General features: G+C 39.5%; 2 protein-coding genes and 1 long non-coding RNA gene across 3 annotated transcripts; 1 reads left to right on the top strand and 2 right to left on the bottom strand.

Moving 5' to 3' along the window:
- Nucleotides 1-7,350: 7,350 nt before the first annotated feature.
- LOC125258449 (zinc finger and SCAN domain-containing protein 1-like) lies at nt 7,351-12,310 on the bottom strand. Its single transcript, XM_048175395.1, has 2 exons — nt 10,859-12,310; nt 7,351-7,548 (listed from the first exon to the last, which is right to left on the bottom strand). The coding sequence occupies exons 1-2, from the start codon at nt 11,975-11,977 to the stop codon at nt 7,546-7,548; spliced, it is 1,122 nt and encodes a 373-aa protein (XP_048031352.1). The 5' UTR covers nt 11,978-12,310; the 3' UTR covers nt 7,351-7,545.
- Nucleotides 12,311-32,170: 19,860 nt separating this feature from the next.
- On the top strand, nt 32,171-55,586 carry LOC125258516. Its single transcript, XM_048175501.1, has 4 exons — nt 32,171-32,447; nt 51,292-52,462; nt 52,592-52,800; nt 55,108-55,586. Exons 2-4 carry the CDS (start codon nt 52,144-52,146, stop codon nt 55,282-55,284), a joined length of 705 nt encoding a protein of 234 aa, XP_048031458.1. The 5' UTR covers nt 32,171-32,447; nt 51,292-52,143; the 3' UTR covers nt 55,285-55,586.
- LOC125258517 lies at nt 40,363-43,346 on the bottom strand. Its single transcript, XR_007182643.1, has 2 exons — nt 43,231-43,346; nt 40,363-40,564 (listed from the first exon to the last, which is right to left on the bottom strand). It is a non-coding gene; the product is annotated as an uncharacterized LOC125258517 (long non-coding RNA).
- Nucleotides 55,587-72,089: the final 16,503 nt, after the last annotated feature.

The following is a 72,089-nucleotide window of genomic DNA, read 5'->3' as shown; positions in this document are numbered from 1 at the left end:
GGGCTCTAAATGAATTCAGTGATTCAGATCAAATAATGTTTATGTAAAAACATAACCAACAACACCTGATCATCTTTTAACTTTGCTTGTCTGATTGGTTTTAATGCAGTTAAAACTGCCCAAACAAAATCTAATATTAAAAAGTCAAGGATCAAGAGCTCAACTAAAACAAACCCTGACCTCGATGATGGTAACTTAAAAATTGTGATTTTCTCCTTTGGTGATTCTGCTTGTTATCATCAGGTGTCTTCAATAATGCTCAATCATCACTCAATTAATCACTTATTTATCTTATTAATGCTTCAGTGGGTGGAATAAAAATATGGCAGGACTTTTACTTTCTGACCCCTGGAATCTCCACCTCTGGGATTTAGACCATACCATAGTACTGAGACTGCTCTCGTTAGAGTTACAAACGATCTACTCCTATCATCTGATCGTGGCTGTATTTCTCTATTAGTGTTATTAGATCTCAGTGCTGCTTTTGACACTATCGATCACAACATTCTTTTAAAAAGACTTGAAAACTATATTGGCATTAGTGGAATTGCTTTGGCATGGTTCAAATCGTACTTATCTGACCGTTATCAGTCTGTAGTAGTTAATGAAGAGATGTCGTATCGATCACAGGTTCAATATGGAGTACCACAAGGCTCAGTACTAGGACCGTTGCTTTTCACTCTGTACATGCTGCCCTTAGGAGAGATAATTAGGAAGCATGGTGTTAGTTTTCACTGCTACGCTGACGATACTCAGCTCTATATTTCCTCGCACCCTGACGAAACCTACAAATTCACAAAACTAACAGAATGCATAGCTGACATTAAAACTGGATGACAAGAAATTTCTTATTATTAAATTCAGAAAAAACTGATATCCTAATCTTTGGACCAAAAACTTCCTCACGAAAAAACCTTGAATACTCTCTAACACTTGACGGGTGCTCCATTAAACCTTCGTCCTCAGTTAGGAACTTGGGTGTGCTCTTCGATACCAATCTTTCATTTGAAAGTCATGTTTCTAGTATCTGTAAAACCGCCTTCTTCCATCTAAAAAATATATCTAAATTACGACATATGCTCTCAATGACAAATGCGGAACAGTTGGTTCATGCATTCATGACCTCAAGACTAGATTATTGTAACGCTCTACTGGGTGGTTGTTCTGCTCGGCTTTTAAACAGACTACAGTTGGTCCAAAATGCAGCAGCTAGAGTTCTTACTAGAACCAGAAAGTATGACCATATTAGCCCAGTTCTGTCAACATTACATTGGCTCCCTATTAAACATCGTATAGATTTTAAAATCTTGCTACTTACTTATAAAGCTCTAAATGGTTTAGCTCCCCAGTACCTAAGTGAGCTCTTAATGCATTATAGTCCTTCACGTTTATTGCGATCTCAGAATTCAGGCCAGTTGATAATACCCAGAATATCAAAATCAACTGAAGGCAGCAGATCCTTTTCCTATTTAGCACCTAAACTCTGGAACAATCTTCCGAGCATTGTTCGGGAAGCAGACACACTCTGTCAGTTTAAATCTAGACTAAAAACACATCTCTTTGCTCTTGCATACACATAACACATTATCAATACATTAACATTTTTCAAATCCGTTAAAGGATTGTTACGCTGCAATAATTAGGTCGGCCGGAACCGAGAACATTTCCTATAACACTAGATATACCTGTACATCAGAATAAGAATGGCATCTACGCTAATATCTGTCTCTCTGCTTATCCTGAGGTTTTCCGGGTGCTGGATCCAGGCCGTATCCAGATCAGATGGAGAACCTGTGTCTGGACCTGACTACAACGTAGCCCAGGAGACAATGGGCCTACAGATCCAGTTCTGGCTGCATCTATAATTCAGATTTTTAATCCCCGTATCCGCTTACATATATTTATATATAATCTATTTTTAATCTCTATAATAAAAATGTATAATTCAGATTTTGATCTCCATATCCATTTACATATATATATCTTCCAAGGGTTTTTTTCCCTCCTAGGACTTTTTTCCCAGTGTTAGCACGCTGGGTTTTTCTCCTAGGGTTTTTTTTCCACCCCTGGGAGTCAGCCGACATTGGCTTAATGTAGCACCATCTTGTATATGTTACATATTACCACGCTTGTTTGTACAGCTTATTTTTAACCACTTCCCTTTTTTCTGTGCTTCTAATATGTAAAGCTGCTTTGAAACAATTACCAATTGTAAAAGCGCTATATAAATAAATTTGACTTGACTTGACTTGACTTGACTTGAGGGAACGTTGTGCAAGGTCCTGAGAACGTCGCCTTCTATGTGGGAAGTAACACATTGAATTAAGCATTACATTTTGATATAGAAAAATTGAAATAGTAATCTTTTCTAAAACTGTCTTCAGTAATCTATTTTTTTTTTTTTTTTTTTTACACTTTTTACACTTTTTACAATTTGTGTTTGTCAATCCCCAGATAGCAGGCAATGATCGAAATAATGTCAAATCAATGTTAAAGTGTCAACGTTAACCTTATTGAATCAATATCACTTTTGCACCCTCAATTAATGTTGAAAAAAATGTTAAAATTTCAACAAAAAATCAGTGGTAATGGCATTGAATCAACGTTTGCACTCTCAGAAAATGAAACACAACTACAACTGACTTAAAGCCACACAGCCTGAAATCAACTGGTTAATTGTTCCAACCTCTCCTCAGCAGACGGGTGAACTTTCATGAGCGTTTAGCTCAATGTGTTACATGACAGATCCTGAATGCTTCCAGTTGAAACTCAGTGTGACACATGCCCAGACTGCTGGAGGTACTGTGGCAGGAAATGATGTAGAAGTTGCATCAGTTCCAGGTGTTGTGCCTAAGAATGATCTAATCTGAAGCTATATCAAATACAACATGCAGTGCATTTATGTACAAATTCATTGTTCTTCTTCTTCCCGAATGCTAGTCATTGGCAGTCCTCCAGTATGAACCATAAATACGAAAATTATCAAATTTGGCTGGGTAGACCATGTACAGTTGAAACATGATAAATAACTTGCATGTTCATCACACCTGATTTGTGCTCCACACAAAGCAGTGTCCTCATCCACTGGGAAAAATATGAAGGATGAACCGTTCTCTAATCTGAAGCTATATTGAACAAAGTCTATTTTTGGGGTTAATGTTTTTACTTCACTTCCCTTCAAATTTAGAGCTGAAGTTAGTTATTGAGTCTCAGTTATCTTACATGAGGCCATCAACCTGAAGAACTCAATAACACTGATCCACTCTTGTTCTTTCAGATGTTGTGCTGTGGTGAGCTCAGATAAACCGCTCTGAAGAGTTTTGATCACAGATTCCTGTGAAATGTTCGTCACTATTTTGAAAATGTAACTCATAATATTTTCCACAAATGGCACCATCATTGCAAATATAGCAACACTTGATCCCATCATGGGCGTGTCTGTGTCATCATTTCTTCCTACCGATTAGAAGCTCCGATTAGAAGCTACTAATCAATGTTTGTATCTCAGCATTTTTCTCGGACTCTTCTATCTGCAAGTACAATTTGCAAAACTGTGAGAATAGGTGATGTGTAATATTCAGTAAGTGACTGGAGTATACTGGAATTGAATATTACACAACACCTGTGTATACTTCATCACCCTTGAAGAGTTACTCACAAGAACTGAATACTAGTACACAAAAACAGATTGCGAAAGCATGCACGGATTATGAATTTATGCGTGTGGTTTACAAATCTGGGTGTATCTGACTTTTTCCCCGGTATTTGCGTAGTCTAATTATTTCTGTTCCAGTTATCAGCTCCATCAAGGTCATGCTTCAATGTCAGTTGTATTCCCAGGAACGAGCAATGCACTTTCCGGTTTTTAATGTTTTATTAAATAAGTAACACAACTCACATTTTCTCACGTGTACCTGCTGTTGGTATTTATCATGGATTGGTGTGTACGACTGTAACATGATTCTTCTCTGCCAGTGTCAACTTATTAAACATATTATTTAGACCTGAATCACAATTATAATAGCCAATGTGCGCATATATTTAAAAATGTTAAAAATGGTCTTTAACACATTAGTCATTCATTTAAATATATGAAATATATTTTATAATGTTAATTCCATAATGTTCTTAAAGTGCTCTATTTTCACGCAATAATTTTGGTACTTAATATACACTAAAAATTCTGTGAGAAGTGTACTACATATGGTAACTAAATGTATGTTACAAGCTCATTTTAGTTCATATCATAGCACAGTTGAGCACACTTAGATGTTCTTAAAATTATCTTAAGAAGTACTAAAGAAGAATAGTTAGTATATTAAGTACAAAATTAGTGTGCGAAAATAGAGCACTTTAAGTACATTATGGAAGTGTATTTTTTCACCTGGGAATGTTCAAATAAGAACACTAAAAATTACACAGAAGTTTCAATTTAAGTATATATTTTTACTATTTAAAAAAACTTTTAAAGTGTGTTAAACTGCTATTATACTTTTTATATATTTAAAGGTGGTAAAAAAAATAGTATATTTGCAATGTACTACTGAAAAGGAAATGTATTTGAAATATAATTTAAAAAAAAAACAACAGTGAAAACAAATGTTTATTTATGCTTGAATATATGTGTTTACAGTTTTTTTACGACTGCTTAAGCACAATTTTAAAAACAAGGCTCATTTTGTCAAAACACTACACACAATTCACAGATCCACACACAAGTAGCAGAACACCTCAGTTCATTTGCAAAATGAAACACTTCATTCAAAACTTTACATTAACTTAACAAAACCCAACTTTGACAATGTGTGGAACACACATTCTGATTCTGTTTGATTCATTTACACACTGCTGTGCTCAATCTTAAACACTTGTAACTTTCATACTTTTCTAATGATATAGTCTGGGTTTGATTTTTTTCAGGGATATTGTTAGAGTAATGCACATGAATATATTTTCAAAAAAACCACAAGATCAGCACTGCACATTGATGAAAATATTTATTTCTCACCACATTGTAAAACCATTCCATACATCCTTGCCTTTTGTGAGAAAAGCTGAACGTAGTTGGAAGAAAACAAAACTAGAAGTTTTTCGCCTTTCGTGGAAAGAAAAAATGATTGAGTACAGAACGGCTATAAGAAATGCTAGATCTACTTATTTTTCAAATCTCTTAATAGAAAAACATAATCCTAGGTATTTATTTGACACAGTGGCTAAATTAACTAGAAACAGAGATTCAACTGCTGACGTTTCCAAAGAGCACAGCAGTAATGACTTTATAAACTTCTTTACTTGCAAGATTGACAATATTGGAGAGAAAATTGTAAACATGCAACCGTCTACAGTTTCGCTTCAGACAGTGCACTGTAGTGTCCCTGAGGTAAAACTAGAATCATTCGCCGCTATAGGAGAGGAAGAATTATCTAAACTTATCAAATCATCAAAATCAACAACATGTATGTTAGACCCAATGCCGACTAAACTACTGAAAGAAATGCTTCCAGAGGTCGTAGGTCCACTTCTTGATATAATTAATTCATCTTTAACACTAGGATACGTGCCAAAAACTTTTAAGCAGGCTATTATTAAACCTCTTATTAAAAAACCTCAACTAGATCCGAGAGATTTAGTAAATTACAGGCCAATCTCGAATCTACCTTTTCTGTCAAAGATACTAGAAAAGGCAGTTTCAACACAACTGTGCTCCTTTTTAGAAAGAAATGGAATCTGTGAGGATTTCCAGTCAGGATTTAGACCATACCATAGTACTGAGACTGCTCTCGTTAGAGTTACAAACGATCTACTCTTATCATTCGATCGTGGCTGTATTTCTCTATTAGTGTTATTAGATCTCAGTGCTGCTTTTGACACTATCGATCACAACATTCTTTTTAAAAGACTTGAAAACTATATTGGCATTAGTGGAATTGCTTTGGCATGGTTCAAATCTTACTTATCTGACCGTTATCAGTCTGTAGTAGTTAATGAAGAGATGTCGTATCGATCACAAGTTCAATATGGAGTACCACAAGGCTCAGTACTAGGACCGTTGCTTTTCACTCTGTACATGCTGCCCTTAGGAGAGATAATTAGGAAGCATGGTGTTAGTTTTCACTGCTACGCTGACGATACTCAGCTCTGTATTTCCTCGCGCCCTGACGAAACCTACAAATTCACAAAACTAACAGAATGCATAGCTGACATTAAAAACTGGATGACAAGAAATTTCTTATTATTAAATTCAGAAAAAACTGATATCCTAATCTTTGGACCAAAAACTTCCTCACGAAAAAACCTTGAATACTCTCTAACACTTGACGGGTGCTCCATTAAATCTTCGTCCTCAGTTAGGAACCTGGGTGTGCTCTTTGATACCAATCTTTCATTTGAAAGTCATGTTTCAAGTATCTGTAAAACCGCCTTCTTCCATCTAAAAAATATATCTAAATTACGACATATGCTCTCAATGACAAATGCGGAACAGTTGGTTCATGCATTCATGACCTCAAGACTAGATTACTGTAACGCTCTACTGGGTGGTTGTTCTGCTCGGCTTTTAAACAGACTACAGTTAGTCCAAAATGCGGCAGCTAGAGTTCTTACTAGAACCAGAAAGTATGACCATATTAGCCCAGTTCTGTCAACATTACATTGGCTCCCTATTAAACATCGTATAGATTTTAAAATCTTGCTACTTATTTATAAAGCTCTAAATGGTTTAGCTCCCCAATATCTAAGCGAGCTCTTGGTGCATTATAGTCCTTCACGTCTATTGCGATCTCAGAATTCAGGCCAGTTGATAATACCCAGAATATCAAAATCAACTGAAGGCGGCAGATCCTTTTCCTATTTAGCACCTAAACTCTGGAACAATCTTCCTAGCATTGTTCGGGAAGCAGACACACTCTGTCAGTTTAAATCTAGACTAAAAACACATCTCTTTGCTCTTGCATACACATAACACATTATCAATACATTAACATTTTTCAAATCCGTTAAAGGATTGTTACGCTGCAATAATTAGGTCGGCCGGAACCGAGAACATTTCCTATAACACTAGATATACCTGTACATCAGAATAAGAATGGCATCTACGCTAATATCAGTCTCTCTGCTTATCCTGAGGTTTTCCGGGTGCTGGATCCAGGCCGTATCCAGATCAGATGGAGAACCTGTGTCTGGACCTGACTACAACGTAGCCCAGGAGACAATGGGCCTACAGATCCAGTATCCATATATAATCTATTTTTAATCTCTATAATAAAAATGTATAATTTAGATTTTGATCTCCATATCCATTTACATATATTATTGTAACAAAGTTCAATGTCAGGAAGGAAGAGGACAGGGTCAGCTTGACTACTGACTGCTTTATTTGGTTTTCAAAAATAACAAAACAGGTGTGCAGACAGGCACAAAACGGTCCAATATAACATAAGCAACTCCAGCCAACAATTCCAGCATCCAGGGGGTAAGCAGTCAGTAGTCCTTCTCTCTCTCAGCCACTCCTGTTTCTCCTGGCGTTATATACTCTCTCCACGCCAATTACTGAAACAAGAAACAGGTGTTCGTCATTTGCATTTAACCCACTCACTCAACCGCTCGTCTCCTGCCTCTCTCTCCCGCTGCAGACTTCGCTGAACCACGCCCCCTCGCCACATACCCCCACCGCCCGACTCAGGCCGGGGAGCCATCCGGCCTGCAGCCCCCCCCCCCCATTTCTGGAGAGGAAATCGGCCACAGCCATCTGAACACCCGGCCTGTGGACCACCTTGAACTTAAAAGGCTGTAAAGCTAGATACCAACGAGTGATCCGCGCGTTGGTATCCTTCATGCGGTGGAGCCACTGCAGGGGAGCGTGGTCCGAACAGAGGGTGAATTCCCGTCCCAGGAGATAATATCGGAGGGTGAGGACGGCCCACCTGATGGCAAGACACTCCTTTTCTATGGTGCTGTACTTAGTCTCTCTCTTTGAGAGCTTCCGACTAATGTACAGCACCGGCCGCTCCTCCCCCTCTATCTCCTGGGACAGGACCGCACCCAGCCCCCTGTCCGACGCGTCTGTCTGCAACAGAAATGGGAGAGAAAAATCAGGAGAGTGTAATAGCGGCCCGCCACATAAAGCAGCCTTCACTTGGGTAAAGGCCTGCTGGCACGGCTCCGTCCACTGGACCGTATCTGGCGCCTCCTTTTTAGTGAGATCAGTCAAAGGGCTGGTGAGGTCCGAATAATTAGGAACAAATCTCCTATAATATCCCGCCAGCCCCAGGAACTGTCTCACCTCCTTTTTGGTCTTGGGGCGCGGACAGGTCGCAACTGCTGCAGTCTTATCAATTTGGGGACGCACCTGTCCATGTCCCAAGTGGAAGCCCAGATATCTTACTTCCACACGCCCAATTGCACACTTCTTCGGGTTGGCCGTGAGCCCAGCTCCTCTCAGCGATCTCAGGACGGCCCTTAAATGCTGCATATGCCGCTGCCAGTCATGACTAAATATAATTATGTCATCTAAATAGGCTGCAGCATACGCAGCATGGGGCCGTAGAATCCTATCCATGAGACGCTGAAAGGTAGCCGGTGCCCCGAACAGCCCGAACGGAAGAGTGACAAATTGGTGTAATCCGAACAGCGTTGTGAAAGCTGTTTTTTCTTTAGATAACGGCGACAAGGGGATCTGCCAATATCCCTTTGTTAAGTCCAGTGTCGAATAAAAACGAGCTGTACCGAGCCGATCAAGCAGTTCGTCCACCCGTGGCATTGGATACGCGTCGAATTTCGACACAGCATTCACCTTGCGATAATCCACACAGAACCGAACCGAGCCGTCCGTCTTAGGAACTAAAACTATCGGGCTCGCCCAGTTACTGCTGGATTCTTCTATTACCCCCATGTCAAGCATTGCCTCTAATTCTGTCTGAACCACTTTTTTCTTGTGCTCAGGCAAGCGATACGGCCGGCTGCGAACTACCACGCCCGGCTCTGTCTCGATATGGTGCTGAATCAGATTAGTACGGCCCGGTAGGGGGGAGAACACGTCCGCAAATTCTGCTTGTAATTTAGTGAGATCAGTGAGCTGGGAGGGCGAGAGATGATCTCCTCCCGGAGCCAACGCAAGAGATTGAGGTTTGGAAATCGCCTCTGGCCCAAGATCATCCTCTCCACCAATCACCATCGCCAGCATCACTGCCTCTGCCTCATTCCATTTTTTGAGGAGATTGAGGTGATATATCTGACGTGCCCCCCTCCTATCAGACCGTATTACCTCATAATCGAGATCTCCGATTTGCCGTGTGACCTCAAATGGTCCTTGCCACTTTGCCAATAATTTAGAGCTTGACGTAGGGAGCAATACAAGCACTTTCTCTCCCGGTGTAAATTTTCGTAAATTAGTCCCCCTGTTATACAGCCGGCTCTGTTTGTCCTGGGCTTGTAACAAATTCTCCGTTGACAGCCGCCCCAAAGTGTGAAGTTTTGTTCTCAAGTCCATGACATACTGAATTTCGTTCTTACTTTGAGATGGTCCGTCCTCCCAAGTTTCTCTTAGAACATCCAAAACCCCGCGGGGCTGGCGTCCATAGAGAAGCTCGAAGGGGGAAAACCCCGTGGAGGCTTGCGGGACCTCTCGCACAGCGAACAACAGGGGTTCTAACCATTTATCCCAATTTTTGGCGTCCTCCTGAACGAATTTACGAATCATGGTTTTAAGCGTGCGATTAAAACGTTCGACCAGCCCGTCGGTTTGTGGGTGAAAGACGCTGGTACGGATCGTTTTAATGCCCAATAATTCATAAAGTTCGCGTAACGTACGTGACATAAACGCCGTGCCTTGATCGGTGAGGATTTCTTTTGGAATCCCCACCCGGGAGATTAAACTGAACAGTGCGTCCGCAACACTCTTAGCAGAAATGCTGCGGAGAGCCACTGCTTCAGGATATCGTGTTGCATAATCCACAATGACTAATGCAAAGCGATGTCCTCTAGATGATCGCTCTAATGGCCCGATGAGGTCCATACCAATTCTCTCGAAGGGGACCTGCATTAATGGAAGTGGGCGCAAAGGCGCTTTTGGGGTGGCCGGTGGATTCACCAGCTGACATTCACGACAAGACGCGCACCACCTGCGCACATTCTCATGAATGCCCGGCCAAAAAAATCGGGTCATGAGGCGATTTAGTGTTGTTGCCTGTCCTAAGTGTCCAGCCATAGGATTAGAATGAGCCGCCTGAAAAAGCATTTCCCGGCGGCTCTTTGGAACTAACAACTGGGTTGTATCTTCTTTTGTCTGGGTATCTTGGGTCACCCGATACAACCTATTTTTCACAACTGCAAAATATGGATAGGTAAGCGCGCGTCCAGGCTGGAGAGGCTGACCGTCGATGACTTGGACCTGTTCAAATGCACGTTTCAACGTCTCATCCTGAGACTGCTCCAGGGGAAAATCATCGCGCTCCGAGAGAATTATTCTCTCGATTTCACTCTGTTCCCCTGAAGCAGCACTCAGTGGTCCCCGATCAGTCTCTCCCGCCTGCACCCGCGCCTCCACATCCACCGCATTTTTCCCCCAAGAGGCATCCGTGCATAAATAACCCAATAATTCAGAAAATGCTGGCCAATTTGTTCCCAGAATTAACGGATGCCGGAGGTGCGAATTAACTGCCACCTCAACACTATGTTTTTGTCCCCGGAATTGGATAATGACTGACACTACAGGATATTCCATTATATCCCCGTGCACACACCGCACCTTAACCACGCGGCTTGTATCCAATGCCCCGGATGAAATCAGGCTTTGATGGATCGAGGTTTGGTTACATCCTGAATCCACCAAAGCCTGATAGGTACCCCCCTTGATACTCACAGGTATTTGGTACCAGCCAGCTTGACCGGGGGCAGCCTGCGGGGCGTCCGGGACCCGAACCATTGTCCCAACCTCCATCACCGGGCATTTATCTATGAAATGCTCCGGGTCCCCGCAACGCCAACAGGCCGGCCCAGACCTCCCCGCCGCCCCAGTGGCAGGGGGTGGGGTAAATGATTGGCGTGGAGAAAGCGGAGAAACAGGAGTGGGATCCCGTCCCGTGGAAACCAGTCCCGCCCTCCTGGGCGGGGCACGTGGAGTCCCGGACTGGCTCTGGTCAAACCCGCCCCGCCCCCGGGGCGGGACACGCGGATATCCAGGCGGCCGTGACCTGGGTAAAGGGACAGGATGAGAGAGAGGGACAGAAGATGGAGAGGGAGAGAGAGAAGCAGATGGGAGGGGTTCGCCGACCCCGGGGCACGCCACCATATGGTCCTCCGCGAGATGGATGGCCGAGTCCAGCGACGTGGGGCGGTGGCACTGGACCCACTCGGCTGTCTTCTTCGGTAGCCGAGTGATAAACTGCTCCAGCACCACTCGATCGACGATCTTCTCCACGTCGCTTCCCTCAGCCAACAGCCATTTGCGGCAGGAGTCCCGGAGCTGTTGGGCCATCACGAAGGGTCGGCCGGACTCAGCCAGCTCGAGCGAGCGGAAACGCTGTCGGTGTTCCTCAGGGCTCCGGCCGACCCGCTGGAGGATGGCCCTCTTCAGGTCGTCGAAGACCAGGAGATTCTGGACCGGAAGCTGCTGTGCCGCTATCTGGGACTCCCCGGAGAGCAGCGGGACCAGGCGCATCGGCCACTGGTCCCGCGGCCAGCCTGACAGCTCGGCCGTCTTTTCAAAAAGGTCCAGGAATGCCTCCGGGTCGTCCGCAGATCCCATTTTGTTGAATGGCAGGTGGGCGGGCACAGCGCGATGTTCCGTGGCTTCCGGTCGAACCTCCCGGTCAATCCAGCTCCGGAACCTCTCGCGGTCCTCCTGCTGGGCTTGGACGATGACTTGAAAAGATCTTTCCTGATCTCTCCGCAAGTCCAGCAGGGCCTGATGTTGTTCCTGTTGTAGGCCCGCGAGGCTGCTGATAATCTCCGCAAATGGCATTCCGGAGGACGATTGCATGGCGGCGGCTTTCCTCTCCCTTCCCGGGTTTCGGCACCAGTGTAACAAAGTTCAATGTCAGGAAGGAAGAGGACAGGGTCAGCTTGACTACTGACTGCTTTATTTGGTTTTCAAAAATAACAAAACAGGTGTGCAGACAGGCACAAAACGGTCCAATATAACATAAGCAACTCCAGCCAACAATTCCAGCATCCAGGGGGTAAGCAGTCAGTAGTCCTTCTCTCTCTCAGCCACTCCTGTTTCTCCTGGCGTTATATACTCTCTCCACGCCAATTACTGAAACAAGAAACAGGTGTTCGTCATTTGCATTTAACCCACTCACTCAACCGCTCGTCTCCTGCCTCTCTCTCCCGCTGCAGACTTCGCTGAACCACGCCCCCCTCGCCACAATTATATATATCTTCCAAGGGGTTTTTTCCCTCCTAGGACTTTTTTCCCAGTGTTAGCACGCTGGGTTTTTCTCCTAGGGGGTTTTTTCCACCCCTGGGAGACAGCTGACATTGGCTTAATGTAGCACCATCTTGTATATGTTACATATTACCACGCTTGCTTGTACAGCTTATTTTTAACCACTTCTCTTTTTCTGTGCTTCTAATATGTAAAGCTGCTTTGAAACAATTACCAATTGTAAAAAGCGCTATATAAATAAATTTGACTTGACTTGACTTGACTTTCCAAAGGTTAAATTTTGCACTGAAAATCAGAACATATTCTAAATACAATATATTACATGAACAAAAATATTTGTGGAGACAAAACAAAAGCATGATTTTAAATAAAAAAACAAAAGGAGAAAAAACACCTAAGCATCATCTCTGGCCATAGCACTTCATCCACATCACAGGTGATGTCCTCTCACGTAAGACAGCGAGGGAAGAATCTTCTTGAATGGCGAATCCATCCTTGCACAGACCCTGCATCAGTTAGGTCAGGCCTTCTCCATGGCTTGAATGAGGGACATCTGGAGATTGTAAACCTTTCATGCCAATAAAATAAAATAAAACCCTCCTCAAATGGTGGGATGTATTGGAGTGAAAATTGTGGATGCATATGAAACCAGTTTTGGACCAGAGCAGATAGGTGGAAATATATTGTCCCATGTGACAATGTATGTCATCTGCTCTGCATCCATTTGGTCTTCTGCTCTGTGATGATTTTGTGTAGTCTGTCTAAAATGTGAATATGTGGACCGTGTTGTAAGGGCCTAAGTTGGCATGCTGGTGGAGGACCCAATTCTGCGTGATTGCAACATACATTGTGATGTTACCACCACGTTGTCCTGGGACATTCAAAATAGCTCTGTGGCCAATGATGGTTCTCCCTCTCCCTCTAACTGCAAAATTGCCTTCCATTTTGTTGGAGACACATAAACTCACCTTTTGCCTTTTTATAGTACTTGCACCTGATTGCTGAGTTTACAGTTAAGCACCTAAGTGTCTGCAGACCTGACGGCCATGTTTGATCAATTGGTTTATAGGCATGGTATTTTGGAAAGCAGCGTCTTGAAATGGCAAAGAAGTGACATTATATTTCAGATTTCTGTGTCTAATGTAGAGAAGTGTGTTTAATGTTGTGCAGATCTGGTCTAAGGTTTTGCTCCTTGAGTGTAGAGTTTTAGTAACTGTGTGTTATTTTTAATTTTAGTGTGTAAGCAATCGTAAAAAACTGTAATACAATATACAAGGCCTCTTACAGTTTTTTCTGAATGCTTAAACCCTAACCCTGATTCTTATAGTACAATTTCTAAAACTATTAATACTTATAGCAAAACCACTCACTGAGTTTGCAAAACTAAAAGCACAAACACTGCTTTGCACTCAGTTTGCAATTTTGTAACACACACTTTGCAAAACTGTAGGTACAATCCACTGCACAGCACTCTTTTTGCGAAACTGTAAACACAACTCACTGCTTTACACTCAATTTCCGATTAACACACTCCTAGCAAAACTATACACATGTATGGCTATTATTTACACTATTTTGCCAACTGTCTGGCACACTGTCACATGTGAAAACTGTTTTAGATAATTAGTTCACTTTGCAATCAGCCTAAGCACTATAAATAAGCCACAGGTAAGCTGTCCGTGTGGAGTACAATGGAGGGAGCAGGAAGAGTGAGAAGAGTGAGAATTAGAGGAGGCAGAGGAAGAGGACGTGGAGGTGAAGAAGTAGGAGGAAGAGGAGGAGGAAGAGGACGCGGAGGTGAAGAAATAGGAGGAAGAGGACGCGAAGGTGAAGAAGCGAGAGGGAGAGGACGACAAGGACAAGGAGATGAAGTTAGAGGAAGAGGACAAGGAGGAGCAAGAGGAGGACGAGGAGGAGCAAGAGGAAGGGTAAGAAGAGTAAGAAATAGAATTACTGATGACATCAGAGCTACAATAGTGGACCATGTAATCAACCATGGAATGACCCTGAGGGAAGCTGGCCAACGGGTTCAGCCTAACTTGAGCCGCTACACTGTAGCAAGCATCATAAGGACATTTCGAAATGAAAATCGGTTAGTACAGTCACTTTGCACTAAGTTTTGTAGCACTGCCATACTCTAATGAGAAACACAACAATACCATACATGTAAAAATACTGAAATTGTTACTTTACAGAATTGCTAGACGTCCAGATGCTGGGGGCAGAGAAAGAATGTTTACTGCAGAACAAGAGACCCATATTGTCAATATGGTGATTGCAAATAATTCCATAAGGCTACGAGAAAATCAGCAGTGCATAATTGAGGATGACACCACCTTCCAAAACATACACAATGTGAGCATTTCTGTATTAAGTCGTGTACTTGCCCGCAACAGAATCAGAATGAAACAAATCTACAGAGTTCCTTTTGAAAGAAACAGTGAACGTGTAAAACAACTGCGATATGACTATGTGCAGGTAAGCTATAGTATCAGTGGTACTGAATCTGGACATGCATACTGTAGTACTGTGCATGGGCCTACTGTGCTGCATTTGTTTTGTCTTGACCAGAGAGTGATGGAGCTAGAGGCAGATGCCATGGGTCATGAGCAGCTTTTTGTGGATGAGGCAGGTTTTAACCTCACTAAACAAGGAGACGTGGCAGGAACATTATTGGACACCGTGCCATAATCAATGTCCCAGGGCAACGTGGTGGTAACATAACTATGTGTGCAGCTAAGTCAAAATGGTGTTGTTCACCATCATGCAACCCTAGGCCCATATAACACTGTACACATTATTACATTCCTGGACACCTTACATGACATGTTCACTAATGCTCAGAGACCAGAGCAGACCAGATACGTCATCATAGTCAAATTTATTTATTTCAAGTCAAATTTATTTATATAGCGCTTTTTACAATTTGTAATTGTTTCAAAGCAGCTTTACATATTAGGAGCACAGAAAAAAGAGAAATGGTTAAAAATAAGCTGTACAAGCAAGCGTGGTAATATGTAACATATACAAGATGGTGCTACATTAAGCCAATGTCGGCTGACTCCCAGGGGTGGAAAAAACCCCCTAGGAGAAAAACCCAGCGTGCTAGCACTGGGAAAAAAGTCCTAGGAGGGAAAAAACCCCTTGGAAGATATATATAATATATGTAAATGGATATGGAGATCAAAATCTGAATTATACATTTTTATTATAGAGATTAAAAATAGATTATATATAAATATATGTAAGCGGATACGGAGATTTAAAAATCTGAATTATAGATGCAGCCAGAACTGGATCTGTAGGCCCATTGTCTCCTGGGCTACGTTGTAGTCAGGTCCAGACACAGGTTCTCCATCTGATCTGGATACGGCCTGGATCCAGCACCCGGAAAAACCTCAGGATAAGCAGAGAGACAGATATTAGCGTAGATGCCACTCTTATTCTGATGTACAGGTATATCTAGTGTTATAGGAAATGTTCTCGGTTCCGGCCGACCTAATTATTGCAGCGTAACAATCCTTTAACGGATTTGAAAAATGTTAATGTATTGATAATGTGTTATGTGTATGCAAGAGCAAAGAGATGTGTTTTTAGTCTAGATTTAAACTGACAGAGTGTGTCTGCTTCCCGAACAATGCTAGGAAGATTGTTCCAGAGTTTAGGTGCTAAATAGGAAAAGGATCTGCCGCCTTCAGTTGATTTTGATATTCTGGGTATTATCAACTGGCCTGAATTCTGAGATCGCAATAGACGTGAAGGACTATAATGCACCAAGAGCTCGCTTAGATATTGGGGAGCTAAACCATTTAGAGCTTTATAAGTAAGTAGCAAGATTTTAAAGTCTATACGATGTTTAATAGGGAGCCAATGTAATGTTGACAGAACTGGGCTAATATGGTCATACTTTCTGGTTCTAGTAAGAACTCTAGCTGCCGCATTTTGGACCAACTGTAGTCTGTTTAAAAGCCGAGCAGAACAACCACCCAGTAGAGCGTTACAGTAATCTAGTCTTGAGGTCATGAATGCATGAACCAACTGTTCCGCATTTGTCATTGAGAGCATATGTCGTAATTTAGATATATTTTTTAGATGGAAGAAGGCGGTTTTACAGATACTAGAAACATGACTTTCAAATGAAAGATTGGTATCAAAGAGCACACCCAGGTTCCTAACTGAGGACGAAGATTTAATGGAGCACCCGTCAAGTGTTAGAGAGTATTCAAGGTTTTTTTCGTGAGGAAGTTTTTGGTCCAAAGATTAGGATATCAGTTTTTTCTGAATTTAATAATAAGAAATTTCTTGTCATCCAGTTTTTAATGTCAGCTATGCATTCTGTTAGTTTTGTGAATTTGTAGGTTTCGTCAGGGCGCGAGGAAATATAGAGCTGAGTATCGTCAGCGTAGCAGTGAAAACTAACACCATGCTTCCTAATTATCTCTCCTAAGGGCAGCATGTACAGAGTGAAAAGCAACGGTCCTAGTACTGAGCCTTGTGGTACTCCATATTGAACTTGTGATCGATACGACATCTCTTCATTAACTACTACAGACTGATAACGGTCAGATAAGTAAGATTTGAACCATGCCAAAGCAATTCCACTAATGCCAATATAGTTTTCAAGTCTTTTTAAAAGAATGTTGTGATCGATAGTGTCAAAAGCAGCACTGAGATCTAATAACACTAATAGAGAAATACAGCCACGATCGGATGATAAGAGTAGATCGTTTGTAACTCTAACGAGAGCAGTCTCAGTACTATGGTATGGTCTAAATCCTGACTGGAAATCCTCACAGGGATTTCATCATATGGGACAATGTTAGTTTCCATAGGGCTGCTTTGATCTGCAACTGGTTTACAGATCACCTACTCTTCACTGTACTCAACCTCCCCCCATACTCTCAATTCTTGAAGATATTTTCCCCAGTGCCTTGGACTAGGACATTGCATGTGATGTAGATGAAATTTTGTGGCCGGACCCAGAGACGACACAATATAGACAGATTTTTTTTTTTTTTTGACTTGGAAAAAAACCCACTTTGTTTTGTTTGCTTTGATGTGTGTAAATAAACACCAGTACTTGAAGTTTGCATCCCTGTATGTTTACAGAACTATGACACAAGTATGACCCAGTGGCGTAGCCAGAATTTTATTTTTGGGGGGGCCCATCTAAAAATGAGGGGGCCGCTACTATATATATATATGACACTAATAATGACTACAATGACACTAATAATTCTTAACTTCTAAAAGAAATGCAAAATCAATCGGTAGTTATTAATAGAATAACGAGACATAAACCTTTACATTCAATCGCGTTTGGTCCCATTTATATTTGATCACAGTGCATACTACATATACAAACTTTTACTCTCAAAGTGCGCACATTTGTAGAAATACACGTTTACCTCATATTTCATTAGATAGAATTTATAGAACATGTACGCAGAGTTTCATAATTACAGAGGTAATAAAATGTAGTTTGCTAGGGGGGTACGGGGGCATGCTCCCCCGAGAAAATTTAGATTTCCTTGGTGTACATATGTGCATTTTTAACACGTTAAGGCCAACAAATCGGATAACAATAGCTTTAAAACTATGTCAACAAATACATGCTTGCACAGTTTTGAGGCAGCTTTAATAGCATGTTTGGCAATTTCATTTTCAAACGACGGTCATTGCTCGTAGTTTCTATTGCGCTTTTTTAAAGCTATAATAAAGTAATTATGCAGCGCGCCCCGGCGCATTTGCGCATGCAATTCTTGAGTGCGCGCCAAGAGCACAGTAGCCTATAATGGCTGATTGGACAGTCGTGTTATTTTTTCTGAGTTTTACCGACATAGGCTTACATGATCTCATCTGACCTCTTCTAGCAACATTAAATCCAGGAGAGAAGACAATTCTAGAGAAAATGCATGTTTGATTTACATGGAACAAAGTTTGAGCATGCACAAAATATCGAAATATCTGAGCGAGAGCAAATAACGCCACGGAAACTGTCTCAAATTAACTATAATGACGAGAAGAAAGCTGTGTGCGCTGCAGTCAGAGGTTCTTGATTCTCTAACGACTTTTTATTGGTTAAAATGAATGGAGAGTATCTGAGCTCGAGCATCCACCGGATTTCACTGCATTGAGATGCGCGTCCTGGAAACGGGAAGCCTCGGGTGCGGCTTCACATTGCCACTCACCACATAATAACAAAGTCTCACGCGCAAAGATAATAACAGCAGAGACTACGCGCAACACGTGAAATAATCAAACCAATAAGTCTAAAAATAGCTGTTGCATTTTATCGCGCAGCATATCCATCAGTGTAAATCAACATAAAAAATAAAAATCGCTCAGAAATCTGGGGGGGGCCTGCATGTTAATGGTTAGTGGCTACGCCACTGGTATGACCTCAAACTGACATAGCCTACCTTGTGCACAGAGAAAGCAAAAGCCAGATGTGTTTTTTATTCATACCATCAGTGTGTAGTTGGCGCATTGTGTGCTTATTAATGTGATGGCTTGTGTTAACTGTTTGATACGAAAAAAACATTTTTACGAAGGTTTGAAGAGTTAAGCAAGGTTTATTAGCTTTTACAAGAGAACTACAATGTTTTGCTGATTTGGTGAAGGGTTTTCTTATTTGTGTGTAGAGTTTTGCAAAAATAGCCAATAGTTACAAAAAATGTGCTTAAGCCATCAGAAAAAACTGTAAACAAGGCTCTTGGCTCTGTTACTGTTTGAAGGCCCCAAAACCTCTTATATAACTATTGTCCCATCCCATTTTATTTATTTGAACCACTCTTTGTGCTTCAGTCTTTGTGTGACAAGATAAACATAACACAATGTTAAAGACCTCTTTTGTTACAAAGTTGGAAAAGCTTGTTATGAATCTATATAAAGAGATTTGAGGCCTTAGAGTGAGAATGGTTTGAATATTAAAATTTTTTTCATCATAATTTTTTTCACTATTACTGTGAATGTGCAGTTACGGGAAAGAATGGAAAAATATGTAGGGGAGAGGCCCTCAGGTAATTGGCCCCAGGGCCTTGGCAAGTCATAATTCATCCCTGATTCACCACATCATCACGTGATATCTGATTTGAGCTATAAATACTGGTGTCTGTAAGCGCAAGACAGCTGAAGTCTTTCAGGAGAACACAGAATATACGGTCAAGTCAAGTCACCCTTATTTATATAGCGCTTTTTACAATGCAGATTGTGTCAAAGCAGCTTTACATTGATAATTGGTATATAATTTTCCTTTTAAAGAATAGTGTCAATGCAGGCAGATCGAAAGCACTGTTGAATAAATGTCAAGAATACTGTTGAATATCAAATGTCAAGTCAAATTAAATTAAATTAGGGCTGCACGATTAATTGTATTTTAATCACGATAACGATATCTGCTTCTCCGATTGATTTTAAATAATCGTCACGATATTGGCCCACTCTATGAAAATGAACATAATTTGGAAATATTGGAAGTAATATTAGGAGTTTCGCTGTTTTATCTTTTGAAGTTCCTAAAGGTTTTACCAGTTTTCATAATGTTGATCAGCTAGAAATGATTGTTCTTTGCTTTACAAATTTGCCGGGCAATTTGAATCTGGTTTGTCTTATTGCAAACGAATTTTGTTGCTTTAAAATCTAATGTGAATACATATTACAAAGCGCTCACCAAAACCATGTTTTGTATTGATTTACCATCTAACGAAGTTATCATAGTTGGTTAAATTAAGTCGTTGTGCCACCTACAGGCCTTTTGGGTGAATTGTAGGTTGGTAAAGAACTTGCAAAATAGCCATAATTATATTACTCTTTTTGATAGAATAAACGTAATTAATAATCGTGATTATAATTTTGAGGAAACTGTGGCACTGGCTGTCGTGTCGATGAGGCCTTCACAATGGATGATCTAGTCGACACGATCTCTGCTGATACTTCAGGGCTGCGTTGTGGTCGTATCAAGGCGCCGGTCCTCGGTCTCATCTGGATACGGCCCAAATCCGGTTGACTACGGTAAACCTCGGATAAACAGAAAGACTAATATTAGCGTAGATGCCATTCTTTTTCTGATGTAACAAGTACATCTGGTGTTATAGGAAGTGTTCCTGGTTCCGGCTGAACTAATTTATGCAGCCTAATAATCCTTTAACGGATTTGAAAATATAAATTTATAATGTGTTATGTGTATGCCAGGTCAAAGAGATGCGTTTTTAGTCTAGATTTAAACTGACAGAGTGTGTCTGCATCCCGAACAATGCTAGGAAGATTGTTCCACAGTTTAGGTGCCAAATAGGAGAAGGATCTACCACCTGCGGTTGATTTTGATATTCTAGGTATTATCAGCTGGCCTGAATTCTGAGATCGCAATAAACGTGAACGACTATAATGCATTAAGAGCTCGCTTAGGTACTGGGGGGCTAAGCCATTTAGTGCTTTTTAAGTAATTAACAAGATTTTAAAATCTATACGATGTTTAACAGGAAGCCAATGCAGTGACGACAGAACTGGGCTAATATGGTCATACTTCCTAGTTCTAGTAAGAACTCTAGCTGCTGCATTTTGTACGAGCTGTAGTTTATTTATCAAGCGAGCGGAACAACCACCCAGTAGAGCGTTACAGTAATCTAACCTCGAGGTCATGAACGCATGAACTAACTGTTCTGCATTCTTCATTGAGAGCATATGTCGTAGTTTAGATATATTTTTAAGATGGAAGAAAGCGGTTTTACAGATGCTACTAACATGGCCTTCAAATGAAAGATTGGTATCAAAGAGCACACCCAGGTTCCTAACTGACGACGAAGACTTAACAGAGCAGCCATCAAGTGTTATACAGTATTCTAGGTTATTACGTGAAGAAGTTTTCGGTCCAAAAATTAGAATCTCTGTTTTTTCTGAATTTAGTAGTAGGAAATTACTGGTCATCCAGTTTTTTATATCAGCTATACATTCTGTTCATTTTGTGAATTGGTAAGTTTCGTCAGGGCGCAAAGAAATATAGAGCTGAGTATCATCAGTGTAACAGTGAAAACTAACGCCATGCTTCCTAATGATATCTCCCAAGGGTAGCATGTACAGAGTGAAAAGCAACGGTCCTAGTACTGAGCCTTGCGGTACTCCATATTTAACTTGTGATCGATATGACATCACATCATTTACTACTACAGACTGATAACGGTCAGATAAGTATGATTTGAACCATGCCAATGCAATTCCACTAATGCCAACATAGTTTTCAAGTCTATTTAAGAGAATATTGTGATCAATAGTGTCAAATGCAGCATTAAGATCCAGTAACACTAATAGAGAGATACAACCACGATCTGATGATAAGAGCAAATCATTAGTAACTATGATGAGAGCAGTCTCAGTACTATGGTACGGTCTAAATCCTGACTGGAAATCCTCACAGATATTATTTCTTTCTAAAAAGGAACATAGTTGCGATGAAACTGCCTTTTCTAGTATTTTTGACAGAAAAGTAAGATTTGAGATTGGCCTATAATTGACTAATTCTTTAGGATCTAGTTGTGGTTTTTTAATAATACAGGGCTCTCAAGTGTCACGCATTGAGCGTGACAGTCACTCATTTCGGTCTTTTGTCACGCACTCCCGCCACACATTGTATTTCTCACGCAGAAAAACTATTTATCATATATTTAATATGCCGCAGCGCCCAAAATGTATCTGGCCGCGCCGCTCTCTCTGGAACCGGGAAGGAATCAAGCGCGTCTCGAACCTGCCACTTATCAGCCAATCAAAAAAAAGAAAGAGGCTACACAATAGCCAATCAGAAAATAGCACTATTGTATCTGGGTAAGATTTAACGCAACAACCAATGAAAAAAAAGCATATCTTGGAATTGTTCACCATCATCCTCGTTCACCCACAGAGGAGAACACTGGAGCTCTGAGCATCACTTTGAGCACAGAGTAAGTCATGATCTCCTGTTTTAATGTTACAACAAATTCACAACTTGTTTGACAGAAATAATGACAACTTGACTACTGTTAGATAATCAGATAATCAGCATCAGTTTTTCATGAGTGTCTGAACTTAGCCAACAGTTTTACAGCCTGTTCATTGACACCTGCTCAGAACAAGTAGTCTAGGCCTAGTTATATTTTGCTATCACACGATGACTGACATTTTGTTACATTAAACATCTCTCTCTCCAAATAGTTTTAATAATTTTATTTTGAATTACCATTGTGTATGAAATGTGCTATACAAATAAATTGCCTTGCCTTGCCTTGCCTATATTCAAAGTCATCTGAAGCCATTCCATAGCTTTTTTTTTTTTCTTCCAAGAATTAGGCTAGAATACTTTTTGCTGCTGAATTATATACTCACCTAGTTTACTTATTTATTTATTGGTCAGCTTATGATTATATATTTTTATTCATTTGTTATTTTTATCTATAATGAAGTGGTGTGTTTAGTGCAGGATTGTTTAACAAATCAAAGAGTGACCATTAGTTCCACAAATACAGACACAGGCTCCCACTAATAAATTAATTCAACAAAGGTAACCTCTTTTGCTACATATTTTTAATGGTTTAAATGTGTACTCTTCATGTTTGACCACTTACGAACTCTCATTTAACCTACTATATGTTGTGTACATGACTAATGTGCCCAACCATCAGCAATAAATGAATTACTTTTAGAGCACAAAATTGTTTACAAGAGAACAAATTTCTTCATTGATCTAGTCACTTAATTTTGCTCTTAGAATGCACTAGATTCATGCATTTAAATTTAAAATGTACGAAATTTTTTGGGGTCACTCTTGCCTGTCTCCAAAACTTGAGAGCCCTGATAATAGGTTTAATAATAGCCAGCTTAAAAGTTTTTGGTACGTATCCTAATGACAAAGATGAATTAACAATATTAAGAAGGGGATCTATGACTTCTGGAAGCATCTCTTTCAATAGCTTAGTTGGTATAGGGTCTAACACAGTGTTTCTCAACTCCAGTCCTCGGGACCCACTGCTCTGCACATTTTGAATGTATCCCTTATTTAACACACCTGATTTAGATCATCAGCTCATTAGGAGAGTCTGCATGAACTGAATTGAGTGTGTCATATAAGAGAGACATACAAAATGTGCAGAGCAGTGGGTCCCGAGGACTGGAGTTGAGAACCACTGGTCTAACATACATGTTGTTGATTTTGATGATTTAACAAGTTTAGACAATTCTTCCTCTCCTAAAGCAGTAAATGAAATGAATTTTTCCTCAGGGACACTACAATGCAAGGTCTGACACGATATTGTAGTAGACGGTTGCATGGTTATAATTTTCTCTCTAATATTATCAATCTTGCAAGTAAAGAAGTTCATAAAGTCATTACTGTTGTGCTCTTTGGAAGCATCAGAAGTTGAAGCTTTATTTCTTGTTAATTTAGCCACTGTATCAAACAAATACCTAGGGTTGTGTTTATTTTCTTCTAAGAGTTTTGAGAAATAGGCAGATCTAGCAGTTTTTAAGGCCTTTCTGTACTCAATCATTTTCTCTCTCCACGAAATGCGAAATACTTCTAGTTTTGTTTTCTTCCAGCTACGCTCCATTTTTCTGGCTGCAGTTTTTAGGGCCCGAGTCTGCTCACTGTACCATGGCATTGGATTAATTTCCTTAATCTTTTTTAAACGCAAAGGAGCAACTGAATCTAATGTGCTGGAAAAGACAGAGGCAATAGTTTCTGTTGCAACATCGAGGTCTTCTAAGCTGTCTGGTATGCTAAGGCGATGAAACTGATCAGGAAGATTATTTATAAAGTGATCTTTAGTGGTAGAAGTGATGGTTCTACCATATTTATGGCGGGGAGGCAGTTTAGCCGCTTTCACCAAATGTAATATACACGAGACTAGATAATGATCTGAGATGTCGTCACTCTGCTGCAGAATTTCAACGGCATCAATATCGATTCCATGTGACAATATTAGATCTAAAGTATGATTACGACAATGAGTGGGTCCCGACACGTGTTGTCTAACACCAATAGAGTTTAGAATGTCTGTAAATGCCAATCTCAATGAGTCTTTTTTATTATCTACATGGATATTAAAATCACCAACAATAAGGACTTTATCTGCAGCTAGTACTAACTCTGATAGAAAATCAGCAAATTCTTTAATAAAGTCTGTATGGTGTCCTGGTGGCCTGTATACAGTAGCCAGCACAAATGTCAGCTTACATAATGTTACGTAAAGCACCATCACTTCGAAGGAATTATATTTGAAAGACTTTTGACTAATACTGTAAATATTACTATAAATTACAGCAACACCTCCCCCTTTGCCTTTCTGTCAAGGATTGTGTCGATAATCATAACCTTGAGGACTAGACTCATTTAAAGTAGTGTAATCGTCCGGTTTTAGCCAGGTTTCTGTCAAACACAGCACATCTAGATTATTGTCTGTGATAATATCATTTACAATAAGTGCTTTTGAAGAAAGTGATCTAATATTTAACAATCCAAGCTTTATCATTTGTTTATCATTATTATCTCGATTTTTTATTTGTTGAACATCAATTAAATTTTTTCCATTAAATGGGTTTGGGAGTTTTTTGTTTTTATTAATTCGGGGTACAGACACAGTCTCTATGTGATAATATCTAGGTGTAAGAGTTTCTATGTGTTGGGATTTATCTGACTTCTGTAACGTGAGGCAGCTAGCAGACGGTCGGTTTAGCCAGTCTGTCTGCTTCCTGACCTGGGCCGTAGTTTGTCATGTTTCAGCTCTAAGACTATGTGCCATATTACTAGAGAGAAGAGCAGCACCATCCCGGGAAGGATGAATACCATCTCTTTTCAACAGGTCAGGTCTGCCCCAAAAACTTTTCCAATTATCTATGAAACCTTTATTATTCTGCAGACACCACTTAGACAGCCAGCCATTGAGTGATGATAATCTACTAACTATCTCATCACTCCGACGAACAGGAAGGGGACCAGAGCAAATTACTTCTCCTGACATTGTACTTGCGAGTTCACACACCTCTTTAATGTTAATTTAGTGATCTCTGACTGGCGAAGTCGAACATCATTTGTGCCGACGTGAATAATAATTTTAGAGTATTTACGATTAGCATTAGCCAGCACTTTTAAATTAGCTTTGATGTCAGGTGCTCTGGCTCCCGGCAAACATGTGACTATGGTGGCTGGTGTCTCTATTTTCACGTTCCGTGTAATAGAATCGCCAATTACTAGGGCACTTTCAACAGAATTCTCAGTGGGTGCGTCACTGAGTGGGGAGAACCTGTTTGATGTTCTTAATGGAACGGAAGAGTGGTGTTTTCCGCGACTAGGCCGCCTCACCGTTACCCAAGTGCCCTGCTGCGCGGGCTCTACAGCCGGAACCGAACAATGTACAGAGTTCACTAAGCTAGTCGCATCCAAAACAGTATCTGAAGCCCCTGCATTCTTACTATCCTCGATTAAAGTTTGGATGCGTGTCTCTAATTCTGAGATTCTCTCTGTCAGCCTGACTATTTCCCTACATTTATGACATGTAAATCCCTCGTTGCTGACAGAGAGGGCTATGCTAAACATGTGACAGATGGAACACGATATAACACTGGGAAAGGATGACATAACTCACCGTGTTTTGTAGACTGATCCGAGTTGCCACAGCTGTTTGATGAACGCGTTGGAAGAGGAGCGCGCGAGACTGATGACAAGTTAAACAAGCTAGCGGGATGCAAACGCGTTGTATCAGCGATTTAGATTCAAAGATTACAAGCTGGCGACGTCAGATTAATGTGGTGGGCAATAGTATATATATAAAGTAATGATAATATAAGCAACAAAAAGTACGAGATTCAATAAAAGTAAGAGAAAACAAAGCTATACGGAGATACAAAACACTGAGCAGCGAGGCAGAGGAAGTGTATTATACTTTCTATTCACAATTTACTTTAAATATACTTTGTAGTGGCTATCCTAAGTAGGTTAAACCAACTAGCATTATAAAAAATTAACTATGGTTTTATTATAGCAAAAATGTAGTAACCGTTTTTTTTACCATTTGTAAAATCACAGTTTACTACAAATACCATGGTTACACTTAAAAAAGTATGCTTTTTATATACTTCTTTTAAACTAAAAAATAAAGTGTACTCTCAGTCTACTTTTTATGTACTTCTTAGAAATATGCTTAAAATTACACTGAAGTATACTTGACTTAAAAGTCTATACTCAATCTTTTGATCAAGATATTGGCTTGTAGTTGTGTTTTTAGTCTTTTGATTGAGTAAAGAAAACAGATACTGTATGTTTCTAATTCTGAGTATGTGGATTTTTATGTAGTCCACTGCTAGTGTACATAAGAATTTACTTCAAATCTTTATTAACTTAAAATATTACATGCAAAAAAATCAATATGTACATTAAATGAAAGATTATACCCAAATACTGGCACAAGAACACCCTTCCAATGGATTTACCATCTGACCTGAAAACACTAGCATCATTAACCATGTGCAAGCAAACTTTTGGAAAAACAATGCAATCTGAAGCTTTTGCACTGCCTATAGGGCATGCAACGTCAACTGGCGGCCCGCGGGCCAAATTCGGCCCGCCAGAGATTTCCATCCGGCCCCCAGAATAATACTGAATTCAGGAATAGCCTTGTAAGAGGAAAAAGTTTAGGGCTGGTCCGAATACCATTTTTTGATGAACATCGACTATTCGAAGCTTCGGAGAGAGGGGCTGAACATATTTTTCTCTCTAATAAAGGCAGGAATCTGTGTCTGTATATCCGTTTGCATTTTTATTATTTCGAGAACCGTTCATCCAATCGACTTCACAGGGGAGTGCAGTGTCGCATTTGGTGCAATATAGATGGACACGCGAGACGCGACACATTCAGAATTAATAAACTTTTAGTAAACTACAGTTAGAGCAGCGCGAGCGGGAAGCGGCGCACCTCACGCGGGCAGGGCTTATGCTCCGAGAACGGACACTGCACTAGTGATATAAAACGCACACACACAGGTCTGTTAAATTAAGCAATACTAAAGCAACAAAACACAAGCTCAGACATGCACAAACTCCGCTGTTCTGCGCTCTAGCCAGAGAACACTCCCGTTGCTGGAACACGCGTCGGTTCTATTTCTAGCATGCACGCGTTTTCTGCGTGGCTCGAGCGCGCCTGAGACGCGTGTCTCAGTGTGCAAACTCCAACCTGTTAAATATGGGAGCCGAAATAAAAACGGACACGCCACGCAGCTGAGTCGCTCACGCAGCCAGTGTGTCGCCGGCCTTATTCAAGGGGAATGAGAACCGTTTTTTATTTTTAATCTAACGAAACAAAAACCCTTCTGAAAAGTAGCTTGTGCCATAGCCTGCCTTCAGTCAAGAATGACGATAAACGCGTTCTCTCATTGAACATCTTTTATTGTTTCACGTGCTCATTTTTTCACAAATGGGTCATTCTTCAATTGCGGTGGCAAATGAGAGGCAGAAATTGTAAAAATTCTTGTTTGCTTTTTTTTAATAATATGTATTGCTATGCATTTAAGATTAGTTTAATATGCTTTATCCATTAAAATTGAAGCTTAATAATATTTCGATTTTTAAATAATTTTAATCAAACACTGGTGAAACAACCACTTATGTCTGTGGTGTTACCAATATTTGAAGTCAAATTTTGGTTTGTTCTAAAATGAGCAGGGATATGCAACTTTAGGTAATAATTAATAAGTAAATAAATTACTTTAAGGACTCAGTTTTATTGATAATTTAAATTTCATTTTTAAAATAAATGTTTAATTGTTCATCTTGGCTTCTATTTTTGCCAAAGAAGAATTGTTTCTTTTTTTAAAAATTTGGATATACATCAGAAAAGGCAGGAAAAATGGTCTGTGCAACTTTTATAGTCTTTATTCTAAAATATTAACACCACCTTACAGTCTAAAAACATTAAATTAAAAGATTAAATGGTTTTGTAGGAAAGAAATTTCAGATACATATTGAAGTAACACCACAGACATATATATAACACCACAGACTTTACACTGCATAAAAGGTTTAACAATTAAAAGTTTGTTGAGCAAAATAATTAATTTTATCATAAGTAGGATTACAAGAAGTATCTATTCTGATAAAGATCATTTAGAGAAAAACTGTATTAAAATATATAATTAAAAAAACCTGTTTCTCACTCCTTAAAGGGATAGTTCAACCAAAAATGCAAATTCTGTCATCATACTCCCCCTCACATTGTTCCAAACCTGTATAAATGTCTTTGTTCTGCTGAGCACAAAGGAAGATATTTGGAAGATTGTTTGTAACCCAGCAGATCTCACCTTCCATTGACAACCATAGTAGCGAAAAAAAATATGGCAGTCAGTGGGGGGCAAGATTTGTTTGATTACAAACATTCTTCCAATATCTTCCTTTGTGTACAGCAGAACAAAGAAATTTGGTAACACTTTAGTATAGGAAACACATATAGTTAGTTAGTAAAGTCATTGTAAAATTTAAGTATTGGGTAGGATTAAGAATGTACAATATGATCATGCAAAATAAGGCATTCATATGTGCTTAATAAGTACTAATACACAGCCATTCTAGTAATATGCATGATAATAAACAACTAAAAGACCCTAAAATAAAGTGTTATCTGAAATTTATACAGGTTTGGAGCAACTTGTGGGTGAGTGAATGATGATAGGGAGAACAAAAAATTGTATCCCTTTAATTGGATTGTGATGCAATCATAATGTGTGATCTGTTTCAATAGAGAATAGAAATCCAGAAAATGTTCTGTGAATAAAACATGTATCCACAAAATTATTTAACTTATTAAACTTACTTTCCCTTGAGAGATCTCCTATTCTCAGTTTTTGTTTTGTTTTTTTGTTTTTTTGCACATAGGTCTTTTTTAAATAGGTCTGATGAGGTACTCTGCATCTTTCGCTGTCTATAAAGACGCTACTTTTCAGCAGCAGTTAATCTTGCCATACCTGACAAGAGAGATACAATTATATGACTAGAATGTCCTATGTGTTTTATTAAAAATACAACATTTCTGGCTGTATATTGTCTGTGTTACTATAGAGTCTGTGGTGTTACCAGGAAAGACAGTAACGCCACAGACAGTAACACCACAGACAAATTAGCCTAAATCCAGACTTTTCTAAAATGGAGGCTGTCATCATGATGATTTCAAGATCAGGGGACATTTTGTAAATATTAGTAAGTATGTATTTATCAAAATTCGGATTAAAATATGTAAAATCTGCAAGTTATCAACATAACACCACAGACACTAATAAAGTGCGACACATGAAATTGTCATAAATTTAGCTAATTTTAAGAAAATTAATAATAAAGAATGTACTCATGATGCACCCCTCAGATCAATCAGGACCTGCAATGACCTTTACACACAGGAAGTAGTTCAAATAGAGTTCCCCCTTTTCTTAAAGGGGCGACATCCATTGTAGTAACACCACAGACATGAATTTGGGGGACACTACTTTTTTCTTAAATAATACAAAATATGTATTTTTTAAAACAATTTAATACAATTGTACATGTTAAATAAAATCTATGTTCCCAGTTTAACCACTTTATTTGTGTTAAAAATGTAATATTGTTGCAATTACATTCCATGATACCTCTGTGAGGTATGGCGGGAACATGCATATTTTGTTACAAATGCAATCTTCCAAACTTAATTAAATATGTAATTTGAAACAAAACTTTAACTATTAATAGTGCACAAATTGTGTTTATTCTACAGAATACAAACATGCAAAAAAATTTGAATTTATTGGTATTTAAAGTGTATTTTAACTGTTGTAAAGTAGAGGAACACCATTTGCCACCACAAATAAAGAATGACCCAAATGTCAAAATTTTCCTTGCCTGGGATTTGCGCACAATTGCGTGACAGTGATGGACAGCTTGAAAGCCTCACAAATATGAAGCCTAAAATATCGCTATCGCCCCCTGGTGGCTTGCTGCAGTACAGGTAATATGTAAAAAATAACATAAATTTGGAATTAGAATTAGTATATCAAATAATAACATACAGTATTAGGATACAATTCGAATTTTATTTTATATTACGAGTATCTGGCCCTTACAGTGTCTGCAGTGAAAAATTCTGGCCCTTGGACAAATATAGTTGATGACCCCTGCTATAGGGAGCATAGGAATACATAATAGAGTCATCTGATTACAAGTGTAGCTTGAATGTCCTTTTCATTTGTAAAAATAGAAAATAAAACAGGTCCCAAAATGGAACCCTGAGGAACGCCTGAACTTATCTCAAGAAAACCTGATTTTTCAACATAGAAACACTGTGTTAGGTCTACAAAATAGTTGCAAGCAATGATGCTTTCTTTCCAAGGTAACAATAGGATAATTCATGGTTCTGTGATGATCTTAGCAAAACCTAAAAGTTTGGAAATAAGACAGTAACATTATCTGAATAGATGTACTAAATGAAAAAGACTATTTATCTGATTACATACTGATTATATAACATAAGAGAAGAGGATTGTAAATCCACCCCTGAAGCTGATTCTACTTGCATCACATGTTCTATCATATTTTTTAGATACATTACAGTTGGACGCATTACCAGTCTACACTCCATTAAAAAAAATGATGGCCGATTGCATAGGTGAGACACTTTTCATTTCAAACTCATTCATTTATCCTGAAATAGCACTTCTGTGTTGCAAACATTTATCCAGCAAGGTAGCAAATGTCTGGAAGAAGCTGTAATGTGGCTTGTGATTTGAGTTCCATGATTTCACACAGAACATTATGTTGTGTCAATGCAATTTGAGACTTCAAAATTGATCGTGGATACAACCAGGCAAACCAGCAAGTTTTTTATAGTCTAAATGCAACTGACTGCACACATACTGTGATATGAAGCCATCAATGTAAAAACAAAGTCAAATTTACTAAGTGAAACAAGTTCACCCTACTCAAATTCTCAAAATATTACTGAAAGTGCATTGCACTCAAAGTTATGTGAATGAGTTACTGCAGATTTGCCAAAAAGCTTTGCATCAGACTCTAAAAGGAAAGTAAGTTCATTTTTGTGAAGCCCGAACCCGGCCTGGATTTTTAAACCCAACTCGACTGGTACTGTTACATTTTAAGACCAAACACGACCCAAACCCACAATTCGTTTCTCACAGCAAATACCTTTTTGAAATATGCTGCATTTTAGGATTGCATGCAACAACCAGTGAACAAATACATACAGTTTCATTAAAGGGTTAGTTCACCCAAAAATGAAAATTATGTCATTAATGACTCACCCTCATGTCGTTCCAAACCCGTAAGACCTCCGTTCATCTTCGGAACACAGTTTTAGATATTTTAGATTTAGTCCGAGAGCTTTCTGTCCCTCCATTGAAAATGTATATACGGTAGACTGTCCATGTCCAGAAAGGTAATAAAAACATTATCAAAGTAGTCCATGTGACATCAGAGGGTCAGTTAGAAGTTGTTGAAGCATCGAAAATACATTTTGGTCCAAAAATAACAAAAACTACGACTTTATTCAGCATTGTATTCATTGTATTCACATTTACTCATTCCTCAAACTTTGTCACTACAGTCTAGCTTCTTTTAGTTGCCGGTTCTGATCCAATGCCTGGCTTCTTACATATATGTCATCACCTCGGCGAAAAGGGAGGGGGCCAGAGCATATTAAAGTGGCTGACATCATACTTATGAGTTCACACACCTCTTTAATGTTATTTCAACAAGAAACACTGAGAGTAACCAAGGCTGGCACATAAAAATAAATTACACATTTCATTCATGATTGAACCTGAGGTAGTTGAACATCACTAATGTTTGGTTTGTATGTCATCAGATGATTCTCAGTTTGCCATCAGTGAATCCACATAGAGTCCAGAGTTCATCCAGGAGCTTCTTCCATCTGCGGAGCGAACGGCTCTCCTCTATAATCTGTCATTCTTGTGTCTGGGAGGCTTCCCAAAGCTGGAACGTATGATCAGAGACCAAGCTATTGAAACACAAATGCTGTTCGGAACCTCTGAGGCTGTTCTGCTGAAGGTGAGACTAATTCATCATGTTCTGCTTTACATATTGTAAAAAGTCTGTCTTTATTTACCCACCCTTATGTCGTTTCAAAGCCATGCTGTTATTTTGACATGCAAGTATTATGTGAAAAAAACAAATCCAGTTTAGATGCTTCTGAAATTGTGAACTAATGTTTCTTCTTTCGTAATTGACTAATATATATATATGATGATGTTTTCTCGTAGTGTGTTGGCACAAGTTCCAACCTGGTCTCTTCACTGTTCCCGATGCTGAAGAATGCTGTTCTGAAGAATAAATCCGTTCTGGCTGTACAATACCTGGAGAAAGCCAGAACATGGATCAATGACATCATTAGAGCCGTGGATGACATTGTGAAGAGGTAAAAACACTGAAGTTTTGCATTTTACAACAAACAATCAGTACACCGCAAACAAATGATTTTCTTGCTTTCTTAACCCCTGTTCACACTGCCAGTGACTTTGTTACTGTATGTTGCTAGTCTCTCTACTGTAAAGATGCTTGTGGGCGTTCCTAGTGCTGTCACTCTAATGTTATTGGTTGACTGCATGTCTGGCCATATCTTTAGAAAATGCAATCACAAATGATATATAAAACTATGATTTTGTATTTTGACTAGGAATTAGACTGAAAAGAATTAAAAGTAGCATTCCACTGTTGGAGAGTGTTGTGATACAAACTACAGAAGTGCACAGTTCATTAAAAGCCAACATTGTAGTTTTGAGATTCTCCTCAGAGATATTCCTCATTTAAATAAATCGCACCCGGTGGGTGGGGCCTGCTTGAGTTGCGTTAGTAGCGTGTTGTTGTCATGTGAAACTGGTGGATCATATCACTGTACATGCAACCTATTTTTCAGGTATGACCAACAAACCCGAAATGTGAAAACATGCACCAGTGATGTGTATCAAGAACAGAAAGAGACCGAAGAAAAAATAACGAAACAAACTGATGAGGTGAAGGGTCTGGAGGATGCTGTGGCCAATCTTGAAAAGGAGCTGAGAAGCAATGTCAAAAATATGGAGGAAATTGAGAGAAGATATCAAGACAAAAACAATGAACTACAGAATCAAGTCAGACAATATGAACAACAAAAACAATGTGCCTGGTTTCTCAGAGCTTTTGTTCCATTTTTTGCATGCCACCAAGATGCTTCGAACATGCCTGGCATTGCTGCTAAACAATCCGAGCTGTCCAATCTCAACTCTGAAAAGAACAGTCTGCGAACCAAAGAGTGGAACATCAAAATCCAACTGACTGATCTTCAGCTGAAGTTGGCCAATTCCAAAATACTACTGGGTGAGAGTCTCTCTGTGCTTTTAAATTATCATGCTGTTTACATGTTCATCACAGCCTGAAGGCTCCCAATGATCTCTCATGAATCAGAATCTGTTGTATGTTGTCTGTCCAGGTGCGATACCCAGTCCTGTCCACCTGAAGGAAGTCCAGAGGACACGACAAATTCTGGTTGATCTTAAAAAGTTCTGGGAGAAAGTGGGTGTTACGCTGGACACACTGAAAGAGGAGACCTTTGTTGGGGAGGATCTGATTGCAATGTGTGACATGAAGGATGAGTTCCTGAACTCATGATGAGATGTCGTTCTTCACCATATATGGTGCATGGGGTTGAGACTAGACGTCAAGAACGGCTCGCTGTCTCCCCAGTAGAGAACTACGTTCCTGGGGGTGACATTGGACTGTGTTATGATGCAGCACAGTTTTCTCCTGCTCGTATAGAGACCATCTTGACTATAGTCACCAACATCAAGCTAGCCCAAGCCATCACAGTCAAACACTTTCAGAGAGAGAGCTGGGGCTTCTGGCAGCAGCGTCCAACGTAATACATTTTGGCCTGCTGTACATGAGACCTCTGCAGTGTTGAGACCATTATAAACTTTAGAGCTCCCTCCACGAGGAAACTTTATGTTTATGTATTAACCCATTGACAAGGTGGCGGAGAAGTTTCTCTCTTTCAAAGTGGCCTATTACGTCCCTTAAAAGAGTTGTGGACCTGCAGGCTCTTTCCGTTGCTCCCACTAGCCTCCTGGGAGGGCTATGTACCCAAGGTGCCATCAAACGTGGCATGGTCTGTTATTCTGCAGGCTTTTCATCCTCCACCACATGTGTCGGGTGATCATGAGAAGCTACATTTATTATGCCCTGTTAGAGCCTTAGAGGCCTACATACGTATAGGTCCTCAGGTTGGAGGAAGTCGGACCAGCTACTTGTGTACATTGGGTCACTTAAGAAGGGTTCCCCTGCCTCTAAACATTGTGGAGGCTATCTCTTAAGCATACGAGGCGTGCAATTTGCCTACCCGACTAGCGGAGTGGCATTCTTCAAGGCCCTGTTATCAGGGGCTTCCCTTCAAGATGTCTGTGATGCAGCTGGCTGGGCCTCCCCACACACTTTCATAAGTTATTACAGCTTGGATCTTCCATCCATGCCGGGTTCTCAAGTCATCTTGTCCTGAGTTGTGCTTTGACAAGCTTCACACCAGGGTAGACTCTAGTTGGTGTGGCGCAGTGGGAATTTCGTTCCCCAAAGTGATGTTCCGATGCAGCGCAAGTTCCCTCGAAAGGGAACTGCCATTTAAATGTAGAAAGGGTCTGCCATTTAAATGTAGTATGTATATATGCTATGCTGAATTGTGTCCTGTGGTGTTATAAGCCAATCAGTGTTGACATGACGCCATTTTCTTGCAACTCATCTCAGGTGATTGGCTTAGAAAATAACTTTAGAAAATGAGTCAAACCATGAGCTAAAATGGCAGTATGTAGGTTAGATGAACGAAAGTCTTACAGGTTCGGAACGACATGAGGGTGAGTAAATGATGACAGTATTTTCATTTTTGGATAATTAACCCTTTAACTCTGCTCAAGGCCAAGTGTTTGCTTTCATAACAAGACTGTACACAAAATACATGATGATTTAGTGAATGAATCCAAAATATCTGTATATCACCTGTAGGTAACATGCTAATTCATCTGATCTTAACGGTTGTCTGAATCATTGTCATATATTGTCTGAGCACAAAATAATGAATACAATGATGTACACTTGTTAAAATGTTTCATTCCTGTTGGGAGTTTTTGTTTTACTCTTTTAAGGATGACGATAAGACAATGAATATTTATTGAATTAGCATAGGCCTATATCGATGAAAACAAAGTTATTATGATGGTTAATGTTATTACCCCCCATAAAGTATGATGTATGAAGTATAAAGTACATATGTGACAAAACTGTTAGTAAATCAGTGAAAGTTTTCAGACAGAAGTATTCTCACATGGCCCCTAGGTGTCAGTGTTTCCTAATTCATTTCAACAATCCCTTGCAGGTTGTGAAAGTTAAACTAAAATGAATATGTGTGTAGTTAGTGAAATGTGTCACTTTTCTAGAATTGTCTGTAATACAAAATATTAAAGTGTTAACCCTATCATTATGGTAAATGAGTGTGTTTAGAGAGAAATCCATCATCAGAACTTGTTGTTTTGTAAGGATTCAGTTGTTGTGACGTGTGAGTCTCTGTTGTCATGGTGAATTTAAAGAATGGAATCCCTCTATAAGGCGGCTTTACCGCTCCATCACAGTCCTCTTTAACATACACTGTAAAATCTAGACAAACAGTTATATAGAAAAAGAAAGTCTTATTTATATGTCCACTTTAGAAGAATCAGATACCAGTGGTTTTCAACTGGTTTGGCTGTGGGACCCACATTTTCACATTTCTTATTAAGCCGTGACCAAATTTATTCCTCAAATGGTTGACACTCTGTCCCAATTTAGTTACATATAAAGTTAAGGACATAGAGTTAAGGAAACACTCCCTCGTCTCCAAGATTTTTTATCAACAAGACGAACCCTAACTCTCCTCACAAGTCCTGTCATGATCCCAACCTGTTTGCCCCGTCTTATGCGTCGACTCTTTTGTTACTTTCTGTCCTAGTGCCATCCATGACTGTTGGTCAATTGTAGCTTTTTTCATGTTGATGAGTTCTCTGATTGATCCCCAGGTGTATCTTGTTCCTCGTTTAGCTTGTTTGCCCCTGTGTGTATATATAGTCCTTGTGTTCTCTGAAAGAAACATTCACTAACATTATTGCTAAATGTAGGAGTTTTTTTGGACTAAGTGGAATATGAAAGTGATAAATAAAAAACAAACATGCCATGGTTACAATTACAGACGAAAAAAGAATGGTGATGTTAAAAAATAAAACTGTGGTAAAACACTGTATTTCAGAAAAACTTGTTTAAAGAAAAAAAATCAAAGAAACATAATGCCCCTAAGATATTAACTATTAACTATAGAACTATTGTGATTGTTTGTTATTACAGCTCGTACAAAACGCAGCAGCTAGAGTTCTTACTAGAACTAGGAAGTATGACCATATTAGCCCAGTTCTGTCATCACTGCATTGGCTTCCTGTTGAACATCGTATAGATTTTAAAATATTGCTAATTAGTTACAAAGCACTAAATGGTTTAGCTCCCCAGTACCTGAGCGAGCTCTTAATGCATTATAGTCCTTCACGTTTATTGCGATCTCAGAATTCAGGCCAGCTGATAATACCTAAAATATCAAAATCAACAGCAGGCGGTAGATCCTTCTCCTATTTGGCACCCAAACTCTGGAACAATCTTCCTAGCATTGTTCGGGATGCAGACACACTCTGTCAGTTTAAATCTAGACTAAAAACGCATCTCTTTAACCTGGCATACACATAACACATTATCAATTTATATTTTCAAATCCGTTAAAGGATTATTAGGCTGCATAAATTAGGTCAGCCGGAACCGGGAACACTTCCTATAACACCAGATGTACTCGTTACATCAGAAGAAGAATGGCATCTACGCTAATATTAGTCTTTCTGTTTATCCCGAGGTTTACCGTAGTCAACCGGATCTGGGCCGGGCCGCTGAGACCAAGGACCTGCGCCTTGACACGACCACAACGCAGCCCTGAAGTATCAGCAGAGATCGAGTCGACTAGATCATCCATTGTGAAGACATCATCGACACGACAGCCAGTGCCACAGTTCCTCAACAGACCGTCCATACCGGCGTGATGAATACGATCCTCATCTGGATGGAACTGGAATAAATACTTTGAATGTTGCGATCCTATCGGACTTATGATAGCAACCTGAATCGTAACAAAGCACTGTTCGCCAGAGGAGAACAGGCCCCTCGACTAAGCCTGGTTTCTCCCAAGGTTTTTTTTCTCCATTTTAACACCTGTTTGCCACCTGATGTCACCTGTTGGAGTTTGGGTTCTTGCCGCTGTCGCTTTTGGCTTGCTTAGTTGGGGACACTTGACATTTGATATTCAACAGTGCTTTGATCTGTCTGCATTGACACTATTCTTTAAGAGCTGCTGTGCAGCCACAATTATACACCAGTTATCACTGTAAAGCTGCTTTGACACAATCTGCATTGTAAAAAGCGCTATATAAATAAAGGTGACTTGACTATTGTTCAGAGTGTTACAATTGTATTACAATCTTCTTTAAAAGAAGAGTATTATTCCCTTTTATACATCCAATTGTGTGTTTGTTTGCGTGTACATAATCTGATTCACAAAATAAACCATGCATATTCTTTTGTTATTTTTCGTCACTTGCACATATATAGAAATGAGATCCTCATAAAATGCCCATGAGATGCCAGCACACGTGGCCTACAGATGTGACCCGATATCTGCAGTCATAAACAAACCTTAGGAACTCAAATATACCGTGCAAAAGTAAAAAAACAATCCATGTTCAATTTAGCCAAAGGTCTGTAGGCCAACATCACTATTCCAATATGCTTTGGTCATATCGAATCCCCAGAGGATAATCCAATGTCAAAGGTCAACGTGACGTAGGTGGGCATGACGTTAATGGTCTGGGTGGGGGAGGGGCGTGGCGGGGTCAGAGGTCACCATCACCATCATTTTATCATAAGGTCTCTTATATGTGCTACTACTGTATGTGCCGACATTCTCTAACAAAATCATGCTTTACAACATATTCTGATGTGTTATTGTTGAAATATTACATGCCCCGCCAGGTAACTGTAAGAACTAGTGAAATAATGAAGTAATGACACCTCCATTACACTTTGTTGGCACATGCAATTACCTCGAGGACATGTTCTGGAGATCATAGTTCATTAATAAAACATCAGAATATGTTGTAATCCAGGGTTTTGGCAGACACTGAATTTATTTAACCCAGATAACATAACCATTGATAATATGTCGAGTCAGTGTTGATGCGTACAAAGTGATGTTGTTTCAGTATCACTCTTGCACCCTCAGTTAATGTTGAGATTTCAACCTCATATCAATGGTAATATTATTGATTCAACATTACAAAGTGATATTTTTTTAACATGCACCCTCATTTAATGTTGAAACAATGGTGAACAAAAAAATCAATGGTAATGTTTATTTAGACTTACATGATACCTTGTGTGTCATTTTTCATTTTAATTGTGCAACTTTATCTAAACTAGGCGACTGCGTATGTTAGAATCAGCGTATGAATCTCAGCAATGGTGACATGCTTCATGGTGCAATGCATTCTGGGAGCCATGGATAAGTTTCGTATGAGGCACCCAGAATGCATTGCACCATGAAGCATGTCACCATTGCTGAGATTCATATGCTGATTCTTGATATCTGTGTGCGAGTAAAACTCACAGGAGCCCAAAATATGTAAATGGTGTTATAAATCGTTTGATGTTCTGATGAAATTCTATTATTCTCTGGCTGTAGAATCATAACAATAAAACAGAATTAATAACATGCTACCCGTATAAACCTCCCACATAATATCAATGAGTTAAGCCAATATATGATGATTATATTCTTACCATCAATCAGCTTACAGCATCTGATTATATTTTCTCTTGCTGTTCTCACATAACAAACAGACACAGCTATCAAGAGAAAAACTAATGTTAAAAAGTCAAGAGCCTGACTAAAGCACACAGTGATCGCCACAATGGTAACATCAAATCAAACTATTACTTTCAAATAAGTAATCAACATCTAAGCCTCTTCTTAATACTTAATACGAACTTCTGTAGATGTCTGACAGAAATAAAGTCAGTCTGGTTAGTAATAAGTGAAGCTAATGTTGTTTGTGGAGTTGTTTAATCAGATCTTGAGAGATGTAATGTATTTTATCTTCAGTTGATTTCATCCACGGCTGTGGCTGGAAGTAGTTCTTGTGTTTCTCTTTCCTTCAGTGATTCTGCTTGTTAACAGCAGGTGTTCTTCACTAATACAAAATCATTATTCAATCACTTAATTATCTCATTACCTCCAACACTGATTAAGTGTTACATTAAACAGCCTGTAGTGTGCACACTAAGCAGTGTTCATTTCATCTGGGCAAATCCATGTGGGGCCTACATGGAAACTGGGTGCAAAACTGGCTGGGTCCCAGTTAGATAGCCCAGGTCAAACCCATTTGGGCCCCACATGGCTCTGCTGGCTGGGGATGTGACTTGTTTAACATGATCAAGCCTGTTATTTTTTCATTTAAAAAAAATTATTTGATCTAAGACTGGAGATTGCATCGTAAAGTAAAGTTACACAATGATTGATTCTACATAACTGATGTTGAACAACATTGAAATTTACAAAAATAATCAATGGTAATATTGTTGAATCAACGTTACACTATGATGTTGATTCTACATAACTGATGCTGAATCAATATTGAAATTAACAAAAATAATCATTAGTTTGGCTATAATATTGTTTGATCAATGTTAATGTGATGTTGATTGAACTAAAATGTCAACTTAAAATAAGGTTCTGAACAACATTAATATTTCAGCTACACTTCAGTGGTGCATCAGCAAATTTCTGACCTTTTCAAAGGTTTGGGAAAACTTTTAAAAACATAAATGACACCTTTCCAGTTTATTTTATTTGACAGTTTAACTCAAACAATGACAAAGAGAAAATTAAATGCTTTAAGAGTGAGGCATAAAGGACAAAAGCATTACATCCTTTAGAAATAACATTGCTTAAGTCTTATGTCATCATAAGTTTTCAAAATCTGGCTTGCATCAGACGACTGCCTCTTTTCCTTTGGGTTCTCTGAAATCTGAAAAAGAAAGCATGATGTTACTTAAGAGCAAGACAATTCAGTTGTCATATAAAGTCACATTCAAGAGTGTTAAAATGTTAAACACAATATGAGTCACTTTTTATAAACTGCCAAACACAGAATATTATAACTATATTTTTAATAGTGTTAAATTATGTCAATTTAATCTATTTATCAACACCTTCAATAACACTATGGGAAAGCGTCTAATCTTTCCACCCAAGTTCATCTCCAGCTCTAATTAAACACACCTGAAGCAATTAATCAAGGTCATTAGGATCAATGAACATTTCCAGGCAGGATTGAGAGGAATAAACACCTCTGAACTGCATTACATAAATCTCAGTTCATTTCTGTGAAACTATATAATATTCATATAACAAGTTTATATTTTAGAATAAAAGAGTTTAGTTTTTTTTTTAATGAAAATGTCTTTAAAGCTGCAGATTAACCTTATATAGATCTCAATCTGTTTAAATATCACAAAATAGCCATGTTAGTCATTTTCTCAAACACAAGGTGTCATTTTTTATTGTGTTTTTAGTGGAAAAAGGGGAAACTAAGTGGATATCAGTTACGTTCTTCAAATTTAATACAGATTCAGGAACATGAATGATTAGCTGATTAAGCAGTAATGAGGGAGCAGGATAAGACACAAAGGCTGCATTTACACTGGCACAAAACATCTGATCTTTTGCTCACATCTGACAGAGATCGAAAATTAAATGCACACGTGTAAACACAAAAATCCACACAGGATCCGATCTGAGCCACTTCCAAAATGTGGTTTTGAATCCGATAAATATCCGATCTCTGGACATGCGATCGCATCAAGTCCCAGAAGATAATCCTATGGACTACAACTCAATGTATTATCAATATCAAATTTATCAAGAGGGTGCATCTCATTTTTTTAATTTGTCCATCCTCATCTGTCTTCATCCCTGTTCAAGGAAAGAAATCAAGGTGCTCTGGAAGCATTGAGTAATAGATGCAATACATGGGCTCTGTGTAAAGTATGATATTCTTGCTCACATTCATGTCACTCACACTTCAATAAATGTTATTGGAACTTTAATAAAAATAAATATTACTAAAGCAAGATGCATGCACTTTTTAGGAATTTAGAAAATGGATGGTTTATTCAAACACTTTAATAACACTTTTAAATAAATAACTAATATATCTTATTAGATTCAGTAACAATAAATCAAATGCAAATTACAAACACAAAAAAAAAGAACAGAGAAATTATACGGAAGATGCACCATTGTTTGAAACCCAGAGAAGTCAGGTGGTTCAACAAACAACACGACTGTATGAGATGCACCTGTGTTTTCTCTCGAATGAGGAGGAATTGATTAGACTGCTGAGAAGTGCACATGCAAAACCAAAATAGCGTTTACCAATTTCAAACTAAAATGCATGTTTCAACCATTTTTTAACAGACTTGCTAAAATTATGAAGGCCCACCCCACACCAAGCCCCTGGTGGATTAATCCAAATCGCGTAAAAGCCCACTGTGGATTAAAAACGCCCCACTGATTGAGAAACACCCACTAGTGTTCTGCAGAGATACACACCAACTATAAATCACTGTTAGTTCAGTGCCACTGTCTCCACCCATGTGTGCTGTCGACTCATCAAAATTTCAATGCTGATCCAATATGCATTAAACATTGAAAAACACTGCTTCATGAAGCTTCTGAATCAGCGGTTCGGAGCACCAAAGTCACGTGATTTCAGCAGTTTGGTGGTTTGACATGGCGGTTTCGAATCATGATTCGACAAAAAAGATTCATAACGCTCCGAAGCTTCCTGAAGCAGTGTTTTGAAATCGTCCATCACTAAATAAGTCGTTATTTTGTTTTTTTTGGCGCTCCAAAAATATTCTCGCGGCTTTATAATATTAATATTGAACCACTGTACTCACATGAACTGATTTAAATATGTTTTTAGTACATTAATGGATCTCGAGAGAAGAAATGTCATTGCTCAGGCCTCACCGAGCCATCGGATTTCAACAAAAATATCTTAATTTGTGTTCTGAAGATGAATGAAGGTCTTACGGGTGTGGATCGACATGAGGGTGAGGAATAAATGACATTATTTTCGGGTGAGCTAACCCTTTAAGTATATTTTTCTAAAATATATATTTTCAGAAAATATGCTAAATTACAACTACTTTAAAGTATGTTAAAAGTTGTATTGTGAAAATGGGTAAAAGCATGATGCTAATATATTTTTTTATATATTTAAAGATGGTACAAGTAGATTTGCAATTTACTATTGACTATATACAGATATTTTGAGTGCTGAAACCCAGAAACCCATCAACAGTGAAAACAAATGTTTATTTATGCTTGAATATATGTCTCATACAAGGCCATTTAAACAAGCAAGGTCCTCGGACTATGAGGGCTCCCAGTTGGGCCTTATGTGTCACAGTCACTCTCTCTGCACTACATAGCTCAACATTCCTCCTTAACCACACACCTGCACTCAGTCAGCCATCACCACACCTGCCACATCTCACCTCCTGATTCCAGATTTCCTGCACCTGCACGTCCTCATCAGCGCACCCTTTATCTGCCACCGATCCCTTCTTATCTTTGTCTGGTCTCGTCTGAGAAATTCCACAGACCTTTTCCAGTTTGACTCACCTCAGATACCGACCTGTTGTTCCTGATTTGTTTTTTGTCTGTCATCATCTGTTCCCCTTCATCGTCGTCTTCCTCGATCCTCTGTTCATCAACCTGCATCGCCACCATGTCACCTGCACAAGAAACACTGTGTTACAGCCAGCTAAGTCTACTGCATACTATCATCTGCCATATTCCCATTACCTGTTGCATTCCCGCTCTGATCCTATACACATACAGTATATCTGCAATAAAGACATGTTGTTTAACAACCTCCCTCGTCTGTCCTCTTCTGCTTATGACACTATGTGAATGTGAAGGCCCCAAAACCGCTTATAGAACTGTTGTCCCATCCTGTTTTATTTATTTGAACTTTGAGCTCCTGTCCTTGTGTGAAAGTTACTGGATTAAAAATACAGAAAAGTTCGTTATACACAGGAGATGACGAACGTTAAACAAGACTGCAGACCTTTTCTGTATTTTTTATGTGATATACATATAGGTCTCAGCACCTAATTAGCTGGGTGAGCATGGTGAATGCTTCGATTGAAAGTTATTGGAAAAAATAACTATTTATTATTACAATATAACTGCCCATTTTCTATAAGTTGAAGTGAGACTAAATTTTAAAACATAGGCTATTTTTTTTTCTTGCTAAAATTCAAAATTATCCTACAAAATGGGTCTAGAGAGAGAGCAATAGAGTATGTTTTAGCACGCTTATGATTTAAAATGTAAAAATTGTGATATGAGCCACACCGATCATGTGAGCAAAGTCTGCAATTAATACGTTTAATTAAATCATAGCCTTTTGTAATTAGATTTTAGTTCGTTTGACAGATACTTTGCCAAAGCAATGGCGCAAAATGTTAAAGTTGTGTAAAATATTTTCAGTTCATTATGAAACTATATGGTGGGATTTGAGGCCTCAGAGTGAGAATGTTTTGAATATTCATGATCATCACTACATGTTCAATTCTACACGCTCAGAAAAAAGGTACAAAAGCTGTCACTGAGACGGTACCCTTTAAAAAGGTTCTAATAGGTACTCATATGTACACTTTTGGTACCAATATGTATCTTTAAGTTACTAATATGCACTCACAGTACTAATATGCACCATAACACTCTTTACATACAAAGGTGTACCTTTTGAAAGGGGTAACGCCCCAGTGACAGCTTTTGTACCATTTTCCTAATATACTTAATTTGTACAAATAAGGGAAACAATGGAAATGGGAACGGTGTGTGTGAGAGAGGTAATTGGCCCCAGGGCCTTGGCAAGTCATAATTCCATCCCTGATTCACCACATCATCACATGATATCTGGATTTGAGCTATAAATACTGCTGTCTGTAAGCATAAGACAGCTGAAGTCTTTCAGGAGAACACAGAATATACGGTAAGTGTATTATACTTTCTATTCACAATTTACTTTAAATATACTTTGTAGTGGCTATCCTAACTAGGCTACACCAGCTAGCATTATGTAAATTAACGAGTTTTATTAAAGTAAAAGTGTACTAACCATTTGAACAACATGATGACATTGAAAGTATTCTGTACACAGATGTAAAGTACAGTACATTACTATTACATTAAGTACAGTACTCTCATAAATGACACTTATGTAGAAAACTATCACTTGTAGTTGAGTTCAGGAAGCTGGTGATGAACATTGACAATAATTTGTACTGTATAAGCAAGTGTATTGAAGTTTAGAAGAAAAATACATTTCAAGTGCATTAAAGGATTAGTTCCACTTTCAAATAAAAATTTCCTGATAATTTACTCACCCCCATGTCATCCAAGATGTTCATGTCTTTCTTTCTTCAGTCGAAAAGAAATGAAGGTTTTTGATGAAAACATTCCAGGATTTTTCTCCTTATAGTGGACTTCAATGGGCACCAAATGGTTGAAGGTCAAAATGTACAGTTTCAGTGGAGCTTCAAAGAGCTTTAAATGATACCAGACGAGGAATAAGGGACTTATCTAGAGAAACGATCGGTCATTTTCATAAAAAAAATACAACTGTATATGCTTTATATAAACAAATGATCACCTTCCAAGTGCTTATGCTTTCCGTATTCTTCAAAAAGTTTATGCTGTATGTCCTACGTCTTCCCTATTCTACTTATGGAACGAACGCGGCTCCAGTTACGTTTTTTTCTGTAAGTAGAATAGGGAAGGTGTAGGACATACAGCGTAAGCTTTTTGAGGAATACAGAAAGCTGAAGCACTTGGAAGGTGATCATTTGTTTATATAAAGCATATACAGTTGTATTTTTTTTTACGAAAATGACCAATCGTTTCTCTAGATAAGACTCTTATTCCTTGTCTGGTATCGTTTAAAGCCCTTTGAAGCTGCACTGAAACTGTAATTTTGACCTTCAACCGTTTGGTGCCCATTGAAGTCCACTATAAGGAGAAAAATCCTGGAATGTTTTCATCAAAAACCTTCATTTCTTTTCGACTGAAGAAAGAAAGACATGAACATCTTGGATGACATGGGGGTGAGTAAATTATCAGGAAATTTTTATTTGAAAGTGAACTAATCCTTTAAGGCACACCATATATATTAAAAACTAAACACATTTAAAATACATTAACAAATGTAATTTTGGACAACACACTTAAGTCGAAATTAAAATCAATTATTTGACGTGCTTTAGTGTATTAGTCAACACATCAAAATAAGTGTACTTCCTTAAAGCACTGCAAAAACATAATGATTTATTAAAATGTATGTTTAAATAAAAATGGATTAGACATTAAAGTAAATTTTTACTAGTGTGTTAATATTGTCATTAAAGTGTACTCTCCTTAAGTACACTAAAGTGGCAAATGAAAACAGACTCCAGAGGTGACTGAGACTCCAGAGGTGATCTTCAAGTGCACTTTTTTAAAAAGTATACTTTTCAGGATTTAAGTACACAAAAAGTACACTTTCAGTACAATTAAAAGGTCATGAAACCCCAAAACACTTTTTTGAGATGTAAACAGATATGTATAGGCTGCACATCATTGAAAACACTAAAGGTACTCATTAATGTTATTCATAAGTGAAAAAGAGTTATTTTTGCATTTTTCAGAGCGATTTCTGTCTTCTGGTTTGAAAAGCTGCGGAGCAACGTCAAAATCTGACGTCATTGTGTACTTTCGGCCCAAGTATGGGCATGGTCGAACATGCTGACGTAGACCATTTCGAGCGATTCTCGGCATATATTCATGACATAAAGCTCATTTAATCCAATCACTGCACTGTAGTATGCATAAGATTATAATTGCAGTATTATGCCTGAGGAAGTATCACTTCTCTCGCCTCGGTCTCTTGTCATTCAGAGACATATCGTTGGTGTTCGTTTCCTCAGTGCTACAACACAATGTGTTTTCCTGAGACGCGACCAGAGCAGAGGTTTGGGTGCATGTGGATTGTTTTGCTGTAATCTACCAGCACAAATGGAAAATATGTTCACGTGAGATCGCATTACAGCGGAGAATTCAAATGTCACAAAAGTGCGGCTCATTCACCTCTGCCTGCTCTAGCTGCATTCAAACACGCGAGCCGTATATGTTTCCCTCAGCACAGCAGCACATGAGTGTTGTTTGTATTTTGCTCGCGATGCGGTCAGTCTAGAGTTTGAATACAAACACATAAAAAATACGACTGTTATGATATGCGCGCTCCCCGTGTATCGGTTTCAGTGCGGAGCTTCGCGTTGTGTTTAACAACACTAGCCACGTGGATCCTATAGCTCATACAGAATAAAGTATCCGTGTTTAAAGTTTTTATTTCACACATTCTCCTGCACCAAACATTAACCAGCACGCTGTAGTTATGCACACATACTTCATCAAGTCTTCTTCAAATGAATTATATGTGCAAACTGGACACGGATACAGTGGTGTAGCCTATCTGAACACGACGACATGATTATTCTAATGGACAAAAGACTGATTTTGAGACTGCAATGCTCGTAAACGTAAGCAAAGTAGCCTATTATTAGCCCTATTAAATATTCTTTCGCATTTCTCCCTTGTGCTTGGGAGTTTGTTGTCATTTTCTCCGTGCTCATATATTAATATTCATTATTCTGTATAATGAGTGTGTTCTATGTCTGTGCTTCATTGATTGTTCTCTCCCCTCTCTCTCTCTCCCCACCCCCCCACACTCCCACTTTTCCAGAGCTTTACATGCCCATTTTAACAGACTTTTTTGAGCTTTGAGGTGTGAACGACCAGGGTAAAACAGGGGGGTTTCATGACCCTTTAAGCACACTTCTTCTTCACAAATGCAATCTGAAGCTTTTCCACTGCCTGTATTATGGAGGGAGCATATGAATAAATAATAGTCATCTGCATACAGGTGTAGTGTAGCTTGAATGTCCTTTTCAACCTTATTTATAAAAGGTTGAAAAGGCAATGCTGCCTTATTTTCTGTCCAAGGCACCAATAGGATAATTGATCACAACCAGTGATGGTTCTGTGATGATCTTAGCTAAAACTGAAAGTTTGGAAATAAGACATTATCAGTAACATTATCTGAATAGATGTACAAAATTAAGAAGACTATTTATCTGATTACCTACTAATTATATAACATAAGAGGAGAGTATTGTAAATACACCCCTTAAGTTGTAAACAATTCTAATTGTTGATTCTAATTGCATCACATTTTCTGTCATATTTTTTAGAGACCTTACCTTTGGATGCATTACCAGTCTACGCTCAGTTGAACAAAAAAAAAACATGTCCAATTCCACAGGTGAGACACTTTTCATTTCATTTATTCTGAAATAACAGTGTTGTATACATTTTATAATTTCCCTTCAAGGTAGCAAATGTCTGGAAGAAGCTTTAATGTGGCTTGTGATTCGAGTTCCATGATTTCACACAGAACGTTATGTTCTACCAATGCAACTCGAGACCTCAAAATTGATCTTCGATACAGCAAGGACAACCAGCAAGTTTTTTTATAATCTTAATGCAACAGACTGCATGCATACTATGATATGAATCCATCAATGTAAAAACAAAGTCACATTTACTAAGTGAAACAAGTTCACCCTACTCAAATTCTCAAAATGTTACTGAAAGTGCATTTCACTTAAAGTTATGTGAACTCCAACTGAATGAGTTACAGCAGATTTGCCAAACTGCTTTGCATCAGAATGTAGAAGGAAAGTAAATGTTGAAAGTATGTGCTATTTATCTGTTTTTGGTTGATATAGGTGGTAGGGGTGTAACAATACATCATGATGATAGGTGGAGTTTCACTTCTGTGCTTGGTGGTAGAGGTCTGAATGGCACTTACAAAAATTAACCATGGTTTTGCTAAATAAAACCAAAAAACCTTGGTTAATATAGTTAAATCATGGTAACCACAAATTAACCATGGTTATTCATTTAGTGCATATCATCTATATAATATTGTTGAATAGTAGGTGTCCCCAACAAAGCAAGCCAGAGGAGACAGTGGCAAGGAACCCAAACTCCATCATGTGACAGAATGGAAGACAAAACCTTGGGAGAAACTAGGCTCAATCGGGGGCCAACAAACGAATGATATTTAATAGGGAACCAATGGAGTGTTGACAGAACCGGGCTAATATGGTCATAATTTCTGGTTCTAGTAAGAACTCTAGCTGCTGCGTTTTGGACCAGCTGGAGTTTGTTTATTAGGTGTGCAGGGGAACCACCCAGTAGAGCATTACAGTAATCTAGCCTTAAAGTCATGAATGCATGAACCAACTGTTGGAAATGTGGCTTTCAGATAAAAGATTGGTATAAGAGCACACCCAGGGTCCTAACTGACAATGATGACTTAACAGAGCAGACAAGTATTCTAGGTTATTATGTGCTGAAGTTTTTGAGTCACATGAATTCCTCTGGAACTCAAATTTTGAACTTCAAAACAAAGTTTGCTTAAAAAAAAAAATGAGTAAAACCATTGACTATTGAATATATCCTTCTCAGTACGAGTTATGAAGGAAGAGAATGGCGCTGACAGTTGGCGGTGCCATCCTCCTGTGATTAAATGTTTGTCCAGCTGCACTGAACTTCCTCTAGCTGCTGCTACTACTTGCAGGGATGTTTGGTACGAGCCAATCTTGACAGTAACAGTAAAACACAGCTTTTGGTTTTCCACCAGCCCAGGAGATCCCACTCATCTTCTATGTCGTGGTTGCAGCTGATGTAATTCTCAACATCATCTGCAGTTTCATTGAAGGGCATGTTTACTCACTCCTCAAACTCTGCCACTACAGACTAATTTCTTGTAGTTGGTAGTTCTGGTTCACCACCAGTCGTAAAGCTGGCTATCAAACGCCTGGCTTCTTGCGTATCTCGTCACCCTGGTGAACAGGGAGGGGGCCAGAGCATATTAAAGTGTCTGACATCATACTTGCGAGTTCACACACCTCTTTAATTTTATTTGAGCAAGAAACTTTTATTTGAGGAACCAAGACTTGCACATATATAAAAACGTTATGACACATTTCACCCATGATTGAACCCTAGAGGTTGTTGAACATCACTAATGTGCGGTTTGGTGTCTCAGAGCTTGTCGTCAGTGAATCCACATGGAGCCCAGACTTCATCCAGGAGCTTCTTCCATCTGCGGAGCGAACGGCTCTCCTCTATAATCTGTCATTCTTGTGTCTGGGACGCTTCTCAAAGCTAGAGCGTATGATCAGAGACCAAGCTATTGAAACACAAATGCTGTTCGGATCCTCTGAGGCTCTTCTGCTGAAGGTGAGACTAATTCATCTTGTGAATTAACTTAATTTCATCATGCTAATTCAAAAATTACTTTTTCCTCAGGATTCTGCATGTGCATGCAGTTCCAAGTGTATACATTTTTATTCTGAGGTGGAAATAAGCTTACATAGATACTAGTGCACTGGGCCAACAAATGTTTCTTTTATGAAAGCATAGACTGTATAATACATGGACGTAGCATCCATGACTTCACCCGTAGGTTTCTGAAGAGCATTTTTGAAGCCCAAAATGGGTGGAGCCGGCCGTCGCCATCTTGGCAGCGTGTCACTCCAGGATAACTGAAAATGGGCAAAGAGGCGGGATGTGGGTGGAGTTGAGGTGCCTGGTTGCTGAAACCACACCCTCCCAGCTCGACATGATCAAGTTAGCTCAAGGAGCTATCTATCTATCTTAGATACTATCTAAAATATTAATAATGATGACAAATTATACATCATTTAAAGGTTTACTATCAATCTATGGTGTTTGTTTTACGATATATAGATGCTCCAGCAGCAGTAATTTTGTAATTTGTGTTGGGTGTGCAAATGACAGCATGCAAAATCAAAATGGGACTTCATACCTTTGTAATGAAATATCCGTGCCCATGATAAGCATCCATTGAAAAACATCCAATAGCACTTTTTGTCCACAAAAACGTTAATCTAAGAAATATTGATATATTGTCCATTTGTTTGCGTCATATTTCTTCTGAACAATCTACTCTCTATCGAGAAATTATGCAATCTGAGCAGCGTTTATGTTGTAAAACTGTATAAGATCTTATACATTGGAGCCTCACAAACAAATGAGACTGCATCCAAAGTATCTTTTTCAAAATAGTGCTGCAGTTTTAGTTATAATATCCAAGTAGTGCTATCGGATTTTGAGGCGTCTTAAGAGGCATATTCTCCAGCCATTGCCAATGCCAATGCCAAGCCGATTCAACAACGTGTGGTCTGTTTATCTTCCACTTGTGGGCACATGTACACAGACGTACATCTGTCTCGACCATTCACCGCACAGCAAGCCATATTATTTGATAATAGTAAGAAATAATCCTGAAAAAAGCACAAACACGGCATGAGATGCCAAGTTCAGAGGCTGGAATTTTTGTACCAGGCTGTAAACATATTATTTTCTTCTGTAAAGTTTTTTAACATGGGGGTTCTATGGGATTGACTCCTTTTTGGAGTCTGTCTCTAGTGGCCAGTCGATGAATTGCACTTTGTCACTTCCGTGTTGGTTTCAAGAGAGAGGAAAGAAGGTTGCTGCTTGTATGAAACTTATCCTTGTGGATTAATTATCCTCGTTTTCTTGTAGTGTGCCGGCACGAGTTCCAACCTGGTCACCTCGCTGTTCCCAAAACTGATAAAAGCTGTTAAGAGGAACAGACCCAGACTGGCTGTGACGTACCTGGAGAAAGCCAGAACATGGATCATGGACATCATCAGAGCTGTGGATGACATGGTGACGAGGTGAAAACATTTATGAAGTTTTTCAAAACAAACAATCAATTTTCTTATCAGTACACAGTGAACAATTATTTTCTTGGCTTTTACTCACATGTAAACATTGATCAGCTCAACCTAACCTGAATGACGCACAAGATCAAATCTTGTGCTTAAAAAGCAATAGAGTCTCTTCAGAAAATTTGGACTAAACCACTTGATTCATATAGATTAGTCCGATCTCTTTTTGAGACATCAAAGATCAAGTTGCAAAGGGAGTGAATGGAAGGACAGGATGCTGTCAGATTTTATCAAAAAAGATCTTCATTTGTGTTCCGAAGATGAAAGAAAATCTTACAAGTTTGGAACGAGTAATTAATGGCTGAATTTTCATTTTGGGGTGAACTAACTCTGAATTTACTGACAGACTGGGAAGAGAGAAGCAGCAACAATGAAGAGTATAGGAAAAATAATGAGCATTCAAACCTGTTCTAGTAGAGCCCAAAAACAATATCAAGACTGTGTAAAAGGGCAGAATAGGTCCTCTTAAAGAAAATTGTTCAGAGTCTGTGTTGTTGTGTTTGTGAAATCCAGACTATATCACTGTACATGCACCCTATTTTTCAGGTATGATCAACAAACCAAAAGTGTGGGGAATTGCACCAGTGATGTGTTTAAAGAACAGAAGGAGACTGGAACCAAATTAAATGAACACACTGTCGAGATGAAGGCTCTGGAGGATGCTTTGGCCAAGCTTGAACTGGAGCTGAACAAAAATGTCAAAGATATGGAGGATATTGAGAAAAGAATTGAAAAAAGCACCCAAGAGCTGCTTTATCTGATCATAAATAATAGAAATTACCGTTATTCTTTTTTATGGGGCTTGTTCTCATTTAATCGACACTATAATGATGCTGCTATTCTTGCTAAACAAGCCGAACTGAACAGTCTCGTCCTTGAAAAGAACAGTCTGAGAATCCAAGCGTGGAACATCAAAATCAAACGGACTGATCTTCAGTTGGCCAATTGCAAATTACAACAGAGTGAGAGTCTCTCTGTGCTTTTAAAATGATTATTACTAACGTTAATGCATCAGTGTGCACATCATGCTGTTTACATGTTCACCCAATGATCTTTCATGAATCAGAATCTGATGTATGTTGTTTGTTCAGGTATGATTCCCAATCCTGTCCACCTGAAGGAAGTGCAGAGGTGTCTTGATCAAATCCGACAAATTCTGGTTGATTTTAAAAAGTTCTGGGAGAAAGTGTCTGTTACGCTGGGCACACTGAAAGACAAGACCTTTGTTGGGGAGGAACTGATTGATGACCTGAAACACACGAAGAAGGAGTTTCTGGACTCCATTGATGACGCAAAAATGGTTAGTTAGACGTTGAGTAAATGCTTCTGGTGAAAGTTGGGTCACACTTTAGATTAGGGTCCAATTCTCACTATTAAATATTGCTTCAAACTCCTAATTACTGCTTATTAGTAGTTAGTAAGGTAGTTGAGTTTAGGTATTGGGTAGGATAAAGGGATGTAGAATATGGTCATGAAGAATAAAGGGGTTAGTTCACCCAAAAATTAAATTTCTGTCATTAATCACTCACCCTCATGTCGTTCCACAACTGTAAGACTTTCGTTCATCTTCAGAATATAAATTAAGATATTTTTGATGAAATCTGAGAGGTTTCTGATCTCCCATTAAACACAGCAATGTCATTCCAAATTTCAAAATTTAGGCCCAGAAAGGGTCTAAAGACATCATTAAAAGGAGGAGTCAGAAATCTCTCGGATTTCATCAAAAATATCTTAATTTGTGTACCAAAGATGAAGGAAGGTCTTACATGTGTGAAACGACATGAGGGTGAATAATTAATGACAGAAATGAAATCCATGAAATTGACTAATCTTGTTTTTTATATGCAATATTGAAATGTTTATTATAAATAATTTATCCGTGCAGATCATTATTTGAAGTTGAAATTGGTTAAATTATTTTAAGGTAAAGTAATGGAAAAATAATAATGTTGCCATGACCTTTACTATGTACAGGTGCTGGTCATATAATTAGAATATCATCAAAAAGTTGATTTATTTCACTAATTCCATTCAAAAAGTGAAACTTGTATATTATATTCATTCATTACACACAGACTGATATATTTCAAATGTTTATTTCTTTTAATTTTGATGATTATAACTGACAACTAAGGAAAATCCCAAATTCAGTATCTCAGAAAATTAGAATATTACTTAAGACCAATACAAAGAAAGGATTTTTAGAAATCTTGGCCAACTGAAAAGTATGAACATGCAAAGTATGAGCATGTACAGCACTCAATACTTAGTTGGGGCTCCTTTTGCCTGAATTACTGCAGCAATGTGGCGTGGCATGGAGTCGATCAGTCTGTGGCACTGCTCAGGTGTTATGAGAGCCCAGGTTGCTCTGATAGTGGCCTTCAGCTCTTCTGCATTGTTGGGTCTGGCATATCGCATCTTCCTCTTCACAATACCCCATAGATTTTCTATGGGGTTAAGGTCAGGCGAGTTTGCTGGCCAATTAAGAACAGGGATACCATGGTCCTTAAACCAGGTACTGGTAGCTTTGGCACTGTGTGCAGGTGCCAAGTCCTGTTGGAAAATGAAATCTGCATCTCTGTAAAGTTGGTCAGCAGCAGGAAGTATGAAGTGCTCAGAAAACACAGTGGACCAACACCAGCAGATGACATGGCACCTCAAACCTCAAGCAACGTGGATTGTGTGCCTCTCCTCTCTTCCTCCAGACTCTGGGACCCTGATTTCCAAAGGAAATGCAAAATTTACTTTCATCAGAGAACATAACTTTGGACCACTCAGCAGCAGTCCAGTCCTTTTTGTCTTTAGCCCAGGCGAGACACTTCTGACGCTGTCTGTTGTTCAAGAGTGGCTTGACACAAGGAATGCGACAGCTGAAACCCATGTCTTGCATACGTCTGTGCGTAGTGGTTCTTGAAGCACTGACTCCAGCTGCAGTCCACTCTTTGTGAATCTCCCCCAAATTTTTGAATGGGTTTTGTTTCACAATCCTCTCCAGGGTGCGGTTATCCCTATTGCTTGTACACTTTTTTTCTACCACATCTTTTCCTTCCCTTCGCCTCTCTATTAATGTGCTTGGACACAGAGCTCTGTGAACAGCCAGCCTCTTTTGCAATGACCTTTTGTGTCTTGCCCTCCTTGTGCAAGGTGTCAATGGTCGTCTTTTGGACAACTGTCAAGTCAGCAGTCTTCCCCATGATTGTGTAGCCTACAGAACTAGACTGAGAGACCATTTAAAGGCCTTTGCAGGTGTTTTGAGTTAATTAGCTGATTAGAGTGTGGCACCAGGTGTCTTCAATATTGAACCTTTTCACAATATTCTAATTTTCTGAGATACTGAATTTGGGATTTTCCTTAGTTGTCAGTTATAATCATCAAAATTAAAAGAAATAAACAATTGAAATATATCAGTCTGTGTGTAATGAATGAATATAATATACAAGTTTCACTTTTTGAATGGAATTAGTGAAATAAATCAACTTTTTGATGATATTCTAATTATATGACCAGCACCTGTAGGCAATAGTGAGTGATTTCAGACACATCATGAGTTTATGTTGATGTATTTTTAGTGAATGTGTTGTGATTAATGCTGTCTTTAATCTTTCAGGACTGGAAGAGATTTGGTGTATGCTGTCAGAGAGCACAGGGCATCTTCAGCGCTCAGTCTAAGACTGCATATAAATTCCTGGAGATCAATCCGTCTTCATTCTCAGAGGCTGAAAGGATTACGCAGTATGAGTCCGTCATGGAGAAGCTGAAGAAGATCAATCCTCAGGGCTCCTGAGTGACAGAGATCTGATGCTTCCATTCACACTTTAAACGCTCTTTATAAGGCATACACACATTAATGCATAGAGCTTATCTTGTCATTTTTGTAATGCTTTGTAATCATTCTTTCAATTACTGTTCAACATACATATACTTTACTGAGTGTTTGTTAGGAATATTATTCCCCTATTCTATGTCTCAATTTATGAATATCTCTCTTAAAATTGCTTTGCATTTCATTATGGTTTATAGATCTTGTGGTGGGTCTGGTCACATGACTGATGTCTATGTCACACAATAAAGACTAAAGACATTAAACATTTCATTGTATCTTAATCATTCAAAAAGTCTTTTTCTAATGTTTCAGTGTGCATCAAGGTTGTAGTAGTCTACACACCACAAGCACTCATTTATGATAATCATCTTCCTCTTAATATTTTATCAAGCACCAAATGTTCTTCATTCAAGCCATTTCTGCTAAACATGTAGTGTGCCGCAATAAAAAAAAATACAAGCTGCAGATCATGTGGTTATTTTGACATCAGTTTGATATCTTCTACACAGCAGAAAATATATGACTAGTCTCCGACTGTTTGACTAAACCAGGCTAGAGCCAAGATGAGCAGATGTAGTATAGGCTATTAATCATCAAGTTAAAAGCATAAAAAAAAAAAACAGTGTTCTAGTTGTGAAAATTATTTGGAGATGGCAAGGAAAGACAACTTTGTTTTCTGCAAAAACTAGTGATGGAAGAAATGAAGCTTTTCAAAGCTTCGAATCAATTGAACCAAATTGCTTCTCAAAATGATTCACTGTTTTGAAGTTCCCTTTCATGGGAACATCGACGCTGCGTAGTCGCTTTGGGAACGCCTCTGCGTGATTACGTCTTGAAGCACTTGTGTAATCGAACCAATAGTGTAACGGGACGTCAGAGCGGGTGACGTCACGGACCAGGAAACTATAAAGCACCCCTGAGAACAAAGAACGCTAGCTTCTGCGTCTTCAGCAAGCGCTCTGTGTATTGTGTGTCTTATTTGGTGTTGTCTGTCTGTTCTACAGCTCGAAAATATCTCTTAGTCCGAGGGCAAGAGTATTTTCAGTCTACCAAGCACTTATATATATATAGAAAGACACATTTATAAATATGGCGACAGGCAAGCAGCAGTTTGTTCAGTGTGCTTCTCCCTGCCCTCGCTTCATCACGGGCGGGGATACACACGAGTTATGTGTAGCCTGTTTGGGAGTGGAGCATGCCCAGGCAGCTCTCGAGGGAGCTGTCTGTGTGCATTGCGAAAAGTTAACGCTCCGTACACTCCGTTCACGCCGGGCGTTCTTCGAGAAAGATAAAGAAGGCGCCGCGGCGAGTGTTCCCCAGGGATCGGGTCCCGCTGCTGCTGAGGCACAGCGGCGGCTTCATTCCTGGGGTTCACAGATGGATCTGGTGGAGGGGTTAGAGACGGGCCCAGCCCTATCTCGGCCCTCACCCGCCAGACCCAGTGTCTCTCCTTTGGTTGCGGAAGCACGCGCTGCAGTTTCTTCCCCCAGAGGAGAGGCACCAGCGCTTCACCTGTCTAGCTCTGAGGAGTTGGATGTGGTGAGCGTTGAAGCTGGAGAGGAGGACTCACCATCCTCATCTCCAGCGTATGAGGAGCTGCTGGAGGTTGTGACTAGGGCAGTGGCAAAACTTAACATCGAATGGCCAGTAGAGAAAAGCGAAGCGCGTCACAAAAGCAAACTGGATGAGCGCTTTCTCCCTGCCCGGTCACAGCCTCAGCGTCGGGGATTACCATTCTTTCCCGACCTCCACACCGAGGTGACGAGGTCGTGGAAAAAGCCAGCACAATATCGTGTATATAACCCTCAAACATCAATATATTCTAATATATTAGGGCTTAAACAACACGGCTATGGGACGATGCCTTGGGTCGAGGAGACGCTCGCGAGCTATCTCTCGCCCGAGTCCGCGTCGTCCCTAAAATCCCAGACGCTGCCCACCAGACCGCTAAGAACAACATCAGCTCTGGTGGGCAAAGCATATGCCTCAGCAGGTCAGGCCGCAGCATGTTTACACACAATGTCTGTTCTCCAAGCATATCAGGCTGACCTGCTGGGGGAGATCGATGAGAGCGGTGAGGCTAGTTTTGAAGTGATTCAGGAACTTCGTAAAGCCACTGATCTATCTCTCCGTGCCACCAAGGAGACGGCAAAAACAATTGGTCGCTCTATGGCAGCCCTGGTGGCAACGGAGAGGCATTTATGGCTAAATCTTTCAGACATAAGGGAAAGAGATAAGAGCGTCTTATTGGATGCGCCGTTGTCTCCCCTGGGCCTCTTCGGCGACTCTGTCACTTCGGTCGTCGAGAGGTTCCAGGAGGCAAAAAAGCAGTCAGCGGCCTTCCAGAAGTTCCTCCCTCGCCGCTCTCTCCCGTCCGAGGCTGCTGAGCGGGAGCAGCCTCGGGCGTCTAGCAGCTCCTCATCCGCGCAGAGAGCGCAACAAAAACAGAGTGTTGCTGCCCGTGCTCCCCCGCAAAGAGCTTGGGGACCGGGTCGAGCAACACAGTCAAAGCCTTCCCGGGGTAGAACAGATCTGAGGACTGTTATTATCACCAGGAAGGCTTCGAAGAAGTCCTGACGCCAGTGGCCCAGGACTTCCGAGGGTAGCCCCCTCCGGAGGGGGTCCTGTATTAAAATCTATAAAATTAACTCCCCTCCGGCACCCTCAAGGGGCCGTTCTGCCAACCCTGCCACCTCGTGTGCTCCAGGGCACAGCGGTCCCCACCGACCCTCTGAGGGGGGTCGGTCAGCGCTTGATTCGGCTGCTCCCTGCCGGTACGCCGCTTCAGGGCACCGAGCCAAGTGCTCAAAAAACACCAGAGGCCAGTCTCGAGAGACTGGTTCCCTTAGTGAAATTTCTGGAGGAATGGAAACGTCTTCCCAACATTTCTCAATGGGTACTGCGTATGATAGAAAAGGGTTACAAAATACAATTCGGGTTTCGCCCGCCCCGGTTCAATGGGGTCCTCCCTACAGTGGTGGGCCCCCAGCAGTCTCTGGTTGTGGAACAAGAAGTTATGACACTTTTGCAAAAAGGAGCTATAGAGAGGGTTCCTCCTCCCAGCAAACAGTCAGGGTTTTACAGCCGTTACTTCATTGTTCCGAAGAAGGATGGAGGGTTGCGTCCCATAATAGATTTACGTATGCTAAATCGTTCAGTACAAAAACTCAAGTTCAAGATGCTAACACTCAAACAGATCACCACTCAGATCAGGTCCGAGGACTGGTTTGTGACAATAGATCTGAAAGACGCTTACTTTCATGTGTCAATCCATCCTTCACATTGGAAGTACCTCAGGTTTGCTTTCGGGGGCGAAGCTTACCAATACAAGGTTCTTCCTTTTGGCCTATCCCTTTCACCCCGTACCTTCACGAAGTGCGTGGATGCAGCCCTGGCTCTTCTGAGACTCCAGGGCATCCGCATACTGAATTACATTGACGATTGGTTGATTTTAGCTCAATCAGAGCAACAGGCAGTTCTACATCGAGATGTAGTTCTGTCACACATGAGAAGGTTAGGGTTGAGACTCAATGCCAAGAAGAGTGTGCTTCTACCAGCTCAGACTACCAACTATCTAGGGGTAGTTTGGGATTCTACTACGATGCAGGCACATCTGTCTCCTGCTCGGGTGAATTCCATTCTCTCAACCGTGAAAGGGGTGAAATTAGGCCAGTCACTCACTGTAAAACAGTTTCAGAGACTGTTGGGTCTGATGGCAGCAGCATCCAACGTGATACCTTTTGGCCTGCTGCACATGAGACCCTTACAGTGGTGGCTCAGGACCAGGGGGTTTTCTCCGAGGGGAAATCCTCTCCGCATGATCAAAGTCACGCGGCGATGCCTTCGTGCTTTATCCATGTGGAAGAAGCCCTGGTTCCTGTCCCAGGGTCCTGTGCTGGGAGCTCCTTGTCGTTGCGTAATGCTAACGACGGACGTATCTCTCACAGGCTGGGGGGCGATCATGAGTGGTCGCTCGGCTCAGGGTCTTTGGGAGGACCATCATCGTTCTTGGCACATAAATCGGCTAGAAATGATGGCAGTATTTCGAGCACTCAAGTACTTCCTCCCAGACCTGAGGGGCCACCACGTTCTGGTCCGTACAGACAACATGTCGGTGGTCTCATATATCAACCATCAGGGGGGTCTGAGGTCTCGTCAGTTGTACAATCTAGTCCTTCGGATCCTCCTGTGGTCCCAGGGGAAGCTCCTCTCCCTGAGAGCAGCTTACATCCCGGGGCGTCAAAATGTGGGGGCAGACATCCTGTCGAGGCAGGGGCCGAGGCCCGGGGAATGGAGACTCCACCCCGAGGCGGTGGAGTTGATATGGAAGGAATTCGGTCTCGCAGAAGTCGACTTATTTGCCTCGAAAGAGACGTCTCACTGCCCGCTGTGGTACTCACTAACTCATCCATCCCCTCTGGGGTTGGATGCCATGGTACAGACGTGGCCGAGGCTGCGTCTGTACGCCTTCCCCCCGATTGCTCTGCTCCCCGGAGTTCTGGAGAGGGTTCGGCGGGACGGGGCCCGTCTCATATTGGTAGCCCCGTTCTGGCCAACCCGAGTATGGTTCACGGACTTAGTGTCCCTTCTAGACGGCTCCCCCATGGAGATTCCAATCAGGCAGGACCTTCTGTCTCAAGCGGGCGGCACAATAATTCATCCCCGCCCGGAGTTATGGAAACTGTGGGCTTGGCCTCTGAGGGGGCCGAGCTCATAGAATCTGGTCTCCCAACTGAGGTTGTGGAGACCATACTCCACTCCAGAGCTCCGTCCACGAGAAAACTATATGCATACAAGTGGAAGCTGTTCGCTACTTGGTGTAGCCAGTCTCAAGTGGACCCGTTCCACTCCTCTATCAGTCACGTACTGCAATTTCTCCAAGAAAAATTCTCGGAAGGCCTAACTCCTTCTACATTAAAGGTCTATATAGCAGCAATCTCCGCTTATCACGCTCCTTTGGAGGTGTTTCTGTGGGAAGAAACCCACTAGTCATACGTTTTCTCCGTGGCACCCAGAGGCTGAGGCCGGTTGTACGTACAAAAACTCCTTCCTGGGACTTAGCTATTGTTCTCGAAGGGCTGTCTGCGGCTCCCTTTGAACCTTTGGAGGAAGTACATGAGAAATTCCTCACGCTAAAAACCGTATTTTTGCTGGCTATTACATCTCTTAAAAGAATTGGGGATCTTCAGGCACTTTCAGTTGCTCCTTCATCCCTGGACTTTGCGCCGGGAATGGTCAAAGCTTTCTTGCATCCTAGACCTGGGTACATACCCAAGGTCCCTACTCAAGTCCCAGGACCTATTGTACTGCAGGCCTTCTGTCCTCCACCTTTCACAAATGAGGATCAGGAAAAACTAAATCTGCTCTGCCCAGTGAGGGCTTTAGACACCTACGTCCACAGAGCTGCCCTGTGGCGAAAAACAGAACAACTGTTTATATGTTACGGGTCCCCTAACAAGGGAGCTCCCGCGTCTAAGCAGAGAATGAGCAAGTGGGTGGTCGAGGCCATCTCTCTTGCTTATAAGTCCTCCGGACAGCCCTCACCTTTGGCCGTCCGGGCACATTCTACCAGGGGTATGGCTGCCTCAAAGGCTCTGATTTCGGGGGTTCCCCTCAATGACATCTGTGATGCTGCTGGGTGGTCATCTCATCATACTTTCGTTAGGTTTTACAACCTTGACTTGGGCTCCACTCCAGGGTCCTCAGTACTATCATCCTGAAAAGTGATTCAGACAGTCATTTGGTCTTATGGCCTAGTTGGCATAGCGTTCCCAAAGCGACTACGCAGCGTCGATGTTCCCATGAAAGGGAACGTCTCGGGTTACGTTTGTAACCCTGGTTCCCTGAATAAGGGAACGAGACGCTGCGTAGCTTAGCCATACTCCCTGCACGCCTGTGAGCGCTTGCTTCATCCGTATCAGAAGCTAGCGTTCTTTGTTCTCAGGGGTGCTTTATAGTTTCCTGGTCCGTGACGTCACCCGCTCTGACATCCCGTTACACTATTGGTTCGATTACACAAGTGCTTCAAGACGTAATCACGCAGAGGCGTTCCCAAAGCGACTACGCAGCGTCTCGTTTCCTTATTCAGGGAACCAGGGTTACAAACGTAACCCGAGACGTTTTTGAAACACAACACGCTGGTGACACCTGCTGGTCAAAACAATGTAAATGCAACAAAAACTCTTGCCAAACATGCATAAAAACAGCTTTTACAAACCCATTTCAAATGTTTTCTTGAAATTATAATCTATCAGATGCAATTATCTAATCATCTAATATCACTAAATATTAAGAGTCTGTATAATATGTATTCTTTTATCAGTTTTCAGTGCTTGTTTTGTTTGTATGGGTCAGTTAAACAGAGATTAATAACTATATTCCTTTTAATTTTACAAATACCTCATTAAACGTCTACAAATGTATAAAACTCATCAGAGATCAGCTAATAGACACTTGCAGTTTTTCTCATTCAATTTCTCCAAACTAGTTCTCAAAACAGTTAAAGGGTTAGTTCACCCAAAAATGAAAATTCTGTCATAAATTCCTCACCCTCATGCCGTTCCACACCCGTATGACCTTCGTTCATCTTCAGAACACAAATTAAGATATTTTGATGAAATCCGATAGGCCTCTATAGACAGCAATGGTACTTCCTCTCTCAAGATCCATTAATGTTCTAAAAACATATTTAAATCAGTTCACATGAGTTCAGTGGTTCTACCTTAATATTATAAAGTGACGAGAATACTTTTGTGTGCCAAAAAAACCCAAAATAACAACTTTTCAACAATATAGACCGATTTCAAAACACTGCTTCGGAGCTTTACGAATCGAATCAGAGATTCAGAACACCAAAGTCACGTGATTTCAGCAGTTTAGCCGTTTGATAGGATATCCGAATCACTGATTTGATTCGTAAAGCTCCGTTTATGACCCTTTAACAATCAGCAATCATACTGATTAAAAAAAACAAATTTTAATGGGTTTGCGTAACATCAAAGTATGAGATTATATACACAGAAAAAAAGCCAAGGTTGACAAGGTTAAATATCTTTAAATAAATTAATCACAATGCATCATTTATTATTATTTATAAGCTTGTCACTCTTATATTTTAAGGTCAACGTCAACATGGCGGATGATGTCCAGATCGCATTCATACTCAACAAGATCAGCCCTTTATGCCCCCAAATAGAAATTGTATGAAATGTATGTATGGATTTATATTATAGTAGTACCTTGAAAAAGTAAACTTTAAGAAATAAGCAGCTTTATTGAGCGTTTCTGCCCGAGACACAAATGGATTTACAAAAATCACATTTGCATTGATTTGCATTTATGCATTTGGCAGATGCTTTTATCCAAAGAGACTTACAGTGCTCTTATTACAGGGATGATCCCCGTGGAGTAACCTGTCCTGGAGTGAAGTGTCTTGCTCGAGGACACACTGGTGATGGCTGCGGAGATCGAACCAGCAACCTTGAGCTTACCAGTTGAGTGGTTTAGCCCACTACACCACAAAAGAAATAAAGCTGCAGAAAAAATTAGCATGTAAAAATATGAAATATGGCAAGAAACAAGCACTGAGATACAAAACAAGTATAGTTTGTGCTTTGGTTAATTTTTTTAGGTTAGCAACAATAAACAAGTTACTAAACTAGTATGACATTTAGACCAACAATATGTAAATGTGGACTTACATCGTGTAGCATTTACTAAAATAGGGTTACACGACCCTAAGAACTGTTCTTGCAATTAAAACTTTATATAATAATTATTTCAAGCAAATCTGGAATTAAAACATTTTATAAGGAGAAATTTGAACTCTCTCACCTTTGCCTTCAGTCTGTTTTTACTGAGTGTTCACTGCTGAAGCCATCTAGACTAGTTGATACTGTCATTAAACACATGTTGAGCTGTTCTCAAAGCGCTTTACAAGAAAACATAACAGAGAAAACAACACATTTAAATACAAAAAATACACATCAAAGAAATAGAAACAAAATAAAATGATAAATCAAGTAAAAGCAATCCTAAAATAGTATGTCTTAAGAAGAGATTTAAAAGTCGCTAATGTGTTTGCTTCCCTGATGTCAGCTGGGAGAGAGTTCCAAAGCCTAGGAGCATAAGAAGAAAATGCTCTATCACCCCTGGAGCGAAGCCGTGTCTTAGGAACAACTAAGAGTCCACTCTGAGAGGAACGCAGATTTCGACATGGAGTGTAAGGCATTAAAAGATCAGTCAAGTACTGAGGAGCCAGATCATGCAAAGCCTTATATGTTAACATAAGGACTTTAAAATCAATACGATACCTGACAGGAAGCCAGTGCAAAGACTTCAAGACAGGGGTAATATGATCACCAGCCCTGACCCCAGACAGAACTCTAGCAGCCGAATTTTGTAAATACTGAAGTTTGTTGAGTAATGATTTAGATACTCCAGCTAAAAGACCATTACAATAGTCCAGACGTGAAAAGACAAAAGAATTTATCAACTTCTCAGCCACAGCAAAGGACAACATAGGACGTAAACGTGCTATATTCCTGAGGTGAAAAAAGGATGTCTTAACCGTATTCTGAACAAAAGGCTCAAATGACAGCGTGGCATCAAAGATGACACCAAGATTTTTTAGTTTGCCTTGAAACTCCAAGGTGACACCATCAACAGACAGATTAAAAGAACCACCAGCATTTCGCAGTTGATGAGGAGAGCCTAAGAGCATAATGTCTGTTTTGGAGCCATTTAAAGACAGAAAATTATTAGACATCCAATTCTTGATCTCAGTGATACAGTTGGAAAGATGCACAATGTCCACATGCTGACCTGGTCTTGAATGGATATAAATCTGCGTATCATCGGCATAAAAGTGATAATTAATGTCTAGAGATCTGAGTAGTTGACCAAGTGGATAAATATACATACTAAACAGTAATGGACCCAATACTGACCCCTGTGGGACACCAGTATGTACAGAACCAACTTTGGACCTATAGCCACCCATAGAAACAAATTGACTGCGGTCAGTAAGATAAGACCTAAACCAGTCAAGAACTGTCTCTGACAAACCAAATACAGTTTCCAGACGATTAAGTAATAATGTATAATCAATAGTATCAAAGGCAGAACTAAGATCCAAGAGAACGAGAAGAGACAGGGAGCCTGAGTCGGAAGCTACTAGCAAGTCATTAGTGACTTTAACCAACGCGGTCTCTGTGCTGTGTAGTTTCCGAAACCCCGATTGATGGGGCTCAAATAAGTTATTTTCAATTAAGTGATTGTTCAGTTGGGCCGCAACCACACCCTCCAAGATTTTAGCCAGGAATGGAAGATTTGAAATTGGGCGATAATTTGAAAGAGCGTTCACATCAGAATTTTGCTTTTTTAAAATGGGAGTGACAGCAGCAGTTTTAAGTGCTGCTGGCACCACACCAGTTGACAAAGAGTCATTTATTATAGCAAGAACTGAGGGACATAAAGGACCAAAGCAAGATTTGAATAAATTACAAGGCAAAGGATCAAGTATGCAAGTGGAAGCTTTCATACGAGAAACATGCTTGCAGAGTAACTCAGGTTGTAATACAGTAAATTTGGAAAATGGAGTGCCAGAAAAGCTTGGTGTAGTATCTGTTTGAACAGTAGATCCAGAAGAACTACGAATATTTGTGCGAACATTATCAATCTTCTCGCTGAAAGATTTGAGAAACTCATTGCACAACCAATCAGATGGAATCAAAGAACTGACACCATCTACATTAAGTATATTATTAATTGTCTGAAAAAGCTGTCTAGGATTGTTTTGATTATTTTCAATAATATTTGATAAATATGTTGATCTTGCCGTTTCAATAGCTACTCTGTATTGTGTCAAACAGCTTTTCCAAGCTTGATGAAACACATTTAGACCAGACGCTCAATGCCTTGACAAACACTGAGCGTATCCCTTGGGGAAAGTATGGCATCGGGAGTATCTAAAGACACATCAGTACCACCTATTTGAGCCGGAGTCAGACCCGGAACAACTTCGGCAATTAAGGCTTGAACAGAAAGTTTCTGAATTGTTGGTTTTATTGTCTACACCTGCTCCGGGTCGAAACAATAGAGGACTGTTTACAGCTCACTCAGGGTGTGTCAAAATGACAGTGTCTGTCAAGAGTCGTGGGAGGGGCCTGTGCAGAATGATGTCACTTTGCTAAGAATCTGTGAATGGCTTGATCTGACAAAGTGCTTATGATTTATGGGGATTTAAAAAAAAAAAAAGGATTTTACCATTATAGTCCACACACTGCCAACACACACTGATGTCCAAACATCATGTAAAAGGGAATTTTGCATCCGACATCCCCTTTAACAAGAACTGTCAACAGAAGACTGAAACTCAGGCAGATATATACTGGGAGGAAACAAAGAGAAATAATTAGGCAACAGCTGTAAACATGAACTAATCAAATTAGGAACTATGGGGACAAATTAATGAGCAAACTCAGACAGGGTGCTGGAGAAAACAGACAATGTTCATTTTTGATATCAATAATTCGAGTGTCACTAGTGACTGTGTTAATTCTGATAACATGAATGTCATTGTTAGTAAGAATGCCATTTTAGATTTCTGAAATTATATTGATATTAGAAATACATTTTCAGATATCAGAAATGCAAAAGTAACTTGTTGAAATACAGATATACAGAATTAGCATTTTAACTAGTGAAAATTGAGTTGTTTATAACAAGAATTCATATCCTGCGAATTCATGTAAAAATGGCTTTAAAAATTATGAAAACAGTTTGCCAGAGTCTGTGTGTTCTTGTGTTTGTAAAATCCAGACTATATCACTGAACATGCCTCATATTATTCAGGTATGATCAACAAGCCCAAAGTGTGAAAACATGCAGCAGTGATGTGTATCTAGAACAGAAAGAGACAGAAGAAAAACTAAGGAAACACTTTGACAAGATGAAGGCTCTGGAGGATGCTCTGGCCAAGCTTGAACTGGAGCTGAGGAAAATTGTCTCTGAAAATAATGGTCCTCGAAACCAAGAGTGGGACATCAAAATCAGACTGATTGATCTTCAGATGAAGTTGGCCAATTGCAAAATACAACAGGGTGAGAGTCTCTCTGTGCTTTTAAATTATCATGCTGTTTACATGTTCATCACAGCCTGAAGGCTCCCAGTGATCTCTCATGAATCAGAATCTGTTGTATGTTATTTGTTCAGGTGTGATTCCCAGTCCTGTCCACCTGAAGGAAGTCCAGAAGTGTCTTGATCAAATCCGACACATTCTGGTTGATCTTAAAAAGTTCTGGGAGAAAGTGGCTGACGTTCTGCACACACTGAAAGACAAGACCTTTGCTGGGGAGGTACTGATTGAAGAGCTGGAAGACCTGAAGAAGGAGTTTCTGGAGTTCATTGAAGAAGCAAAACAGGTTAGTTAGACGTTGAGTAAATGCTTCTGGTGCAGTTGGATGGGATGACTGTTTAAGAAAAACAAATTGCAGATATGATGCTGGCTTTGCCAGAACACTTTTGCTCAAAGATTAGGTTAATACTCAAACATGCAGATAATTATTATTAATAGTCTTTTTGAATGTGCACATACTCCAGGGGTCTCCATGCAGCATGTTCTTGCTCAGTGGGCATTGCACCAGAAGTGCACCTGTGAGTGTTTATAGCAATCTTAATTTTAAGGCTCTTTACAATATTACTTTTCAATCTTATATCACCTGCTAATATAAACACTTTCTTATAAGTGAATTATGAAAATATGTTGCCTCATTTCTAGTTCATGTGATACATAAGTACAATTTTGCCATATTAATGCTGCGTCTTCAAATATGACCTGTGCATGCAGTTTGTCATTTCATTGAAATTAGTTTAATAATGTTCAACTTTTAGCAAGTTACTGGATAATTAGGCAACAATAACCTGTTTTCAAGTGTCTGGTTACAAATGACATGAGATAAGACATATAATTTATTTGAAATATTTTCACACTTTCCATGTGGACACGGGCTGATCCATTCTAGTTGATGATTCCGGCTCAATCATATTAGTCTCATTGCAAGAGCCATCACCAATAATCAGCAGCTCCCGCTACTAACAGTTCCACATGTGTTCTGACTAGGGCTCGTTAATAATTAATGCATAGGCACTGCCATTAGCCAATCATAACAGTGGGCGGTTACACTGAACTCTTAAAGGGGAAACCCCCCAAAAATGACTGTTTGAGTCAGAGGGAGAGAAACAGGGTGGGAAAAGGCCATAAATAACTACATTTTTTAAAGTTTTTCATCCAAAAAACTATATTGATATTATAATCAAACCTAAGGGAACATAAAAAAAAAAAAACAACAACTTCATGATCCCTTTAATGGATTTAGAATAAGGTCATGCAGAATGATGCATTAATATGTGCTTTATAAGTTCTAATAAACAGCCAATAACCCAGTAATATAAGCTGAAAGTTGATTATGTCTTTCACTAATATTCTGAGTTCTCAATTTCATCCCATATGTAGTTTTTGCATACTCCATAATGCATAATGCAAGATGAATAAAGATCTTACGGGTTTGGAACGACATAATTGTAATTTTTGGGTGAACTAACCCTTTAAAGTCACCATGAAGTCCATGATTCTTCTTTATGGAATATTACAGTGTTTATTATAAAATATATATCTGTGCAGATCCCTATTAAAGTTGAAATTGTTTTAATTATTTTGAGTTAAAGTAACTTTTACAGACTCTTCCATCATGAGTTTGTCGATTTGTATTTTTAGTGAATGTGTTGTAATTAATGCTGGTGTGTCTTTAATCTTTCAGGATTGGCAGAGATTTGGTGAAAGCTGTCAGAGAGCACAGGACATCTTCAGCGTTCAGACTAAGTGCATATAAATTACAGGAGATCAATCCATCTTCACTCTCACAGGATGAATGGAAGACGCAGTATGAGTCTATCATGGAGAAGCTGAAGAAGAAATCCTCAGGGTTCATCCAGAGAATGACAGACAGAGATCTGATGCTTCTTTCACACTTTAAATGCTCTTTATACACACATTAACACATTTTAATGCATACAGCTTATCTTGTTAATTTTGTAATCGTTACAACTGTTTTTTGCAATTTACAATTCCACGTATAATTTCTTTAATGAGTTGATGTTAGGAATGTATTTCTCAGTTGTATGGTATTTCTGTTAAAATTGCTTTGAATTTCATTATGGTTTATAGATCTTGTGGTGGGTCTGGTCACATGATTGATGTCTATGTCACACAATAAAGACATTAAACATTTCATTGTAGCTAAATCGTTCAAAAAGTGATTTCTAATGTTGCATCAGGGTACCGTGACTCCACGAGACACAGCATCATTTTACAGCTTCTACAGTTTAAACTGAGCGGGGTTGTAGTAGTCAGCGAAAACACCTCTTAACTGTAAATTAATTTACAGTTGACCTGGAAAAATACTGTTAACAACTGTAATACTCTTTTTGACCCATAATGCATTGCAAAATACAGTAATAACTTGTAAAATGGTAAAACAGCAAGTTTCTGTAGAATTTTGCTGTAAAAACTACAGCGATTTGTTACAGTGCTGTTTGGTGTGTTGTAGAAATCTAAAAGGAATATTTCATGTTAATAACAATTTTTCATCTAATGGTTATGCACTACTAGCTGTCTGGTGGATCCAAAATGGTCAATATTCATATTCATGAATTTATTCATATTTCATGTTAATCATTTTATAATTTATGGCTTATGATTTATCAACATTATCTTTGATTTCATACATTCATGTACTACTCCATATATTAATCCTCATCACATTTTACTCTTTATTGTACTCATTTATGGTTATTCTTCTTTTATCTTTAAGAGTATGTATGCTTGCTCTATTCAACTGTTCTTTAAAGTGTTTCAGTGTTCAGGACATGTCGACACGTTTGTGGTTAGATATTGGACGCCTGCCAAGTACTGCAGAAGCAATGATGTTTTCAGAATTTGGTGTAACACTTTACAATAATGTTTCATCCCAGCCAACACAGCATGGTGGGGCCCAGATGGGTGTCACCTGGGCAGCCTAACTGGGGCCCAGACATTTTTGTCCATGGTTTCCATGGAGGCCCCACATGGGTTAGCCCAGGTGAACTGAACACTGCTCAGTGTGCACACTACAGGCTGTTAAATGTAACACAGAAACATGCTGGAGTTAATGAGATAATTAGGTGATAACGAGCAGAATCACTGAAGGACAGAGAAACAATAAGAACTACGACTTCAGCCACAGCCTTCGATGAAATCAACTGAAGATAAAAGACATTAAATCTCTGAAGATCTGATTAAACAATCTTTTGATGTTCTGATTAAATTCTATTATTCTCTTGCTGTAGAATCATAACAATAAAACAGAATTAATAACATACTACCCGTATAAACCTCCCACATAATATCAATGAGTTAAGCCAATATATGATGATTATATTCTCATCATCAATCAGCTTACAGCATCTGATTATATTTTCTCTTGCTGTTCTCGCCATAACAAACAGACACAGCTGTCAAGAGAAAAACTAATGTTAAAAAGTCAAGAGCCTGACTAAAGCACACACTGATCGCCACAATGGTAACATCAAATCAAACTATTACTTTCAAATAAGTAATCAACATCTAAGCCTCTTCTTAATTCTTAATACGAACTTCTGTAGATGTCTGACAGAAATAAAGTCAGTCTGGTTAGTAATAAGTGAAGCTAATGTTGTTTGTGGAGTTGTTTAATCAGATCTTGAGAGATGTAATGTATTTTATCTTCAGTTGATTTCATCCAAGGCTGTGGCTGGAAGTAGTTCTTGTGTTTCTCTTTCCTTCAGTGATTCTGCTTGTTAACAGCAGGTGTTCTTCACTAATACAAAATCATTATTCAATCACTTTAATTATCTCATTACCTCCAACACTGATTAAGTGTTACATTAAACAGCCTGTAGTGTGCACACTAAGCAGTGTTCATTTCATCTGGGCAAATCCATGTGGACCCTACATGGAAACTGGGTGCAAAACTGGCTGGGTCCCAGTTAGATAGCCCAGGTCAAACCCATTTGGGCCCCACATGGCTCTGCTGGCTGGGTTATTGTTTGTTTATTAGTGATATTCCTACATTTTATATGTAACTAAATTGGGACAGTGTGTCAACCATTTGAGGAATAAATTTGGTCAGGGCTGGTTGAAAACCACTGGTATCTGATTCTTCTAAAGTGGACATATAAATAAGACTTTCTTTTTCTATATAACTGTTTGTCTAGATTTTTACAGTGTATGTTAAAGAGGACTGTGATGGAGCGGTAAAGCCGCTTTATAGAGGGATTCCATTCTTTAAATTCACCATGACAACAGAGACTCATATGGGAGTAAATTAATGCCAAATGTTTTTGAAATAAAAAGCTTGTTGAATTGCTCTAACTGAAAAAAATATGCATTACATTAGCTGTACTTGCATTAGATGCACTGTATTTTTAAGGCTTGCATTTTTATGGGATGAAATTCAACACAGTCGTATATTTAAGCTGTGAATATTTCAATTAAAAATATTTCACACACATTTTCATTATTAAAAATTAAATAATTCATATTCAGATTTCAAATTTCACTTCCAAGATATTTATTCTGTTTAAAAATACAACCTATAAAATTCGACTAGCAATTTTCAGTCCATTTTATTTCACTTTACAAATTCGCTTCCACAAATTCAGTGGCTCAAATTCGGCAGAAAATTCAACATTTCACATCCGGGAACTGCAGGAAGAGCAGTAGAGTGCCGATGCATCATCTCTATCTGCTGTTAGTCTTCTTCACCAGCAGGTGCCGCTAGCGGCTGTTTAGGAAGACCAAAGCAACGCTAGTAAGTCATTCATTCATAAAAACGGATTTACAGAATTAGAGCAAGCGGTAAGTGAATGTGTGATGATTATCAGGGCCAGTATAAATGCAGAAAAGCTGATAAAGACACAAAAGCTGCATTTATGTTTAATTCAGTGTCTTTACGCTTACTTTCCCTGTGTAGCTACAGCTTTCTCTACAGTGAACAAGATAACGTTATTGCCCGATGCTGGTGTATAGATCAAACGTTAAATCTGAGTCTCCACTAATTGTCAATCATCACTCAATCATCAATCAATTATCTCATTAACTTTAACACTGCTTCAGTGTTACTTTTTAACACCCGGCAAGATGGACTCATATGGAATGTTTAAAATGTGTTTAAAATGAAATGTTGTAAAATGTGAAAATAAAAAGGATTTAATAAATTCTGATTTTAATTCAGTGTGTGTGTGTGTGTGTGTGTAAAATATATATCTCATTATAGTCAACGATTGTACGCTGTCAAAGCCAATTTTGTACCCTTTTTGAAGGGTCAGTTTTTGTACTTTTAAATAAAGGTACAAAATTGTCACCAAAGTATCAGCAGAGATCGAGTCAACGGGATCATCCACTGTGAAGGCCTCATCGACACGACAGCCAGTGCCACAGTTCCTCAACAAACCGTCCATACCGGCGTGATGAATACGATCCTCAACTGGATGGAACTGAAATAAATACTTTGATTGTTGCGATCCTATCAGACTTATGATAGCAACCTGATTGTAACAAAGCACTGTTCGCCAGAGGAGAACTGGCCCCTGACTAAGCCTGGTTTCTCCCAAGGTTTTTTTTTTCTCCATCTTAACAACTATCTGCCACTTGTTTGCCACCTGATGTCACCTGATGGAGTTTGGGTTCC

The sequence above is a fragment of the Megalobrama amblycephala genome, linkage group LG22, assembly GCF_018812025.1.
Source record: "Megalobrama amblycephala isolate DHTTF-2021 linkage group LG22, ASM1881202v1, whole genome shotgun sequence".
Lineage (NCBI taxonomy): Eukaryota > Metazoa > Chordata > Actinopteri > Cypriniformes > Xenocyprididae > Megalobrama > Megalobrama amblycephala.
Note: the sequence above shows the minus strand (reverse complement) of the source record. Positions and strands in the feature narration are given on the sequence as shown.

What these genes read in the sequence shown, in the direction of transcription:
- LOC125258516 (XM_048175501.1), top strand. Translation starts at nt 52,144, where the DNA reads ATGAAGGCTCTGGAGGATGCTTTGGCCAAGCTTGAACTGGAGCTGAAC. An exon ending in CAATTGCAAATTACAACAGA is followed by an intron (nt 52,463 to 52,591) that starts GTGAGAGTCTCT and finishes TTGTTTGTTCAG; the next exon opens with GTATGATTCCCAATCCTGTC. An exon ending in CCATTGATGACGCAAAAATG is followed by an intron (nt 52,801 to 55,107) that starts GTTAGTTAGACG and finishes TTAATCTTTCAG; the next exon opens with GACTGGAAGAGATTTGGTGT.
- LOC125258449 (XM_048175395.1), bottom strand. Translation starts at nt 11,977, where the DNA reads ATGCAATCGTCCTCCGGAATGCCATTTGCGGAGATTATCAGCAGCCTC.